The sequence below is a fragment of the Rhyacophila brunnea genome, unplaced genomic scaffold (assembly GCF_057557595.1).
Source record: "Rhyacophila brunnea isolate RB1 unplaced genomic scaffold, BYU_Rbru_1.0 scaffold_3, whole genome shotgun sequence".
Taxonomy (NCBI): Eukaryota; Metazoa; Arthropoda; class Insecta; order Trichoptera; family Rhyacophilidae; genus Rhyacophila; species Rhyacophila brunnea.
In genome coordinates this window covers 58,711,051-58,783,139 of record NW_028232965.1, presented here as the reverse complement: position 1 = coordinate 58,783,139, position 72,089 = coordinate 58,711,051, and the positions used below count along the sequence as shown (strand labels likewise).

Here is a 72,089-nt window from a genome sequence, read left to right as displayed (position 1 = left end):
TTTTTTTGGAAAAAGTATTAATATAAAATTGTTAGCAAGTACGAGTAAGTACCATCATAAAATATTGGAGAAATCCGTGACGTCGGTTAGTAATTGAAGTAGTAGATACCTACTTTTATTTAATAAACCAAAACCGATCGCCGATAGTCGCTTGATTTTGAAGAATACTGATGAGCAGGTATTAAAAGGCCAATAGTTAAAGTTTGTCGTCATAAGTATGTCACCTCGTAGCATAGTGGATAATTTGTGGACTGGGCCGTAAACCCAGGAGATGCAGGGACGATTCCTGCCGGGTGTCTTACTTTTTTCAAAAAGATTTTTTCTATTGGTTATAATATATTTTCTCAGAAGTGATTTTAAAAATTATGTATGTTCAATAATTAGAATGGTACATTCTTAAATCTTGTGAATTATTCGTTCAATAAAAAAAAAAGATTATTAAAAACTATTTTATTACTTATTACGAAAAAAACGGAAAAAAGCGAATGCCGCATGTTATTATTACCTACGAACTTGGGTTATTACGATCATTAGGTATTTAAATAGTAAAAGTAATCATTAACAATTATCGTGTAAATAAATATAACATTTGAGGTGCGTACTTTTTGACCACTCAGTAATCCGTGGGCCGTGCAGCAATACGCTACGGTCTTAAGTCCCGAACGTCCTTGTTTTGTCCCGAATATCCACAACGAGTACTTGTAAATAAAACGCATTTTTTCTGTGCATTTACTGATTTATACCAGTATATTATTCTTGGAATCTATTTTTAGATAATGTTGCAATCATACAGTATAGAAAAAATGATTGATACATCTACTGATATTTCATAATACGACAATGAAATTTGTTTTTCGTCTCCTGAAAAATTGACATTTGGTCTATTCGGGAAACAAATCCTATAGCGACGATTCCAATACCTCCACCAGTACCGCTGGTGCTACGACACGAATCAGTACCACTTTTATTTTAGTTTAGTCTCCATCGCTTTGTCTTTGAAAGAAAAAAATATATTTTATTTCTCCTATTGTATTTAGATATGTATTGATCGATTAACATTTAAAGCTTTAATTTGATAATGAAGTATAATTCAATTCAATTCAATTTTTTTTAACATATTGTTGACATTACAAATTATAAGTTTAAGACGTTCACAACGTGACATTTAGAAAAAAAAATATATAAATATATCAGTATTATAGATTTCCGGACCTACACTCGGCCGCCTCACGACTGACTGAAGACATCACCGGATCAGCCGAAGCTTCACTCGGACGCTGCAAGCCCAAGCCACCAAGCCAGTCGCCGTGGTGGACGCAGCATGTTTCGCGCCTGCGTGACCTTTTCAGAAAAGCACGCAAGGCCCATCAACGTGCACGCCTGCGCAAGCAACCACCTGCCTCCATCGATCCCCTTGCAACCATGGCCAAATCCACCCGAATGGAATACAAGAAAGCGATTACTCAAGCCAAGAAAGACTACTGGCGTAACTTCGTCACCATTGAGGGAGGTTCGGACCCCTGGGGTCCTCCATACCGTGCACTGAGGCTGGGACTCAGACCGACGAGCCTCTTGTGCGGCATCGAGAAACCGGGTGGCGGATTCACCAGTACCGAGTCTGAAACGGCTGCGGTCCTACTCGAGGCCCTCATCCCCCTGGATGACGAATCCAGGGATGATAACGCCATGAGGATGGCCCGCTTTGAGGCTTTTCTTCCCATCGACACGGATCACTCATCGTTGCCTTCCGAACAGGAGATCAACCACATCATACGCACGTTGATTGCTGGCAAGGCCCCGGGCTCGGACTGCATTGACAATTTACTTGTCAAACGCACATGGGCCATCGCCGCGCCAGAGATTACAGCCCTCCTCAGTGACTGCATCAGAAGCGGCACGTTCCCCGACTGCTGGAAGAGGGGCTTACTTAAGGTAATCCCCAAAACTGGCAGCCGAGAACCGTCTAGCCCCAAAGCCTACCGCCCTCTAACACTTCTGCCCGCTCTGGGCAAAGTGCTGGAGAAGCTACTGTGCCACAGGATTGAAGCCCACCTGGAGACACACTCGCCGCTTTCCGATAAGCAATTTGGATTCAGAAGAGGCAAATCAACAGTCGACGCCATAAGGAACGTGATTGCCATTGCTGAAAATTCTCGCCGTAAATACGTCCTAGGAGTTTTCCTGGACATTGCAGGTGCGTTTGATAGTGCGTCTTGGCCTCTTATACTTCGAAAGCTCCGGCTGAAGAGACTACCAGGAAATTTGTTCGCGTCAATTCAAAGTTATTTCACCAATAGATCGATCGAGTTTCGAGTTGGTTCAACCACAATAAAGAGGAACACCAGCATGGGATGTCCCCAGGGCTCAGTTCTCGGGCCCCTTCTCTGGAACGTACTCTTCGACGATCTCCTTAGAATTCCGCTTCCAACCGACTGTACTGTCATTGCCTACGCAGACGATGCGCTGCTGCTGGTCGAGGCCGACAGCAGGGCGAAGATTGAGAGCACCGTTGGCGAAGCTTTAGCATCAATTGAGGCTTGGGGTAGATTAACTAGACTATCATTCGCACCTTCCAAGACAGAAGCCATTGTCCTTAAAGGACCGAGACGACTTAGCTGTTCGAGACTACCCACAGTCCGATTCGGTGACACGAGAGTGAAAGTGTCGAAGATCGTCACCTATCTAGGCGTCAAAATGGACACAATGTTAAATTTCCTACACCATGCCGAAACCCAAGTCCACAAGGCTGGGGTGGCCTTCCAGAGGATCGGCCGCATGGCTGGTGAAGGATGGGGCTTAAAAGTAAGGGCGCTCAAGATCGCCTACGGCGCCATTTTTATGGGAATCGCGGCTTATGCCGCCAGTGCTTGGTGCCCGCGCATTCCCAAAAGTGTCAAACTTAGAATCTCTCTTCTAAGAGGACAGCGCATCGCGCTTCTGTCCATTACCAAGGCCTACCGTACTACCTCAACTGACGCGCTCCCGGTCCTGGCCGGCATTCTCCCACTTGACCTGCATATTCAGGTCAGCGGCGCTTCAATATTGCTCCTCAAGGGCGAGGAGGCCGACGTTGGTGATTTTCACCTCGTCCCTCCCCCTCGGCTAGCTGGCGAAGGAGTAGCATTATTGAGGCGCAGAATTAGACTCATGTCGCTTAACGCGGCCATTACGACCTGGCAGCGAAAGTGGGACGAATCGACCAAGGGCCGGCACATATATACGTTTTTTCCAAACATACAGTGGCGAATGGAGATAACCAAATATCTGACTCCAGACCATTACACCAGTCAATTTGTGACTGGTCATGGTGGATTCGCTGGCAAGCTCTTCGAGCTTGGACTTGTAAGCCGTCCGACATGTCCATGCGGAGGGGAAATACAGGATGCCAACCACATCCTATGGGAGTGTCTGAGTATGTGCTCCGAACGGGAGGAAATGCTCAGGTCGGTCCAACCAGCTGTTCGACCCATCGGCCCGTCCGACCTGGTTTTTACTAAGGCCAATTATCTTGCTTTCAAAAAATTTGCGGCGTCTTACTACGGGCGTGAAGATCTCTTCACATAAATTTTGCTGCCTGTATGATTAGCTTCGTTCTTTAATTTAATAAACAAGTAGGTTCATTTTCTTTTTAGTAATTTCCATGTGCTTTTTCTCTCCCTGGCACTTTGCATTAGAGTAAACTCAGTAAACTCAGTCAGAGCTCACTTTGAGCGTAGCAATCTAAGTCTTGGGCATCTTCTCCCAGGACACTCCCAGGCCAATTCTTAGATGCTTCACATCACCAATTGATGGGTCCCGTGATACTCTCGATTAAGACCGAGGGTGGTACGGGGCGGGTTTGGTGGAGGGACTTTAACTTCAATGTTGGCAAAGCCCCAGGCCCGGACTGCATTGACAATTTACTTGTCAAACGCACATGGGCCATCGCCGCGCCAGAGATTACAGCCCTCTTCAGTGACTGCATCAGGAGCAGCACGTTCCCCGACTGCTGGAAGAGGGGCTTACTTAAGGTAATCCCCAAAGCTGGCAGCCGAGAACCGTCTAGCCCCAAAGCCTACCGCCCTCTAACACTTCTGCCCGCTCTGAGCAAAGTGCTGAAGAAGCTACTGTGCCGCAGGATTGAAGCCCACCTGGAGACACACTCGCCGCTTTCCGATAAACAATTTGGATTCAGAAGAGGCAAATCAACAGTCGATGCCATAAGGAATGTGATTGCCATTGCTGAAAATTCCCGCCGTAAATACATCCTAGGAGTTTTCCTGGACATTGCAGGTGCGTTTGATAGTGCATCTTGGCCTCTTATACTTCAAAAGCTCCGGCTGAAGAGACTACCAGGAAATTTGTTCGCGTCAATTCAAAGTTATTTCACCAATAGATCGATCGAGTTTCGAGTTGGATCAACCACAATAGAGAGAAACACCAGCATGGGATGTCCCCAGGGCTCAGTCCTCGGGCCCCTTCTCTGGAACGTACTCTTCGACGATCTCCTTAGAATTCCGCTTCCAACCGACTGTACTGTTATCGCTTACGCAGACGATGCGCTGCTGCTGGTCCAGGCCGACAGCAGGGCGAAGATTGAGAGCACCGTTGGCGAAGCCTTAGCATCAATTGAGGCTTGGGGTAGATTAACTAGACTATCATTCGCACCTTTCAAGACAGAAGCCATTGTCCTCAAAGGACCGAGACGACTTAGCTGTTTGAGACTACCCATAGTCCGATTTGGTGACACGAGAGTGAAAGTGTCGAAGATCGTCACCTATCTAGGCGTCAAAATGGACACAATGTTAAATTTCCTACACCATGCCGAAACCCAAGTCCACAAGGCTGGGATGGCCTTCCAGAGGATCGGCCGCCATGGCTGGTGAAGGATGAGGCTTAAAAGTAAGGGCGCTCAAGATCGCCTACGGCGAGTGTCTGAGTATGTGCTCCGAACGGGAGGAAATGCTCAGGTCGGTCCAACCAGCTGTTGGACCCATCGGCCCGTCCGACCTGGTTGCTACTAAGGCCAATTATCTTGCTTTCAAAAAATTTGCGGCGTCTTACTACGGGCGTGAAGATCTCTTCACATAAATTTTGCTGCCTGTATGATTAGCTTCGTTCTTTAATTTAATAAACAAGTCGGTTCATTTTCTTTTTAGTAATTTCCATGTGCTTTTTCTCTCCCTGGCACTTTGCATTAGAGTAAACTCAGTAAACTCAGTCAGAGCTCACTTTGAGCGTAGCAATCTAAGTCTTGGGCATCTTCTCCCAGGACACTCCCAGGCCAATTCTTAGATGCTTCACATCACCAATTGATGGGTCCCGTGATACTCTCGATTAAGGCCGAGGGTGGTACGGGGCGGGTTTGGTGGAGGGACTTTAACTTCAATGTTCCACTTTTTTCATTAATAACTCCACCAAAAGCAATTTTCTCTCAGGAACCGACACATCCTCACACTGCACATATTTGTGATCAGTTGGCATTATTGACTGATTTTTAAACACCCACAAATGATAATATTCTTTTAAAAAATGCTGAGAGCGCACAAAAGACGTTGTTACAACGAAGCGGTCAGGCTAATTCATGTCAGGCTAATGAATATCTATTCCTTTCCCCCTTAATGAAAATAAATACAAATCTAAATTTAAGATCTTACAAATAAAGTATGTTGATAGTTTTGGTAATGATAGCAAAACAAATGTTAATACCTACAGCGAACAATTGTTCGTAATTGAAATACAATGTTTATATGTAATAATTTGTACACCAGTATAACCTAGATAATTCTAAATCCAAGGGACTCTGAAAATTTGATTTCGAATTCGCGAAAATCGCTATAAATCGAATTTTCTGTAGAAGAAAAAAAATCGTCAATTTGTATGGGGACTGCTTGACTCAAAAATGTTCTTCTAAGCCTATAATTCTGGATTGCAAAGTTGTTCAATTACTAAATAAAGAATTTACCTAAAGTTTAATAGAAATGCCACTGTTACAAAAGTTTCCTGCAGAAAATATAGAAAAAACTTTGTTTGAAACACTTTTGCTGAATTCTATCAGTAGTAATGCGCCTATAAAGAATAAGAGAAAAATGGTTGCCCCAGGAGCAGAAGTGATTACATGTTATGATGTTATAGAGCGAATGAAAAATAATGTCACAATAGAAAAGAAAATAAAGCCATTGCAAGACAAAACTAACATGCAGAAGAAGGTATTGAAACCGATAACACCAAAACAAAAAAAAAACACGAACCCATGTCATCGGAAGAAGGTTTGTCATGGACATCAAGTGACGAAAGCGAAGATAATATGCAAGACTATATCAATGTTTGATCAGTTTGATGATACTGCAGTTGCATCTAATTCAGATATGTTAGAGATTGGAAAATGGATTGTAGGTAGTACAATTTGCTAAAAAAAAACTGTGAAACATTTTGTCAGAGCTATAATAAAAAACTTGAGCAAGGTGACAGAATTCTGACAAAGTTTGCTCGAAAAATTAAGACGATTAAAAAAGAAAACGAAACTATGTTTTCATTTCCAAGAGTAGAAGACATTTACGAAGTGAAAGAAGAGGATGTCATCTGCATATTGCCTCAACCATCAACTGGACGAAGAGGCGAAATAATTTTGAAAACAAAAATCTCTGGTTACAATATTCAGTAGGTACCTAGTCATGCAATTTCAAATATTGCAATTCGAAATAATTAAGTTAGAATAAATAGTTTTGTAAGTAAGCACTTAACTTGAATTGTAAGTACAGTAAAAACGAATGAATGATTCGAGAATGAGACCCAAAACGTTACTAGAGATTTAATGTTTTTGTGTATTAATTATTATTTTTTCTTTTATATTATCTTACTCTCTATTTGTATCCACATATTATTTTTGCTGATTGTTAATTAATTTTGTAATAATACGAAAATAATCATGTTAGGTATATTAAATTTCATGAACTGTTTGTTAATGCTCACTGTTTGGAGCTAAAAAAAATAATATTTTACCCTGTTAATTCTTGGTGAAGCTATTATAACATTTCAAATTTAACTCATTCTTTTGTACACTTATTCTCATGCCGCACACAATCGACAAACCTCTTTATCATTTTGATTTTACTGTAAGTGCTTACATCTTTGTCATATAATTACTGACTATTTTTAGGGTTACTCTGCATTCCTGTATTGTATACTTTGTATTTGTGCTCTTTCGAGACGAATAAAATTATAAGTTAATCTTCAAAAACCTTTGATTGATTTACCTACCACTCCTGTTGCTGAGATAACCACATTAAATAATTAAGTACCTACCTAATAAAAAATGTCATTTTTGTTTCGGGACATCACTAGCTCTACATACATTAGTAATACTACTTACCCCAAAAAAAATGATAGAGATCATTTTTGTTGAAAATCTATACAAAAGTTTTAATTTAAGAATCAATATCCATTAAATGATATATTACCTTTCTATGCATGTAATACGTTATGGTTTTGAAGAACTTTTGGAATAATGGTGAATTAAGTTACACTTACCCCAGTATTGGGGTAAGTGTAACAAACGGACTAGTAATCAAAAATATTAAAATGTCGTATTAAAGTAAGATATACAGTGGGTTCCTTCTGTACATATTAATTGTAATGATATTGTAGATCATGGTTTACCAAACTATGGGTCGCGACCCACCAGTGGGTCGCGAGCGAATATTGAGTGGGCCCTCGCCACTGTATACAAGTGTGGTAAAACCAAGTGCAGCCTAAGATGAACGTACTGTCTGAAATTTCCAGTCATTTATCACTGTTAATAAATAACTTTGACGACTATTCTGGGGAAGAGATGAAAAAGTTTGATTCGTTGCGTTGGATTTGTAACAAGACGACTTACCAACTAGTATGTCAACAAAAGCAAGTGAAGAACTCATTGATTTATCAGAAGATACGTCACTGAAAAATAGTTTCAATCGTAAACAGTTAACGAAATTCTGGCTCTCAGTTGCTGATAATTATCCTTGCCTGTTCGATGAAGCTATGAAAGTCCTCCTCCTCTTTACTACCTCATATCTATGTGAGGTCAGATTTTCGGCTATGATTAACATTAAAACTAAATACCGAAATAAATTGGATATATCAAACTCACTGCGATTAAAAGTAACTTAAGTTGAAGTTGATGCTAAAACTGTAATGAAGAAAAATAAGAAACAAATACATCCTTCCCATTGAAATAACTTTGTAAAAAAACCTTGCAGGTGTAGGTATTTGAGTAATATATTTTTTTTATTTAAGTTGTGTTTCTTATTTCAAGAGTCTTTCATTTATATTGGTAACACTTCCAATTAGAACAAATACGACAGCATTAAGTAGTTCCACGACTCGCCACTAGGGAATCTGAGCATTACCAATATGTATGCCCTCTTTTCTCTAAGACAGCTAAGAGGTGGGTCCCAAGATTGGAAATTTTTGTTAGATGGGTCGGAGCCCAACTTTGGGAACCACTGTTGTAGATCATATGGTAAAGTTTTCAACTCTTTAAATCATACCTATTCATCATGAACCAGGTTGAAATTCATCTCATTAAATTCTATGTTACACTTACCCCGACTCACCTTATATTAAATGATTTCACAAATCAATAAATGAAATCACATAAAATAGTTTGTTTCACAAAACAAAAATCATAAATCACTCATTGTAAATATAAGTTCACTGAATTTTGATAACTACACACATTGGTAAAATTGTTTTCACCGATAAATAATATATCGCACTGACACCCCGTAAGTCCGGGTAGGGAGGGGAGACGGGGCCACACGACCGATCCGACCTCCGCGCTCGACTCTCCGGTCAGCCTGACGTTAATGACGCTCTCGTAGCGTGCCGTCGGCAGAACGCGGGAGCCACACGACCAGCTTCCACCCTTCGACTGGCTCAGAATAGTTCAAGGCGGTCAATAGTAGCTGGTTTTTAGTTCGGTAGAGCACGTTCAGTGTACGGTAGGTCTTGACAGTTGGGGGTAAATGCAGGATTGACGGGATGGTAAAATGATGAACGCACGTTGTTCGTAGCACAAATCGTTGCCGAAAGTTTTATTATTAATTAGGGTTCACAACAAAAACAAAAAAAAATACATACACAACACAATACACAATTATTAAGTTTTCACAGTTTATAAATTTTGAACAGCCCTATTTTTTTTTAAATGGGCGCCTAGGCTGTCAATTAAAATCTAAAGGATCTAATCCTTCCACGTTCGTAACACGTGTACGCTGAAATTATTTTTTTCACAATAGGCGAAAACCCTAGGAATGGTTCGCGAGGACACACATTCCTATCCAACGACCTCGGTGGTACTACCTTTCTTCTCCCTTTTTTCGACCCCTCGTATCCTTAGATGGATTAGGCGAGAGTCTCGCACCTCTCTGATTGGCCGGTCAGATCAGGCGAAGAAATTTTATTCGTCAATTTTAGGAATTCCCCAGACGTGCGTCTCGCGGGTGAATCCAACCCGCTAATGCGCCTACGGCTATCGGCTTCGCATTTGGCAGGGGTAAAAAATCCTGGACTGAAAACTTCGCGAACACACTTTCTTTCACAAAGTTTTACATATAGCGGATTACAACAAAAAAAATAAAATGATACCTATTACATTTTAAAATATTTATCAGAATAACACTTCCGCAAGGAAATTCCGCGATACATAATTCGAGATACTTGTCGACATAGGTACATAAATTCAATTTCACTTTTCACCAACAGTGTTACTAATTTTGAAATACCTACAATGATAGTTATCATTACTACAATTGATACAGAAGGGCCGTCGGCTTCAATTGAAAGTTATAAAAATTAACATGGGTAATCCACAACGAAAATTTACGGAAAGAATGTAATCTATAATAATCATTAAATTATTAGTTAGTCGCAAGAGATATCAAAATCAAATGTAAATAAAAACAATACCTCCCACGGGGGCAACCTAATAAAACAATTCACTCGTAAAGTTTAGCACTCCTGGGTTACACCGGGAGTTTCTTTACATGCGCAGGTATATTATTTAAAAAAAAAACCGCTTTCTCTTGCCTTAATAACGACCCAAGGTTTTACCTGTTCAAAATTTTGTAAAAATTTAAATTTAAATTCCCGCGCTGTGTCCTTTAACTACGTACTCATTTCATTTTGTTTCGAATTATTATCAATCTTGCGTGATCAGCCTCTATCTCGCGTATCTGGTAATTTGAACACTTATAGGTAATTAATACAAATAAAAGTATAGAGCATTCCACCTGATCGAGCAGCGACAAAGGGAAATCCGGTTTGGTGGACTACAAGAAACATGAATGTGGCATCCATAACTTCGCTCGTACTTTACCCTTAAGGGGTCCTCCATTCACGTATAAACGTGGAGGTATCAGCACAAAGAAAAGGTAGAAATTCACAAATGTCAAAGTAATAATTGTAGCGACAATACAATTTATTAGAAGGCAATCGCAAAAATGACGCTTAGGTGCCAATATATTATGTTATGTTTAACGCAGTAATATAAATACGTAGGTACTTATATATTCGTGCTGCTATCGTTCTTATATTATTTGATGTGTGGGCATGACAAGGATCTCCAGACCAAGTGCACCGTGTTAATTAGCATCTTAAGTTATGATAAATAGCCTAAAACTATGTTACATTGTAAAACTAATATTAAGTGTGTCTCTCCAACCAATAATTGTCAATGATATAATTTTACGGTCAGTGAACCCGATTATGTAAACCGACTCATTTATATTTCTTGCTAAATCCATCATTCGTAAGAATTGATGGAATGTCGACGCATCAAATTTCAACCGATTGTTATTGCAAATAATCAGCGAGCAAATATGCATTTGCGCAATGTTGTAACAAAAAATACATTATTTAATTGATAACATTTTTTCATAGTCAAATTTCGCAGACAAATTTCTACGAAATGGTCTACAGGGTATGAACCCACAGCGGTCATTCACCCCAAGCGGACTCTGCATTTCCTTTGTCTCAATTTACTATAACAACGAATGTTGTGATACATCAGCAACTCATAAATTTAAAATCGTTCAACTCTCTACACGCATTCTACGATCCAACGCCAGTAATTTTTCTCGCAACACAATTTCCGTAATTATAATTGTAAAATTATCATTGTACGAATCTGTATTAATGATTGTATCTTTTTGTTGGTTAAGGGAAAATAAATTGGGCTACTTTATTACGCACAAATCCTTCTACTCATTGGAACATACCTACCCCATCACAACTCTCTTACCTTCAGATGTAAATCTACAACCAATAGATATTTTTCGGTTCATCGATATAGGTATAAGTTTTGGTAAATGTGCCGCAGATGCGGTCCTGAGATTTTATAACTTTCTTTTTAGACCAAACTAAACCTAACCTAACCTAAACTAATATAACTTAACCTAACCTAACCTACCCCAACCTAATATTACCTAATATAATCTTAGTTTGTGATAATGATGTATCAAAATGTATGAAAATTTCAAATTTTAAATTAACAATTATTATTGGATCGAATAACCTATGCGTCGATAGAAAAGGGTATTTATTATGATGAAAAATTATTATGAAAAAAAAAAAAAAAAAAATTATGATTGCCTACGTAGAATAAACTGTTTTCGTAAAAAAATACATAAAAACTCATGACGGCGTCGAAGTTTTAATTAAGTCACTTTTTAAATATGTACTTATAGTATTATTTGAATCTGAAGATAGGTACCTAATACATACTTATGTTTTGCCAAAACATTGTTTAAAATCATTAAACCTATTTTTCTTGTGTTTGTATTCATTTACGATTAGTTAGTTACAATAGTATATTGATACGTGAAGACTACTTTTTCCTTAGTGCAAATCGATCATTTGACAGTTGTAGTTCATTTGTGAATATCATCCAATTCCGATGTGACGAACATCTTTTTAAATATTGTCAGCGCTTTGTGAAAACAGTCTATTCAATTGTGCGAATATATATATTCCCCGTTACATAATCTTATATTCTTACGTTAACTTCAAGGGTGCTGATAATTGGTAGAGTGTCAACAATTGGGTGCGTTATAATATTTCTATCCATATTAGATGTCCATTTACCTGGATCACCCAATGTTAAAACTCCAACTTTTTTGATTGCATTCGTTTGTGCATCGTTAGCGCACGTTTGTGCACGCACATTAAGGGGGTTATTCTCATTTCAATTTGGTTGACCCAGCTAAATGCTGGATACTACTTGTGTCACTAAACTTATATTCTTTTAAAAATTTAAATTGTTAACTTTTGTGCGCCGGTAGTAAACGTTAGTGCACGATTTTCTTGCCTTTTCACCTATATTGAGCGCCTTTGATTTTTTTTTTAAGTTTGTATGCGAAACCTGACTGCGTGGGTTTATAAATTTTTTTTAGTGAATTCACTCGTCACATAACTAGTGGGAAATTCTGCATACTTTTTAATTTTTTTTCTCATATAGTGCGTGAGATATTTGATATGAAATACTTGATGAACGTTAACTAGAACTTACTTTTAACCAACAACCTTTTTTTAACTTTTTATTAAATCATCAATTTGTCTATTATTGGCTTACGTTTGTGCACGTGCTTTTATTGTTTTCGAGATTATATCGTGATAGATATTATTTTTTAAATTTAGTGACTTGATACTTGAACCAATATATTTGCATACGATTATGTATATTTATTTCAACTTTTTTCACGCTTTTTCAAATTTTTATCTCTTATATTAGGCTAGAAATTTGATTTTGAGTGGCAGTCAAGTTTTAACACCAAATATTTTTTTCCACATTTTTTAAATGCATTCCTTTGAGTAATTTTATTGCATGTTTTTTCATGTATTTTTTATGGTTTTTCCATTAAAATTACGCGAAAAATTCGCAATTATTCGTTATTGATTCTGAAGTCCCTTGAGATGTTGATCGTATTTTTTGCCTTGTGTTCTTCTGTGCTGGCCCCTTTTTATCCCCTTTTTTTCGATTATTCACCTCTCTGGTTGCTCATCTTGTTTTACCGGCTGGCAGGAATGACGCTTGTATCGTAGCATTAACACCAAATATTTTTTTTCCACATTTTTTAAATGCCATCCTTGGAGTAATTTTTTCATGTATTTTTTATTGTTTTTCCATTAAAATTACGCAAAAAATTCGCAATTTTTTAATGCTAAAAGAATGCATGACAGGACATGATAATACTCACTATAACATACTGTTATATCCATGATCATTGGGCCTCTCCCGATAGATAAAATTAATTATTAGGTATAACCATGTCACCTGACTTCCTAGTCAACAATGGGCGTACGTACGTCCATTATTCCTTGATTAACTGTCAAAATATTTAACTTGTATTTAGCCCGTAAGAATTATTGTATTTAATTAATAATAAGGAATGTGTGAGGGAAGGGTGGCAACACTGCTAGTGAGTCTGGTCGCGAAAAAAAACGTTTGACATCCGGCCTTCTCAACTCGGAGCGACGCGTAGAATTTGAGAAAAAAATACCCACTTAGTTATTAATTTTTGTGAATCCCGAGTCCCACCAACATCCCGAGCTAGCCACCAGGTCCCAGGTAACAATTAGTTGTGAATTGCTGATTGGAAGGGACACCGCGTAATGTATGTTGTCTCCGGGAAAAATAAGATAAATGGAACGTGGCCATCTTGTCTTGCACACGTGCCGTGAGATAATTTATAGTATCGTTAGCTGTGTGTTGCATCCCGCCCAAATTACAATATTATACGTAGGAGTTAATTGCGCCCTGAATAAACAATAATACGAAAAGTTCCGAGTGTTTCATTACTAAATATATTTTCTTTAACCTTTCCCTTACCGTGATAAAAAAATTACGCGCGTTCCGATGCTGTCGACTCAGTGGACCGATAGAAATTTGGCATTAAAAGACATTTTAAAAGCTAATCAATTGCTTCAAAAAGTCATTTCTCTACTACGAGATCATCGTGGCAACGGGAGTGTTTTAAAAATTATAATAATAATAAAAATAAAAATAAATCTTGCTTACAAAATACACAAAGTGACAGTTTGCTAATTACGAAAAGAACAATTATGATACCCACCTTCAAAAAAAACTGAAACTGAGCTAGACCAGAAGTGTGGTGATATATCAATACCTACATACATTATTTGAAAACATCTCGGAGACATTGGTGCTTGAAAAAATATGACGCCAGACAGGATTCAAACCTGTATACAACGGATTTTGGCTGATGTGCTTTAAAAATTTAGTCAACTATCTAATTACGGCGTAATTAACTATCCAAAATTCACTTATATCGGTCATTGTCCTTCGCAGCTCGGCCGGAATACAGCTCCATGTTCTGTCCGGTGCCATATTAATCCAACAGATGTGTTTCGGAGGTGTTTTAAAATTTTGTATGTTCAATAAAGAATGTCATCTTCACAAATATTGTAAAATAGTATATTGTATAAGATCTCTTTAGAGCACGGTGAATTCCTTGCACACAAATCTTTGCCAAAAAGTGTAATAATTAGTAATATTATGCTCTCTCATATTATAAACACATTGTATAACTTGATAACTAATGCAGATAGACTTAAAATTATCAAAGGAAAAGAAGGGAAAATTGAAATTCAACATTCATCATGAAAACATATATTTATTGAAATACTTAAAACTAGGTACCTACCTGTATCTATTAACAATAATTATTAATCCCAGTGGTACGTATGTAACTGGGTAGTCGTCTTAAAAAAAATATGAAACCCTCATTAAATTTCACGATAATTATCAAAATTTGTTTGACCAAAAATTATTTTAATCGAAATTTAATGAGGTTGCCAATGTAGACGGTCTCTAATAACTTACAAAGCTCTCCACTAAATGGCATCATTAACTCTTTTTGCGAACAATGGTCTTTCTGTCTGGATACCCTTCAGGTAGTATTGAAAAAGTAATATAAACTTATGTACCTAGTTACCAAAATAAGTCAATTTTAAAACTCAAAACTCTCAAGATATTTCTCTCCCATCTCCGATTAAAGTGGTATTGTTATGTACCTACTCTCATACTTAATATTTTACATCTTACACATTGAGAAGCCCTGATGAATCAATTGATGTTTACACGCCTAACATAATTATCGTTTCTATTTGCTCGTCTAGCCAATATTTTCCATTATATCCTATTATCAATCGAAAGACAAACTATTCATGTTTAACTTCAATAACATTATATATCAAATATTATAAACTTTCCATTTCTCTAATATCAAAACAAGTACAAAGGTTACCTTAATATGTACTTTCTAAACTCCTATTTAACGCCATATTTCTCATATCGATCAGTTCTAATATATCAGTTCCAATTTATACATCAGACCGACAACTACTCCAGTGTAATTTTTGAATTATTATTGTACTAAATATTATATTGTGTTTATAAATTGTTAATACTTGTTAGTAACTCTGTTACTTTGATGATAATAATAAATTGTGAAGCCTAAAGTGTAACTTTTGTCAGATCATATAAATAAATAGTTTATATAATAATATGAGTGATTTATGTATCTACGACATCCCGATTCCATAACAAAAATTGGCGCAGCCGGTAGGATTGCTGAGGAAACTGTCGTAGAAGGAACGCAGACAACGCTCATCGCTGGACCGACCGATCATCGAGACCAGCATCTTCTAACGAACTCAACGTCGTTAGATAAGGAGCATCTCTAGCGAACTATACGTCGTTAGACAAGGAGCATCTTCTAACGAACTCAACGTCGTTGGATCAGAAGCACCAACTCCTGCGGAAGAACTCTACGTACGGTTGAATTTCATTTCTTCAAAAACAGCAAGAATCATCAAAAACAAAATGGAACAAATAATCATCATTCTGTAAGCTATTTTTAATATACAATAATATCATCCAGCCAGTGTTATTTATATTGATTTTCTTTGTATTTTTAATCTATTTGTAAAAATGTCAGAACAAATTACTCTTCAATTTTTATCACAATTCATCTACTCATTTAGTGGTACAGAAAAGTTATCCACGTTTATCAGAAATTGTGATCATGCGATTAAGCTAGCTAGTACCGCTCAAAAACCCATAATTTTTGCATTTATACAATCAAAAATTACAGGTAAAACAGATCTGGTAATCAGCGCACGTGAATTACCATCGAGTTCGCGAATGAATTATGAAGACCCACACGCATCGAGTTCGCGGCTAGCCTGTTCACGGTCACCTCCAACCTTTCGATCGTCGAGTCAAACACGACTGCGTCGTCTGCATACTCCAAGTCGCACAGTCTTTCTTCGCATAGATCGCTTGTGTCATCATGATGTAGGCGTATCCCACTGTCGGGGCAAACCGTTTTACGCATTATGAAATCCATCATGAGGATAAAAAGAAAGGGCGCAAGTACACATCCTTGCTTGACTCCTGACGTGATTTCAAAAAGGTCAGAGGATGTTCCGGCTGCTCTCACGTGACACTCTGTATTGGTGTAGAGAGCACTTATCACGGCGACCAGTTTCCGTGGGACACCATAGCCTAGCAGAATTTGCCACAGAGATTTACGATGAGGACTGTCAAATGCCTTTTCATAGTCCACGAAGCAGCAGGCGACAGGTATATTCATCTCTTGGTACTGTTGCAGGAGGCATCGGAGAGTTGAAATATGCTCTGAGCAGGACTTCCCCGGGACAAATCCACTCTGCTGCGCACGCAAAACGCCTAGCATGGGACTTCTAATCCTGTACAGGAGAATCTGCGCCAACACCTTCCCGGGAACGCTGAGGAGAGTGATTCCTCTGTAATTATTACAGTCTTGTGGGTTACCCTTTTTGTGCAGAGTAACAACGGTACCATCCCTCCAGGCTTTGGGACACTGCACCCTTTCCCACACCTCGCGCAGAAGGTCACACAAGGACGGCAATACAGCGCTCAGTCCGCAGAGCAGAAATTCTGCATGGATGCCGTCATCTCCAGGAGCTTTCCTGCGCTTCAGTCTTTTGACAGCCTCTTTAACTTCAGCAGTTGTTGGAGGAGCTTCGCGATGCAGTAGTGATTCCGAGGGCGGTGATTTCCGACGGAATATCGAAGGGATGCAATGGAGGTGGGAGATTCAGGACATCACTGAAATGTTGGTGCCATAGCTCATGGACATTTGCAGGTTCGGTGACTGTCACTCGGTCAGGGTTGCGTAATGCAGTGACCACTGGACGTTTCCTACCGCAAATTGCTCTGGTGATGCGGAAGAGAGCACTTGGATTATTCTTGCTGGCAGCAGATTCCGCATCCCGAATGAGGTCATCCAGGCATCGGCGCTTATCGCGGCGGGCAGAACGCTTTACCACGTGGTCCATTGTCTGGTATTCCGCGCTGCGCTGTAGGTCGTATGTACCATTGTCTCGCGATTCTTTAAATTTTAGCTTTAGCGCCTAAAAACTGGTACATTCTGGCTACGGGAAGGAAAACCCCTACAGAAAACCAGGGCGTGTTCACGGGCCCTAAGGTGGCAGCCCCACCAGTGAACTCGGGTGCTGTGGGATGAGCACCTGCACACCCTAAAACAACAAATTAATCCAAGCACAGGGAAGCCTCGGACCCCCGTTTCCATCTTGACGATCTCGCCCGAATTCGGTAAACGATTTTGTTTTGGAACCTACAATATCCATACTCTAAATGTCCCTGGAAAGGCCGAGCATCTAACAAAAATACTTTCTCAATACAAGTTAGATGTTCTCGGGATCAGTGAGTGTCGACTCACTGGCATTGGCGAGAAGTTTATTCGTGGGTTTCGTCTACTGTACTCCGGACACGCCACATTGCGACGTAGTGGAGTCGGATTGCTGATGTCCAAGGAAGCTTGCAAGTGCCTCACCAGCTGGGAACCTATCTCCGAACGTCTACTCCGTGCTACTTTCAAGACCAAGTCGGGCTCCATCACTTTTCTGCAGTGCTATGCTCCCACAGAGGCTGCTAGCGATGCAGATAAGGATACATTCTACGAAAGTTTGGCGGAAGCCGCTGGAAATATCCCCAGCTGTGATCATGCAGTTATCCTTGGTGATCTAAATGCCAAAGTAGGATCTGACCCCTCGCGTGGACCCTTTGTGCTGGGAAAACATGGCCTTGGCCAAATGAACGATAATGGTTCTCGTCTGGTAGATTTTGCCTCAATGAATGGTCTTGTGATTGGTGGTAGTCTTTCCCACATAAGACCATCCACAAATATACATGGACATCGCCAGACGGTAATACAAGAAATCAGATCGACCACATTTTGGTCAAAGCGAAATACCGGCATGAACTGCTAGACGTGCGGACATATAGAGGTGCAGACATCCACAGTAACCACGAACTCTTGGTCGGGAAATCCCGTATAGACCTCAAACGTGTCCCAAAACCCAAAAGAACGGTCAGACTCGATGTGTAAAAACTGAAAAGTACCCGTGTGCGTGCAACCTATGAGCTGGAGCTGCAGAAGCGCTTATATGATGCTCGAACTCTCACGGCTTCCATTGACTCGGATCCCTTGGAAGGAAAATGGATATTATTCCGGGATGCTATAATGAGCTCTGCAACTACTGCCTTAGAAGAGCGGCACACGCACAGGCCGGACTGGATGTCACCTCATACATGGGAGATGATTGAGAAGAGGAAGCTCCTGAAAGACAATGTGGGTACTAGGCTCTAGAAAAGTACAGAGATGAACACGCTATTTCGCTATTTATCCAAAAATTATTTTTGTTTTGGACATCATGAGCTTTCGTTTCATTTTGCAGTCTATGAGATTTTATTGTAATTTAATTTAATTTCAATGTCAATAATGGTTGCCAATAATGGAAATTGTGAGTGTCAAGGTATTATACAAGGTATAATTTTATGAAGATCGAAAATGGAGATTTTGTGGTATTTTTGTGAGTTTAGCCTAGAATCTAGATTCTAGATTATCTATAGACTTTGTAAAATTACTTACAGGAGAAAATTTGCAATCTCATAATATTGTATCAGTAAGCCAATCTCACTTTTCTTGGAGACTTGAGAGCCTTGTCAGAAATCCAGGGATATTCTTTATTAATCGAAATCCAGAAAATATCCAATGGAACATCGGTGAAGTTCACTTTTAGCATCTCGTCGTTTCTCGATTCAACCAATTCCTCTCGAATTTATAGTGTAAGCGCTTCTATAGAATTTTCCGCATTGGTTGCCAAAGGCTTGATTGTATTGATTGTGTGAAAGTAATGATGAAATTTCTTTTGCAGCAAAGTTAAATGTTTTTGAGACGGTCCAAAATCAATTGTTTCTTTTCAATGGTGGTCTGGTAGTTCCTTTGGAACATTTGTAGAAATCCTTGTCTTCAACTCCTGCCAAAGTTCGAGTTTATTTTCGTATTCTTCTAATTTGTCAGAGCACGTCAATATATTTTCACTCTGACCTTGCATTGTTTTATGAAGTTCATGCAGGTTCTCAAATATATTATCAGCCATGTACGCAAATTTGAGTATTGCACCGCGGCACGCACAATGAAATTAATAACGACATGGAATTGTTTTAAGTCAACCAACAATTGATTTAAACAATTTTATTATCGTTTTATAGCACTGATTATCACGTGCTCAAATATCAAAAGCATTAAGCTATTATACAAATCCATTTTTACAGTATGTTACAGCGAAACGGAAGGTACCTACTAATATTGATAGTGGAGGATTTACATTGTGTGAAAATGCTCAAGAGTATTTGAAATCAGCAATTGCAGGCTTTAGTAGATATGCAGGTGACGCATTCAATTCACGCACGCAATATTAATTGGGTGATGATATTAACACTGCGCTTGATTTCTTGGTAGATTTCGATGGAGGTTGTGGGTACCTACTGAGATATCCAGGGTTCCAGCGGCTAGCTCAGGTGTCCATCGAACCCCGGATTCACAAAAAAGAACGTTATATTTATGTTTGTTAGGTTAAATAAAACACCAAGTCTTTCTTGTGCGGGTCTTAGCGTTATATATTTTAATATTTAGTTGCACAACGTTATTTTGTAGTCTTTTACATATTTTGTTTTTACAATCAGTTTCGCAGGTCCGTACACGGTTTACAAAGGACGCTTACTAACTTTTCTTTTTTTCTTTTTAAATTTCCCGTACCCACGCCGACCAGCAAAAAGGACTCTCGTGATTGGCCAAATTTTATCGCATGATCCTTTTGATTTGACGAATCACGAGGACCACCTCGGCGCAGGCGCGCGGAGATTTTAACGTTGCCGGCAAAATTTATTAGATTTAAATACTTTAATAATAAATATTTTATACATTATATTTAGTCTTAAAATTATCTCTTTCATCCATCATCATTTATACTTTTTAAATCAAATTAAATTTATCTTAATTACACCTCCGCCCAGTATATGATTTTCACACACCGGACGAAGGCCTTTCCTTATGAATAAAAAAAAATTACGTAGTTGAGCAAGGAATCAGATTAGATGTTTTATGAAGCCGTTTCTAGAGGTCAGGGTGACGTTTCGACTTATGACTACTAAATGATTATTTTACACCGGGAGAAGCCCGCCTGTAACAGGAGTGTATCACTACCCACCAATCGTAGGAAGGGATGGACTTATGACTCCGTGCAAGGGACGATATCTCACAAATGATGAAATTGTTTTATTTTATTGGCAAAATTATTTCTGATTATGTGTTGAGAATCTCAGATCGAATTTATAATTATTACAATTGAATGTTGTCAGTTTTGTATGATTATGAAAAAAGGTATGAAACAAAACAAATGCTTAGGAAAATTTTTATTCCGGAAGTAACATGGAGTTTTCATTATATTATTATGTTTTCTGTCATGCGCACTCTAACCCACCTATTCCAGATAACCTAGGTTATACTTCTTCACTACCTAATTCATTTGTATTTTAAAGTGTGCTGATGAAAAAGACATTCTGGTTATGTAAAAGATCAGAACTATTATGTTATAAGATCACTTTTGATAAGTTGTTTGATACCACTTTAATCGGAGATGGGAGAGAAATATCTTAGAGAGTTATGAGTTTTAAAATTGACTTGTTTTGGTAACTAGGTACATAAGTTTATATTACTTTTTCAATACTACCTGAAGGGTATGCAGACAGAAAGACCATTGTCCGCAAAAAGAGTTAATGATGCCATGTAGTGGAGAACTTTGTAAGTTATTAGAAACCGTCTACATTGGCAACATGTTGCTGGCAACCTCATTAAATTTCGATTAAAATAATTTTTGGTCAAACAAATTTTGATAATTATCGTGAAATTTAATGAGGTTGCCAGTGTGGACACGGCATTTAATGGCATAATCTATATATATAAAAGAAAGTCGGGTTAGTTACACCATTTATAACTCGAGAACGGCTGGACCGATTTTTACGATCTTTGCATTGTTGGATTTGTCTCAGCCGCGAATATCAGAATAACTATTAAAACATCGAAAAATTTTACGGGAAAAAAAATTATGAAGAAAATTAATTTTCTCATACATTTTGACATTTTGAACAATGAACGCGCAATCGAAAATAAAATAAAATCACAAAAAAATTAAATCCGTATACAACGCCATCTCTGATACATGACAGAAACAATAAACAAACAAACAAACAAAAGAAAGAACGTTAGTCGAAATGTCTAACTGTCAATGGTGTAGTGTGCCCAACATTTCGTGCTTCATGTCAACAGCTCAATTTGCTTGAAAACGATACTCATTGGGACATGACAATCGCTGAAGTAATTATTGTTTCTGCATCTCCAAGTCAGACACGCACATTATTTGCTATCATTATTTCGACATGCTTCCCATCGAATCCACCTGAACTGTGAAACAAGTACAAGGATGACATGTCAGAAGATATTTTACATTGAATTCGTGTCAGTTCAGGGAATCCCGATCTCGGAGTGAATAAGTAAATACATAACCAGGCTTTTCTTTTGATCGAAGACATGTGTTACCTCATGTGCGGCAGTTTGTTAGTCAAGTTAGGAATGCCAACGCCACATCGTGGAATAAACGACTCTTTCAATCTAGAATTGGAACGTGAACATGAATATGATTGAGATGCATTGAACCAATCAGTTCGAACGAATGTACCACTGTTGAACCCCCAAAAGAAGGAAGTGTACGATACGTTAATGAAGGCAATTGATGATGAAAATGGTGGCTTATTTTTCCTCGATGCGCCCGGTAGAACTGGGAAGACATTCCTCATGTTCATGATTTCGCCACTGTTCGTGCGAGATCCGAAATTGATGTAGCAGTTGCTTCTTCCGGGATGGCGGCCACGTTGCTAGAAGGATGCTGAACGGCTCATTCAGCGTTTAAATTGCCGTTAAACCTTCAAACAACTCAAAAAGCAACATGCAACATTGCTAAATACTCAGCAATGGCCAAAGGTTTGGAAGCAAGTAAAATCATCACCTGACATGAATGCACAATGGCGCACAAACGCGCATTGGAAGCACTCAATCGAACTATGAAAGATCTGCGATCAAGATGTTTTGGAGGCGCAATGCAAATACTTTTCATTTTGATTTGATTTTTGCACATTTATTGAACTTAATTAATTTTGAGTATTCATAAAAACTGAATTAAATTATTCAGCTAATAAGTTAACACAATATTTCTTGATTCTGAGGCGGTACGAAGTTCGCCGGGTCAGCTAGTAAATAATAAAAATCATTGTCCAAACACTGACCTCGGAAAGAAATCATTGATATTCAAAAGATAGATCATTATCACAAACATTTGACTAGGAAAGTATTATTGTAAGTATATAATATGTAATTATTTTTTTTCAAAACTATATTTAACCAGAGTGAATTGTGAATGTAATTAATATTAAATTAATATTTAAGGTAACTTTTAATTTAAGTTTAGTAGTACATATAACCAGTTTAAGTTTTTTCACTTAATCTCAAAACTGAATTAATGTGACAATGATTATTCTTTTCGCTTACCCTTCACCTATGTGCCAACAGAAAATTGATTTAATTTTATATCATAAATTTGGGAAAGGACTTGAAGCTGTATTCCGGCTAAGCTGCGAAGACCAATGACCGATATAAGTGAATTTTGGATAGTTAATTACGCCGTAATTAGATAGGTGACTAAATTGGTAAAGCACATCAGCCGGAATCCGGTGTATACAGTGTTATGGGTTGGAGTTATTAAAAGATATTATTAATTAAAATTAATGTTGTCCTTTATTTTCCATTTTTTAACATAAAAATCACATAACACTTCTACTGGTATACTAATATAAAGTTTGAATATTACTACAATATCTGTTTCTCGTTAGATGAAGAACTGAAGAGTCTTTTATATACTGGATAGCCACTAGGCAGGAATAATATTGATGATGCAAGGAACCAAAAATGAAACATGATTGAACATGTAAAATAATGAACTCATTGTTTCCAGCCAGAGTCAAGCTACTGATATATTTGACTCACTAATAGTTACGTAATTTGAATAGCACACAACAACAGGTTCGAATCCTATCTGGCGTCATATTTTTTCAAGCACCAATCGTGGGTATTCTGCGAATAAGCATTAAGTCAAAAATGCTAGTTTTGAGATAATCGAGTTTGAAAGTTTGCATGCTCCTAACCGTTTTTATATATATATAATGTCATGTAGTTATGCATTGCAAATTGCAGATCATTTTATTGGCTACAAATTTCTTAATGTGGTACTAAAAAATAGCCGCAGGTTTGCTACTTTTTGGAAAAAATATGAAGGTAGTACTTGACTTAGTGCATTTTCGGTGACAAATTAAAGTACAAAAACAGAAAACACAGTATATGGTGACTATGTCATATATTTTTTTTCTTACAATTTTGCAATATTTACAATGGTTTCACAAACATATTATTTTATCAAAAGTATAAAAATCAGAAAAAAAACATATTTCTCCCAATAGTAATATTTTTTATACATGTTTGTTCAAAAGAAAAGTTTCGTAAAATGAAATCCTTTTTTCTCTCGTGAGATCCAATTGCCCAATACATTTTACATACATTCAGACGCTCATTTTCTGAAAAATTAGCAGAACACTGATGGCGGCATTTAGCACAATCGATTGATTAGGGAGCTTTGCATGTCTTAAGATTTATTATGCTTTCCCAAATATGGTAGGCAATCATCTCGTTTTTTCTCCACATTTACCTTCCACGTACTGGCTTAGTTTTACGCCAACGAGCATTTTCTTTTGGACACATTTCAATGGTATATTTATCTATTGTAGTATTACCTATATGCTGAGGTTGGATAGACGGATCACTAGAATTATTATCTTCAGCAGTATAAATCATAGACATAAGTATCATGCTTTTGTTCGTCAGGTTGAATAATAGCATTTCCAGAATATTGTCTTTTATGCCAATAAAGGATCCAAAGAATCAGATGGGCTTGGAATATAATCTTCGTCAGCAATGTCATCGTCACTAAAGTCTACAAATGATTCCATCATTGTAAAAACCTGTATTTGGCTATCATCCAACAAACTATCTTCATTAATTGGCAAGTCCATTGAGGTGCTGGCTACATCTAATTTCCTTCGTATTTTGGGTACCATTCAACTTGCTTTTTTGTGATAAATCCGTAAAAGTAGTAGTTGTCACTAGAAAATGAAAATAAGTATAATGTAGATTTTGTAGATAGTACTAGTATTAACAATAAATAATAATATAACATTTATGACAAACAATTGAAAGCAAAATTATGATGTATCTGACAAAACAACATGTAGATATTCAACAATCACATAATTATTACAGTAGGTATACTTTAATGTAATATAGGTTTTGTTATAGTAAGACAAAAGATTTCAATGACAACTGTTCAACAAAACAGTAAAAGCAATAAACATTTTTAAGTTATGTAGGTATCCACATAATATTAAATAAGCATGTTACACAGTAAAATATTAAAAAACTTACCATTTAGCTTCAACATTTCACTTTCATATTGTTTTTTTGCCATTTTTAATATTTTCGCAGCCCGTGACCTCATTTTTGGCTAGGTACGTTTATAAATCAGTAACACACTAATCCTGCCAACGGTCAAAATACATGAGACAAAAAAAATAACTTCATACCAATTCATATGCAAATTCCTTTCTGCGATATTGCTTTGAGTATGACTTAGTGCAGTTTCGCACGCAGAATTTTGTGAATATAGCCTGAGATTGAGAGAAAAAATGCACTAAGTCTCTTTAGTGCCTTTTCCCTGGATAGATGTATGTCTTTTTGACTTATAACATAAATTATCTTCGCCAGTTTTATAGATATGACTGTGTATGTTTTTGTAGACTATAGAGCGTATTCTTAATAAGATTACCTCATCATTAAGTCAAAACAGCAAAATTTTGACTTAGTGCTTTTTCGCAGAATACCCACGCAATGTCTCTGAGGTGTTTTCAAATAATGTAAGTAGGTATGTTATGGCGAGTATTGTCATGTCCTGTCACGCATTCTCTTAGCATAGATATAAATAAAATATTGTTTTACACTGGCTGGATTGCAATACTTTTATTAATAGAATTTAAATACAATAAAAAAACAAAATACATGTTGCAGTTTTTAAGTTCATCAGCTGAATGCAACTACTAGGTTCTAAGTGTTTGTCCTTGGAGAAACAAAAGTAACAATGAGGTAGCTTAGAATACTACTTCTTTGTTGGGTTTGTTTTTTCAAGGACGAACACTTAGAACCTTGTAGTATTAGGCTCACAACAGGTCCTGGTGGATTATGGCACATCCATCGACATAGGGTGTGTGGAAAATGATGTGGTTTATGAGGATATGAACAAAACAATGACCTTATCATGACATTAGTATCATACAGTTGTCTTAAATCTCTTTGTACGGTTACCTATGTGCCTAGGTGCTGGGAAAATTCTAGGAAGGGCAATTATCCACTTTAGTTGCTTCAACAGGGGTGTATGTGTAGGTAAATATATTGATAAATTTGTATTAAATAGGATATCCAGTTCAACTTTTGACTACAAAACAAAAATGAAATATCTTTTTTATTTTTGGCGGTGACAACTTTACTGACAGTTGATTTTGTTTTGACGTTAGCTTAGCTCAGTCATAGATAATATACAGCTCAGTTAACTGGTATAAAGACAAAGACAACAGGCATTCATAGACTATAACATTGCCGGCCGAAAAACAATATTAAATTAATTTTATTTATACGCTGTCATTTGAAACGATAAAGTGAATAATAAGTACTGATAATTTTGTTTATTGGTTGTCTTGATATTAAACGAAGTAAAATTGAGATTTTTAAAGTTTAAATAGCATTGAATATCAGCTTGCTCATCATAAATTAATGTACAAACGAAATATTTATAGCCCATACGCACTTGCGGCAGGCCGCATATCGTTTTTTGTATGCAAATTAACAAATATTGCGTATGGTGTAAACAATTTGCATACAAAAAACGATAGGCGGCAGGCCGCTGCGGCTAGCCGCGATGCGGCCTGCCGCAAGTGCGTATGGGCTCTTATGCACGAAGATCTAACGATACAGTGAAAGCCATCATTTTTTTTTAATACATAATATAAATGTTATACTATGTGACATTGGAGTGGTGAGAATTGTTTTTTGAGACAGCTTCGACTGTTGTGAAAAGCTTCGCAAAAGATATTTTGACGACACATATATAAAAATACATACAGGTGCTTGTCAAATTGAAGCACGAATATGTTAGATTGGTACACATTATTTAAGAGGTAGGAAGGAAGCATTACAGCCGGGTTGGCTATCTTACGAGACTCTTTTGACAGGACCATTCATACTGATGCGGTTATTTTTTTTTTGGATATTTTGACGGGGTACTTAGTGAAAATACAAAATGAAAGGAGTTTTACCTACCATTAAAACTCTTATTATTCTTGTTGACTCTGAAGTCCCTTGAGATGTTGATCGTATTTTTTGCCTTGTGTTATTCTGTGCTGGCCCCTTTTTACCCTCTTTTCTTCTCGATTATTCACCTCTCTGGTTGCTCATCTTGTTTTACCGGCTGGCAGGACTGACGCTTGTATCGTAGCGTGCTTTGTCTTTGGTTATTCAATTTGATATGTCTCAAGGAAACCAGGTAGGTGTTTTCTGGACTTCAGAGTCAACAAGAATAATAAGAGTTTTAATGGTAGGTAAAACTCCTTTCATTATTCGCTATTGACTCTTAAGTCCCTTGAGATATCTGTTTGTTATCACCTGGTAAAGCAAAATAGATCCTGCAAGATAAAGTGGATGAACCTAACATGAGAATTAGGTATAGCATCTCCTTGCTTTTAGGCTCAGTGCACCGGAATTAACAGAGAGGTCAACATATTTTGTTCCCCCGCTGTAGAAATCTGAGTGTCTATCGGTCTCTGGTAAAATGTTTTAAAAGTAGCTTCTTGGCGCCAATTACCTCTCTGCAGGATATCATCTATGGGGTAGTTCTCTAACCAATTTAGAGAGGCGACTGCTGATTGAGTACTGCCTGGTGATTCCTGTACCCCTGCATCAGCGAGTACTGACTTCACCCAATTTCCAATGACTGCTCGAGTCGCCGGTTTTGGGGGGCCTCGTGACGAGATAAATAATGCCGGAATATTACCACCCTCTTCTCTTCTCTCATTGGAAACGCAGATAAGTTTTCGTAGCCAAAATACTGGATCGATGTTTTGGAAACTGGAAGCGCTTAATTTCCATCCAGATTGGCGGTGTCTTGATGTGTCCGTCTTGGAACCAAACACTGGCCATAGAATCATATGGTCGCCATTATCAACTAGGCCATTATCCGCTACGCTGAGTAGGGTAAGGTCATGAACCCGTCGTCCCGATGCAAGTAATAAAAGTATAGTTGTTCTGCGTGAAACTTCATACAGGTTGTATACTAGTGGTGTTGTTTTCTTGAGGTAGTCCACGATTATTCTTGGATCCCAAATCGGTGGTTTTGTAGGTCTAGTCTTGCGGGTGGATATGGCTTTTAACATATAACGCACTACTATGTTACTGCTGATGTCTTTACTGATCATAGGTTTGCAAAAAGTAGCTATGGCTGACTTATGTACAAGAATAGTGTTATATGAAAGACCTTCCTTATTGTATAAGTGACCCAGGTATCTAGCCACTTCAATCGGCTCGGGGGTATTATAGCTTATCGTGTTGTCCATGCACCATGTCTTCCATTTGTCCCATGCAGGTCTATAAGTCTTCAAAGTGGATGGTCGCCAGCCGGAAGTGAGAAGTGATTTGTCCTCTACCGACCAGCTAGAAACTAACTCTGCCCACCCAAAATTATCCATAACTGAAGTGATAGGTCCCGGACTTGTGGAGGTGGATGGTTTGTCACCGTATCCACTAGAAATGACTCTAAGTGCGGGATCGAGTAGGGGGTTCCAATGATCTCTGCTGTAGGTCTGCGCTCCAAAAACACTTCTTCCACCATGGGGCCACTAGTAAATATTTCCCCTTGCCATGTTCAGGTGTGCCAATACTTGTGGAATTAGATTCGGTGGCGGGGATATCCAGGTTAGTTTGAAGTCCCACTGTCGACTGAAGGCATCGTGGAACAGTGCAAGGGCATCGTTCGGATTTCGTGAGACATACGTTGCGACAACATAGGCTGTGTTGGACGCGAACAAGTCTACGTCTGGGAGTCCCCATTTTTGAAATAGGGGAGCTGTAGCCGTCATAACTAGGTGCCATTGATAATTTTGCTGCGTGAGAGATGGTCTGCAACGCAGTTGTATTTTCCCTGGAAGGTATTGTGCAGTCAATGATATACTGGCCTGGTTGGCGATTTCCAGGATCTGTCGGCAAAGACTTAGTAGAGTTGCAGACTTTGTGCCTCCTTCGTTGTTGATGTAGGCCACCACTGTTTTGTAGTCGGTTTGTAGGAGTAATTCTGATCCCCTGAGCGTTTGCTCCCGGAGTTGTATGGCTGAGAGTACTGCATACAGCTCTTTTCGGTTGGAGTGCCACGTGGGTTGGCGTTTTGTCCATGTACCTGATAGGTGGCACTCGTCTAACTGCGCTCCCCAGCCTGAATCGGCTGCGTCAGTGGTGAGGAAATGATTGTAGGTTGCCCTGTGAAACTTTTCTGAGGAGCCCACCGCTCGAATCCACCACATGATGTCTACTCGAGCTTGTGGTGGAATCGATGTTGATTTGTGAGGGTGGCTCCTTGATAATTGAGCGCTCGTACGTTGTAGACGTCGGCAATGCAACCTCCCCTGTGGAGTGACGAAGGATGCAAAGTTGAGTCGCCCGAGGAGGCGTTGGGCCTGCCTGAGCGACCAACTGCCTTTTTGGATCTGCAATTGCAGGTGGTGACGAAGCGATGTGCACTTCTCTGTTGATAGATATTTCCGATTGTTGTGAGTATCCCACGTGATACCCAAGAACCCCGCTGTTGGCTTGGAATCAGACAAGATTTTTTCTTGTTGATTATCCAGCCTAGTGCCTGCATGAAATCTATCATATAATTCAGTTGCGACAGAAGAATCTCTCTGGACTGATTTGCCATAAGAAAGTCGTCTAAGTAAGTGACGATTCTCATACCCTTTCCCCGGAGGTGTTCGGCCATCCAGTTTGTTAATGAGGCAAACAGTCTTGGTGCGGCCGACAGTCCGAACGGAAGGCACGTGAATTGAAGGAGTTCTCCTTGGTAAACTAGCCGAATTAATCGGCGATGTTGTATAGCTATAGGTACATGTAGGTACGCTTGGCTTAGGTCTGTTGTTAGGAATGTTGGGACCTTGAAATGGTGAAACAGTTTGAACGGCCTTGGTTGTAGGAAACCGTTTAGGCGTTTTAGGTTGAAGACGGGTCGTTGACTGCCGTCTTGCTTCCTTACTAGGAACAGGGTTGAAAGGAAGCTCGGAGATGGCTCTGTCAATTCCAATACTCCCGTTATTATTTTTAATAATGGTGGTGGTGCACCCTTGGCCTGCCAGATTTCCTGGAAATGCTGGAGGCGTCCCCCTTTGAACGTGGTGAGGGAGACCCGGTCACCTGCGTCTAGGGTAAGTGCCCCTCGCACCACCTCGGTTATCTCTGGTAAAACCTCGGTTGGATTGGCGTGGGCCTCTCGGCAAGCCACCCCTAACCTGGTCTGGTATCCTCCTCGTGTATCCCTGCCTCCGAAAGGTGTACTTGTGTCCACCTGACGAAGTGCTAGGTTGACTCTCCCTGCCCTGGTCAACCACTTTGTTGGTCTGATCGAAGACCTTCTCACGACCCCCACCTCTTTCTAGGAACCCCGCCAGTTTATCTTTATTGAATATATGTTCGGCGCTAGGTGGGATCTTGTTAAGAGCCTCTCGGGTGAAGGTGTCTTTTATACCGGAGAGGATTTTCTTCCGCCTCGTCTGAACCAACTCTGCCCGTTTTCCACAAAGGATTCGGGTGACGTCCTCAGACACTTTGTTTAGTGCTGAAGAGGGCCCGAACTCCTTTACGACCGTCTCAAAAAGAGCCGTACCGTTGGTGTGGTCGCTGACAGAGTCGACCACTCGCTGTAACGCGTCCCGAATACACTCCTTTTGCATTTTGGAGGCCGGCGATCGTACGCTCCATTAGAAGTATCGTTTGCGATGAACGATCGTAGGGGCGTAACTCATCGTTGAGTCCCAACTCAACGAAAGACGGGGCTGCCAAATATTGTTTTTGGGTTTCAGCGTAGCGAACCCCCGCCCAATTATCTGTGTCGAACAGTTGGAGCCTGGTAAGTTCCGCTACCCGAGCTTTGTCTGGCGTCGGAAAAGCAGGCTCCTGAACTATGACGCTAAATACAGGCAACGGAATCCTGTTGGGTTTTTCCGCTGTTTCAGGCCTTGCGGGTGGCCGTAAAAAACTTACCGGAGAGTCGATGTTTACCGTCGGCCTCTGCGGAGTAGGCACCACTGCAGGCAGACCCTGTTGGATCAAGATTGAAAAAATCTGTGATACCTTGTTGTCAAGAGACATTACTCTGTTGCCCTCAGTTCACCCACTGGATCGTCCAACAGCAATTCCGACTCATTCGAGTCGGTCTCCATCGCTAGTCCCTCCGCGACGTTGTTGGCTTCATTAAGCTCCATTATTGCACAAATTTCACAATTCAACTGCACTTAAATGTTTGACAATTTTTTTTCGCTTTGAACAAAGGCAATACATTCAAACAATTAAATAACCAAAGACAAAGCACGCTACGATACAAGCGTCAGTCCTGCCAGCCGGTAAAACAAGATGAGCAACCAGAGAGGTGAATAATCGAGAAAAAAAGGGGATAAAAAGGGGCCAGCACAAAAGAACATAAGGCAAAAAATAGATCAACATCTCAAGGGACTTCAGAATCAATAGCGAATAATTGCGAATTTTTCGCGTAATTTTAATGGAAAAACCATAAAAAATACATGAAAAAACATGCAATAAAATTACTCAAAGGAATGCATTTAAAAAATGTGGAAAAATATATTTGGTGTTAAAACTTGACGGCCATTCAAAATCAAATTTCTAGCTTAATATAAGCGATAAATTTTTTAAAAAACGTGTAAAAAGTTTAAATAAATATACATAATCGTATGCATTTAACAAAAAAAATTTAAGGCAAATTTATTGGTTCAAGTATCAAGTCACTAAATTTAAAAAAAATAGTATCTCTCACGATATAATCTCTAAAACAATAAAAGCACATGCACAAACGTAAGCCAATAATAGACAAATTGATGACCTAATAAAAAGTTTAAAAAGTTTGTTGGGTGATTCTAGTTAACGTTCATCAAATATTTCATATCAAATATCTCACGCACTATATAAGAAAAAAAATTAAAGGTATGCAGAATTGCCCACTAGTTATGCCACAAGAGAATTCACTAAAAAAAAAATTTTAAACCCACGCAGTCAGATTTTGCATACAAACTTAAAAATCAAATAGCGCGCTCAATATAGGTGAAAAGGCAAAAAGGAATCGTGCAATAACGTTTACTACCGACGCACAAGAGTTTACAAGTTTAGTGACACAAGTATTCAGCATTTAGCTGGGTCACCCAAATTGAAATGCGAATAACCCCCTTAATGTGCGTGCACAAACAAAAAAACGCGTGCACTAACGATGCACAAATGAATGCACTCAAAAAAGTTGAAATTTCAACATTGGGTGACCCAACGTTTAGCTGGAACACCCAATTTAACGATGCACAAACAAATGCACCCAAAAAAAGTTGGAGTTTTAACATTGGGTGATCCAGGTAAATGGACCTACATAAATTAGTGGTATGCACAAAGAGATTGAAAGACTGGAGAGGGAATACGCTATCATTTATGTACTAAAAAATACGTATCGGAGAAAGACAGTTGGTAATGTTGGTATTCTGGAGCTTCTTCAAGTTCGTGTGGTAAAACAACATGGCGGATATGATATTGTTATTCTCTCGATTTATACGTATTATACGTTATTATTCGGTAAAAAAATGTTTATTAATGGAAGAATACAAATGAGTAACAGCATTTCGGAACAATATGCATACTATTAATTATTTATACATTGATAATTTTCCCTAAAAGATCTTTTACAATAACAATTCAAAACTTTTACATCAAACGTCAAATGGTTGTTTATTGCGAAAAATCCAGGGCCATATGCATAATATTATGTTGTACCCAAAATATACGATGTCTTTTTCAAAGTAAAAACTGTTAGTGCTAGTTAATGACATTCATTATTTACATAGATGTTATATTTCATTTCAGAGTTAAATATATTTTTAAGAATACCAAACAAAAAATTGTATTTATATGAAGTATGTAATGGAGTATATGTAGCAATTTTATAATGTTATAGGTATGAATTAAATTATTTCAGATTTCCGAAAAATTAAGTTCTTCGGAAATTGTGGATTGATGCAGTCGGGCGGGAGAGCTGGGTGCCATCTAAATAGTCATTACTGTGTGGGAAGCATTTCTCGGAAAGTGACGTTAAATGAGTGTTAAAGTTAAATGAGAGTTAAAAAAGTGAGTTAAATAGATAAAATATTGTAATTAACTATATAATCAAATTTTCAACATACCTACCTGTATTTTGTTTAATAGGTTTGTATAAACAAGTAATTTTATACACAATATGTCAAAAACGAACCCATGTTATATTTTTATTTCATAAAATATTTTCAAAATACACATGTGTAAATAGGTAGGTAATATAATATTTTTTTTTTGTTTGTAATTAACTGTAATTATTTGTGTTTTTTATTTAACCGTTCTATCTAAACAATAATGCTAAATATAGAACAATATGTAAAAACAAGACCATATTTCTTATTCCAATATTTAACCATTTGCTATTAACTGATTTGTGTATAATTTTTCGTAATATTATTGTGTTTTTTGTGTTATTAAAAATAAAATACTTACATCCATTTGCATTATTTTTTCTTACCCTGAATCCTAATAAAGTTTTTATTGCGGGAACTTTTTATAATGAAAATACGTTTATCATAAATTGGTTGTAAGCTTGTGTTGATAAAAAAAAATACTCAGTGGGGCGTTTTTATGTCCAAGTACGGCCCATTTGCAGCAAAGTGTACCTAATTTCAGAGAAGTAAAACTTTCTCTCACAAAACGAGTACACACTGACATTTGTGTGCTACCTCTGGGGGAGGAGTCCAATCTCTTTGCGCTTGGCCGTAGTCATGGGGCGTCTTCGACGCGGAATAGGCGCGGGGACGGGCACGGGTAGAGTGTCCGTAGTAGCCCGCGCGCGTCCAGTCGTGTTCAGCGTCAAATCAGGGATAGGAAACCATAAACACAGAAAAGCTTTTACTGGAAAACTCCTATTTTAAATGGCAAAACTTTGCAGCAAAATATGGGGCCAATGAAATCAATATGGAAAGCACTAATTTAACAGAAGAATTTTATAACTTATACAAGAAACTGCGGGAACAACCAGACAAGTTTTTCGAAAAAGAGTAACATGAGAAAATATTTGATTAAGTATATTCTAATCAATGACATTAATATGGACGACGCATCTGGAAAGAAAAATGACACTCACTTTTTTGTCGGGTCTGCCGAATGGAATAATCTGTTCTAACGCCTTTACAATAAAGGTGATATTGCTATAAATTCCCGATGCTTTGTGTCGGGTCTGCCGAATGGTTCGGTTCGAACGGGTTCGCTCAAATGATGATTGTCACTAGAAACACTGTTCTAACGCCATTACAATAAAGGTTGATATTGCTATAAATTCCCGATGCGTGATGTCGCATAATGGAAATTGCGTGACGTCTACCTATATATGTGCGAATGTCGCTATGTGTGAATTTATTTTCTAACAACTGTATTGAGTGAGTCGTCCATTAATAATGTCATTGATTCTAATTGATCTAAGTTTTTTCTATTCCTTTTGAGTCATTTTTTGCGATCCGACTATCGCCTTTTGGCATCTTCAAATACCACCAATGGTGAATACACACTGTCATCTGATACAGTTAATTCCTGTTTATTTGGTAAATTTATATAATATATGAATTTAAATTCAAATTCCATCAAGTACGCTTGGTCGATTTTATGTTTTGATTATATATTGGATAATATGTAAGTTACAGTTTAAAAAAGACTTTTCGGTTCATATGGTGTGAATGTAGGTGTAGAATGTACACTTCATAACTTTGCACCCCGGCTCTAGGATGGAAATGATGTACCTACTTAATATATTTTATTTTTATTATGTTTATATTTTTTTATTAAGGAAAACAAACAGTTACATAGACTACAAATATGTATAAAATAAACTAGAAAAAGATATTGCAACAAGCAAAGTTTCCATATAAATTATAATAATTATAGTTAATCATATTATAATTTAAATACAGAGAAATTAGATAAAGAGATAAATGAGAAAGAATATTGAATAATTATAGACAAAAAAAATATTTTTTTATGTACCTACCTTTATAACTATAAGTAAGATAAGTATACAATATTATATTATGTGCGTTAAGAATTATTGAAATTTAAAGATATTATTTTTACATAATATATATACAAGTGAATATCATTTGATATAATTTTATGCGACGTAATAAGGCAAAAAGGCGTATCAGTGTAGTAAAAAGTGCAACGTTATAAAACGTATACCTACTTTACATCACTTCGCACTATCTATGCTTTGTGAAAATAATACCATAAATACACCAGCGCGCGCGGTAAGCTCATGAGTGCTCGTCCGTGGTGGTTAGGCGGGCGCGGGGCGGCGGCGGGGCGGGCAACTCAAACGTATGAACACGTCTCGACGTGTCCGTAGACAATGCGCGGGGACGGGTGTTCGCGCGTGTTGTTTTGGCGCGTCTAGCTCAACGCAGGCAAGATCGTACATGCGGCGGGCTCTTCCCATACTGCGCGCATAGAGGTGTCCGCACTGAATGGACGGGCACCGACGCGGGAAACGAGCGAGTTGCGGGTGTCTCAAACCATCATGAGCTTACCGCGTGCGTCTGGTGTATTTATGGTATTATTTTCACAAAGCATAGATAGTGCGAAGTGATGTAAAGTAGGTATACGTTTTATAACGTTGCACTTTTCACTACACTGATACGCCTCTTTGCCTTATTACGTCGCATAAAATTATATCAAATATATATAAAAATTATATATTCACTTGTATTAATATAATATGTAGTACTAAATAAATATATATTATGTAAAAATAATATCTTTAAATTTCAATAATTCTTAACGCACATATAATATTGTATACTTATTTTACTTATAGTTATAAAGGTAGGTACATAAAAAAATGTTTTTTTTTGTCTATAATTATTCAATATTCTTTCTCATTTATCTCTTTATCTAATTTCTCTGTATTTAAATTTTAATATGATTAACTATAATTATTATAATTTATATGGAAACTTTGCTTGTTGCAATATCTTTTTCTAGTCTATTTTATACATATTTTTAGTCTATGTAACTGTTTGTTTTCCTTAATAAAAAAATATAAACATAATAAAAATAAAATATATTAAGTAGGTACATAATTTCCATCCTAGAGCCGGGGTGCAAAGTTATGAAGCGTACATTCTACACCTACATTCACACCATATGAACCGAAAAGTCTTTTTTAAACTTTAACTTACATATTATCCAATATATAATCAAATTATAAAATCGACCAAGGGTACTTGATGGAATTTGAATTTAAATTCATAAATATAAATTTACCAAATAAACAGGAATTAACTGTATCAGATGACAGTGTATATTCACCATTGGTGGTGTTTGAAGATGCCAAAAGGCGATAGTCGGATCGCAAAAAATTACTCAAAAAGAATAGATAAAAACTTAGATCAATTAGAATATACCTAATCAAATATTTTCTCATGTTACTCTTTTTCGAAAAACTTGTCTGGTTGTTCCCGCAGTTTCTTGTAAGTATAAGTTATAAAATTCTTCTGCTAAATTAGTGCTTTCCATATTGATTTCATTGGCCCCATATTTTGGTGCAAAGTTTTGCCATTTCAAATAGGAGTTTTCCAGTAAAAACTTTTCTGTGTTTATGGTTTCCTATCCCTGATTTGACGCTGAACACGACTGGACGCGCGCGGGCTACTACGGACACTCTACGTGCTCGTCCGTGGTGGTTAGGCGGGCGCGGGGCGGCGGCGGGGCGGGCAACTCAAACGTATGAACACGTCTCGACGTGTCCGTAGACAATGCGCGGGGACGGGTGTTCGCGCGTGTTGTTTTGGCGCGTCTAGCTCAACGCAGGCAAGATCGTACATGCGGCGGGCTCTTCCCATACTGCGCGCATAGAGGTGTCCGCACTGAATGGACGGGCACCGACGCGGGAAACGAGCGAGTTGCGGGTGTCTCAAACCATCATGAGCTTACCGCGTGCGTCTGGTGTATTTATGGTATTATTTTCACAAAGCATAGATAGTGCGAAGTGATGTAAAGTAGGTATACGTTTTATAACGTTGCACTTTTCACTACACTGATACGCCTCTTTGCCTTATTACGTCGCATAAAATTATATCAAATATATATATAAAAATTATATATTCACTTGTATTAATATAATATGTAGTACTAAATAAATATATATTATGTAAAAATAATATCTTTAAATTTCAATAATTCTTAACGCACATATAATATTGTATACTTATTTTACTTATAGTTATAAAGGTAGGTACATAAAAAATGTTTTTTTTTTGTCTATAATTATTCAATATTCTTTCTCATTTATCTCTTTATCTAATTTCTCTGTATTTAAATTTTAATATGATTAACTATAATTATTATAATTTATATGGAAACTTTGCTTGTTGCAATATCTTTTTCTAGTCTATTTTATACATATTTGTAGTCTATGTAACTGTTTGTTTTCCTTAATAAAAAAATATAAACATAATAAAAATAAAATATATTAAGTAGGTACATCATTTCCACCCTAGAGCCGGGGTGCAAAGTTATGAAGCGTACATTCTACACCTACATTCACACCATATGAACCGAAAAGTCTTTTTTAAACTTTAACTTACATATTATCCAATATATAATCAAATTATAAAATCGACCAAGGGTACTTGATGGAATTTGAATTTAAATTCATAAATATAAATTTACCAAATAAACAGGAATTAACTGTATCAGATGACAGTGTATATTCACCATTGGTGGTGTTTGAAGATGCCAAAAGGCGATAGTCGGATCGCAAAAAATTACTCAAAAAGAATAGATAAAAACTTAGATCAATTAGAATATACCTAATCAAATATTTTCTCATGTTACTCTTTTTCGAAAAACTTGTCTGGTTGTTCCCGCAGTTTCTTGTAAGTATAAGTTATAAAATTCTTCTGCTAAATTAGTGCTTTCCATATTGATTTCATTGGCCCCATATTTTGGTGCAAAGTTTTGCCATTTCAAATAGGAGTTTTCCAGTAAAAACTTTTCTGTGTTTATGGTTTCCTATCCCTGATTTGACGCTGAACACGACTGGACGCGCGCGGGCTACTACGGACACTCTACGTGCTCGTCCGTGGTGGTTAGGCGGGCGCGGGGCGGCGGCGGGGCGGGCAACTCAAACGTATGAACACGTCTCGACGTGTCCGTAGACAATGCGCGAGGACGGGTGTTCGCGCGTGTTGTTTTGGCGCGTCTAGCTCAACGCAGGCAAGATCGTACATGCGGCGGGCTCTTCCCATACTGCGCGCATAGAGGTGTCCGCACTGAATGGACGGGCACCGACGCGGGAAACGAGCGAGTTGCGGGTGTCTCAAACCATCATGAGCTTACCGCGTGCGTCTGGTGTATTTATGGTATTATTTTCACAAAGCATAGATAGTGCGAAGTGATGTAAAGTAGGTATACGTTTTATAACGTTGCACTTTTCACTACACTGATACGCCTCTTTGCCTTATTACGTCGCATAAAATTATATCAAATATATATATAAAAATTATATATTCACTTGTATTAATATAATATGTAGTACTAAATAAATATATATTATGTAAAAATAATATCTTTAAATTTCAATAATTCTTAACGCACATATAATATTGTATACTTATTTTACTTATAGTTATAAAGGTAGGTACATAAAAAATGTTTTTTTTTTTGTCTATAATTATTCAATATTCTTTCTCATTTATCTCTTTATCTAATTTCTCTGTATTTAAATTTTAATATGATTAACTATAATTATTATAATTTATATGGAAACTTTGCTTGTTGCAATATCTTTTTCTAGTCTATTTTATACATATTTGTAGTCTATGTAACTGTTTGTTTTCCTTAATAAAAAAATATAAACATAATAAAAATAAAATATATTAAGTAGGTACATCATTTCCACCCTAGAGCCGGGGTGCAAAGTTATGAAGCGTACATTCTACACCTACATTCACACCATATGAACCGAAAAGTCTTTTTTAAACTTTAACTTACATATTATCCAATATATAATCAAATTATAAAATCGACCAAGGGTACTTGATGGAATTTGAATTTAAATTCATAAATATAAATTTACCAAATAAACAGGAATTAACTGTATCAGATGACAGTGTATATTCACCATTGGTGGTGTTTGAAGATGCCAAAAGGCGATAGTCGGATCGCAAAAAATTACTCAAAAAGAATAGATAAAAACTTAGATCAATTAGAATATACCTAATCAAATATTTTCTCATGTTACTCTTTTTCGAAAAACTTGTCTGGTTGTTCCCGCAGTTTCTTGTAAGTATAAGTTATAAAATTCTTCTGCTAAATTAGTGCTTTCCATATTGATTTCATTGGCCCCATATTTTGGTGCAAAGTTTTGCCATTTCAAATAGGAGTTTTCCAGTAAAAACTTTTCTGTGTTTATGGTTTCCTATCCCTGATTTGACGCTGAACACGACTGGACGCGCGCGGGCTACTACGGACACTCTACCCGTGCCCGTCCCCGCGCCAATTCCGCGTCGAAGACGCCCCATGACTACGGCCAAGCGCTACCCGTGCCCGTCCCCGCGCCAATTCCGCGTCGAAGACGCCCCATGACTACGGCCAAGCGCTGATGGTTTGAGACACCCGCTACTCGCTCGTTTCCCGCGTCGGCGCCCGTCTATTCAGTGCGGACGCCGGACACCTCTATGCGCGCAGTATGGGAAGAGCCCGACGCATGTACGATCTTGCCTGCGTCGAGCTAGACGCGCCAAAACAACACGCGCGAACACCCGTCCCCGCGCATTGTCTACGGACACGTCGAGACGTGTTCATACGTTTGAGTTGCCCGTCCCGCCGCCGCCCCGCGCCCGCCAAACCACCACGGACGAGCACTTTGGGTATGCACCTTTTTCAATCAATAAACTTTCTTTTTATATTATTTATTTTATCATATTTTAGTTTATTCTATTTTATTTTAATTATTTAATATTTTATTTTATCATATTTTAATTTATTATATTTTATTTTAATTATTTTATATTTTAATTTATTATATTTATTTTATATTATATTTTATTTCATCATATTTTAATTTATTATATTTTATTTTATCATATTTTAATTTATACATATTTTATTATCTATGGTCATCATGCGGCAACATTGAAAAATCAACTGTCAGTCGTCAAAATAATTAGTCCAATGTTAGTCTATAGTCTATGGTCGTCACCATAGTACTGGCTGTCAAAATTGCGTAAAACTACTTTCTATAAAACTTTATTATAGTTTGTGAAACATGTATCTTATATAAATAATAATAAGGTATTAACGATGTCTACACCGCCGCCGGTGAAACCTCCGAGAGGAATGAAACAAGGGAGAGAAACGGTGAGAGATTTTCGAGCAAATCTGTCACGGGTCTCGCTCGCACCGCCCACTGATTGAATAATATTATTGATTATTTGTTTTTATCGGCGACACTCGAATGACCCGAATCGTAAATTATTTTATCGAAATACCTACAATGCCGACTGCGGGTGTCAGCGACTGGATCGTGGAGATTAGGTCCTTTGCTATACTCGAACGGCGAATTGCGAAGGTGTCAATGAGAAACAAATAATCGAGGCTCGAGCGATAGATCAAAATTGAAATGTGATATTTTAATATTTGTTTCAGAGCGGTCTCCTTATGTCCGTCATTCGGACGCTCTCCGCCAGCGAAACAAATGAGCAGCGAGACCGAGAGAAGGCGAAACTGGAAAAGGAATACAAGAAGTGCGACCGCAGAGTGGACGAGCTGGTGTCTGAGCACGACGACGAGCTGGCGCAAGTCATGCAGGTGAGCTGTCTCTCTCTCTAGAGGCTCTAGACCTGGATCGGAAATTGGACTGTTTCATTTCCGAATCTTTCAGAAAAGAAGACACAAAGTGGGTCGTGTGACTGGTCCTCCGCCCTCGCGCACCGCCGTCAGCTGTCAGACGCCATTTCTGGATTTTATTACAGTGTTGCTATCTTTTTGTCATCGAATTATAGTACATGCGCATCTATTCTATACACAAGTCTGCTTTCGCCCTCTATGGCAGCTAACTAGGGTAGGAAAGTATCGAAATATTAACACTTATTGTAAAAATTACAATAAGTTAGCCGTCTGAACTGTCAAAACTGCCTACCTCACTCTAAAATTTATCACAGCCAAGCCACCGCCTGTGCCGAGTTCATTGTTTGGTGAAAGAATGTATCATTTATTTATTCATTCAAGAAATGTATTATGAAATAACAGTGATTAGCTCATGCGCCACAATGCACAGTAAAAATGCAAAATGTACAACGATTATAAAAAGTGTAGTAAAGAAGCTTATTAAGTCGATGATTAAAAATTGAATAAAATGTCCTTTCATAGGTGCATACACCGCTTATAAATAAATTAATAAAAAGTGCGCAGGTGAAGAAGTATGGATGGACAAGGATTGTATCAAAGGTATACCCAGAACAAAATATCTGAAATTTCTTTTAATTTTGATTGATGAAAGAGTCTGTACATCCTGGAATACAACAATTGAATAAATTTTCTAAATAATATATTTAAACTGCAGGTATTCGGCGGGGTGTGCGGTGCGGTTGGTGCGTGCCGGGCAAGGGTGCGGGGGGCGCGGGCGAGACTGGCAGGCTGCAAGCAACTGCTGCGCTGGCGCCGTGCTGAACTACGCCGCCTCTGCGGGGAAGGCGCTCAGCATCGCCACGCTCTTCAGCTTCTTCAACAAATGTACTTGTCCCGTCCCGATTTACTTTATATTTACATTGGATTATTATTTTTTCATCCGACCTTGGCTTTCGGGTCTTGTCCAAAAGTTTTGACAATTCGACCTTGTGGAAAGCGCTCAATGCGGAGGTTGTTCTTTCGCAATTTGCAATTTTTCATAGAGAGGTTTATCGCAGAATTGATTAGTTTAAAATATTGACAAGAAGGAAGTGCACATTGTATTAAAGCAATATTGTCCTGTGCCATATTATTTTCTTAATTTTCCGGGTTGCCATGTTTCAGCGAGCAACTGACGGGAGTGGGGGCGGAGCTGAGTGGACACCTGGCACGGGGACACTACCTGAGCGCGGCGTGCGTCCTACGAGCGGCCCTCGTTACAGCGCAGACCAGCCTTTGTCGAGTGGAAGCACTACAGTATCTGCGCACCGACATGGAGGTAACCACAATTTTTACACTTCCACTTTTCTGTCCCGCTTTAAAAATCATCCGAGCCAACACATTGATGGATTATTTAATTGTGCAGGGATAAAGAATGAGCTATAGTTTATTTATTACAGCACATGTACGCATGTGTACTAGATTTCTATTGAAAATTATTTTATTGAAAGGACTGTCAAGAAATTTTTCACAAAACATGCACAACGTATTTCTCTTTTTCAGGCAAAGCGACAGCTGGTATATGACTGTGTTTTGAGCCGGCTGAATTCGGAGCTATATGAGATGAACGCGGACGATGTTGCTCTCAAGAGGCAGGGCAGTGCCCGACGACCGGGTAATTTTTCCAACTGTCAACTTCACTCTGCCACAACCCCACACCCTTACTATTTCATACTTTTTTAAATCAGAGGAACCATCACAGTTTTACAGACACCACAGACTACTGCACTACCTACAGACATTAGGTTTTGACAATTCTGACTTCAGACTCAATGATCTTGTAGAGCTCATGATTATAACAACATTGCCAGATCCTATCCTTGCAGATAGGGCTGAATAGCCTTTGCAAGATACTACGCTCAAAACACCTATATCTTCTGGAAGTCACGTTTCGAACCGCATCACAATACTGGTTTAACCTATTAAGTATTAAGTGCCGGAGGTTTTGTATGGCGGCATGTGAGAGGCTGCAAATTTTTTAGCAAAAATGAACCTTATTATATATATATATATTTTAAATATATTTAAAGTTTATCATAAACACTTAGGTACCAATCATATGCTAAATGTCTCATTATTGGGCCAGTATTCTTCCGAATTTTAAATTATTCAAAACAAACGCCTGTGACTGGCATTCTGTCTTCAAAGACAGGCGAATAAGTCCTCGTTTTTGCATGGCTGGCACTGTACACCCGGCCATATCCACAAACATGTTCGCTTTGAACATATATAATTTTGAAAAACACTTTCTGAGAGAGTATATTATTATAACCAAAAGAAAAAATCTTTTTTTTTGAAAAAAGTAAGTCACTCCGACGGGGAATCGAACCCCGTATCTCCCGGGTTTACGCCCCATCCGTAACCAGTATCCTACGGTGTGACATACTAATTGCGACAAATTTTAACTATTGTTCAATTTTAATACCTACTCATCAGCGTTCTTCCAAAATGTTCACTTTGGTTTGGTTCGAAATATTTTATAATATAATAAACAGATATTTATATTCCTTGATAATCTGTTGGATTGAAGGTGTCTATAAAGAAAAGATTTGTTTAGATTTTAAAATAAAGCACTCATGGGTGAAGACCCATTCAAATGAATTAATTGAATCCATCTGTTTTAGAACCACCGCGACTGAAGAGCGCCCGATCAGAAGACAGTGTCCCGGACGTCACTCCACAGTTTGAGGTGAGCCTCGCCGACGAGAACAAAACCGCTGAGACGACATTCGCCCTCCTTGTGGAAGCCCTGGCCGCCGTGGACAAGTTACGCGAATCGGCCGAGGTGAGCGTCTGCTCCTTCCGTCCCCTACCCACCGTGATGCTTTACCCCCTTCTCCGTTATTGGCTAAAGTCCTTTCTGATCGCAGGCCGTGAAGGTACAGATGCAGACGGAACTGCTGCGGGTGATTGCATCCACATCGCAGACTGTACTGGAAAGCGGATCGTCGGTGTTGGCACTGCCGGCGTCGGGCCCCGAGGGCGTAGGAGCAGGTGCTGAGCGGGAAGCGCTAGCCGCACAGCCGCTGCAGGAGCTCACCTCACTTCTGCTGGAGCACTTCCGCGTGATCGCCGGTCGCCACCGGACGCTCCTGGAGGTCTGGAAACGTGCTCTCGCCAAGTATAGCATTCCAGTTTCGCAGCTCTACACAGTGCAGCACTATTGGAGCAGAGTCCAGGCAGTGGTGAGTGTGGACCTAAAAATATCTCGTTAAGTGCTGGGGAGCAACTAGGGCTTCCAATTAACCGCGGTAAAAGTACTACCCGGTTAACCGGTAATTTAGGATTAAGTGACCAGCTAACTAAAAAAACTTATTACTAAAAATATGAGTTTTTCCTTTTATAATGGTTTAATTGAAAGAAAAAATTTGGTACTTTTATTAATTTAATAATACATAATAAAATACAAGATAATTAGGTAATGAAATTTATAAAAAAATATCAAAATTGGAATTTACCCATTTCAAAATATTAAAATACGACAATATACATACCAGTGAAGAGCATTCCTAGCAATATTCGATAGATTACTATTTAATATTTATTATGTAGGATGTTAATTATTGCGCAATTGCACACAAAATTTTACATAACGATTCTAAACGTTATATTATTATCATCAGCTGGGATTGATCCATTGCTGGAAGGAGGTCTCCCCTAACTTCCTCCAATCTTCTCGGTCCCTATATTATATATTATGTATGTTGCTTGACACTTTCATGGTTGGCTCTATATTTTAAATAGTAGGTAAATATGCTTATAAAGCGTCAATTACATTGAGCTACTTTACGAGCTGCTTGTTGGCAATGTACAATCTGTCTGTAAACTCGCCCAGTGTCATCATTGAACAAGCTAACAAGCAGATTGTAAACAATCTACCGAGAAAAGTTGAAAGCCGGTCAACTTTACACGCTACACGCCGGCGCGTGGGCCTACTGTGTCTGCGCAGTAGCAGGGAATGGGACAACTGGACGCCAGGACAATTGGATGCCGCACTGTCTTGGACACGTAAACAGAATGTAGACGAGGAATTTTAATCATAATATAATAATTTAAATATAAATAATAATTGAATATACATAATTTTGAAAAACACTTTCTGAGAGAGTATATTATTTTTATAACCAATAGATAAAATCTTTTTTTTTGAAAAAAGTAACCCACCCCGACGGGGAATCGAACCCTGTATCTCCTGGTATCAAAATTATGTATGTTCAATAATTTGAATGATACATTCTTAAATCTTGTGAATTATTCGTTGAATAAAAGAAACAGTTAATTATAAGTTGTCCTGGCGCCAAATCGTCCTAGACCCCAGTAGCAACCTCCCGGTAAAGAAAAACTTCGTTCTGTCAAAATAGTTGCTGGCTTGTTGGCTTCTCAGCGAATGGAAAGTTTTGTGTGTCACAATCGCAGTAGCTGAATCGCCCGCTATTAAATTTGCCAACAAACAGCTCGTAAAATAGCTCAATGTAATTGACGCATTATATTGCAGTTACTACTTCGTATTACCTACTATACACAATGTATGTGTGTGGTAGGTAATTCAATTAGTTTCATAAACTTAATTAGGTAAAACCTATGTATCAAAAAGTTGGTATACAATATACATTCATGTATTTTGTCAAGAGCAACTCTACAAGAAAATATTACCATGCGCATTTGATATAATATCGTTTATGTAAGTTCAATACCGCGGAAGAACCATTTGTCAAAATGTTCAGGAGAGACAAAAAACCTTGCAATTTCGTCAATAAAAAAGATAAAAAATAAATTTAAATGCACTTTATTGTGTCTTCCTGTTTTATATTAAAAAATATATTTTTACTATCGTATGCATCTGTGGCCATATATTGCCATAGGATTATTTTGTAAATCAGTTGGAACTTACGCTGTATTGCCGCAACTCTCCGCTCGTCCGCTGTATTGGATCTAGGGATATACACGGTCTTGCTTGCTTCTTTAGTATGGATAATTCATGCGCGGTATTGATTTTAACCGAGTCATTGGTCAATTTCAAAATTTGAATCCACCAATCAATGCGGCTTATGCCGTTTAACTGAAAGCACCAAAAATACGTATTTGAACATATTGGCTCATATGCGGTATTGAACTTACATAGACGATATACCTATCTATAATATGCAGACAAACGTAAATAACTCAATACAAAAATATTTCAGTTTCATATTATCACACAATATACCTATTAATTATGTATGTGTAGAAACATATATATAGACAAATTTAATATAAAATGTAATATAATTATATAATTGAATAATAACATTATAAGATACAATTTGTGGGTACGTACTAATAAATTAATACTAACCAGTGCTAACTGTACTAACCTATTCTTATATATGAAATGAGTAGCATTTTTATTGTTTATAATTACTAATGATCTATTATTAGGTTTTGACGATTTATACGCTTATCGAGTGTATTATTAGTGTTAAGGTAGGGTTTTTTTTACAAACACTTCAACTATTCATAATTTGTTTGTTATATTTTTTTTTGTGATCCTTGACCTAATAGGTAGGTGATAAAGTTTTTACCTACTTTATTGTATTAATTTGTTATATGAGTTAATTAATGTTAACTGTATTCGTTGTCAGTGTGTATTTGCCTTTTGGTGAGTGCACATAGTGCCTGAAGATGCCGAGACGCGAAACCCGGTTCGAAAAAATTGATTCAGATGGAATAGTACAAAACTTAAATCCATTACAATTTAAATCAAAATTCCATTAAGTACCTTCGGTCGATAGTATTAACATTAAATTATTTATTACATTGTCGGAAATTTAAATAGATTATACCTATTCTAAAGACCAGATGCAAAACAACTGACGTAGCATATTGGCCTGCGTAATAAATAAGGTATTATGACATTTTTAATGTAAAGAAATTTCACTACCTAGGTACCTGATTTATTTGTTGTCAATCTATTCTATTTAATTGGCTCTTTCATACAAATACCTACTTTCATACAATAACCGGTTATCCATGTAAAATTCCCCGATTTTCGGTTATTTTAAAAACCCGCGGTTACCCGGCTAACCGGTTTCAGTTAAAACCGGTTTGGAAGCACTAGGAGCAATCTATTGATCATACCCCTTATCTGTTTCAGCTGCAGCTACTGCTGACGGACCACTTGGACATCCGCAGTCTGAAGACGGGCTCAGGGACAGGACCGCAACCCGCCTTCCAGGAGCCACCTGTAGGCGCCGACGTCAACTCCCACTTCATCAAGAAGAAGCCGCAGAGGTTGGGGAGTTATTTCTTCCATGTTTGATAGTTTATTATCTCTGTACCTATTGGTTGAATCTTCTCAAATCAAATCAAAAATCTTCTCTGACGTGGCGTGGCGGTCGAATGATCTGCCGCTGAGCTTTATTCACAAGTTAAGATTGTGCAAAATATCTCTTATACTTCAATTATGTACCTAAAGCCCCCGATTAGGTTAGGTTAGGTTCAAACCACCAATCTTTCAGTTAACAGACCGATATGCTGCCCGTTTCGACACCGAGTCCGCAGCAAGAGCGATTTTAGAGAAGAATAATTAATTACACACATAGACTCGCAAGATAGATTCCTTGGATTTCTTGCTGTATTCAAGTGATATAGGTAAATTAAAATAATTTTAAATTAATAATTCTAATCTAATGATAAATTATTAAATATGTTTTGCTATACTTCCAATCAAAACATAACTCTGCAAAAATACTTCTACCTACGTAAATAACAAGCAAGTAGTATAATGGCCCGAACACATTACCATTACCTCACCCCATTCTTGATCTCAATGTTTCTAGGTCTGTCTCAGCATGACAACACGTGATATTGGTAATGTGCTAGAGCCGTAAGTTGCGGTTCATGTTTTCAAGATATCATTTTATCAAATTTAATATATTCAGTCATTCGGTTGGAAATAATAAAATAATGCAATATTGAAAATAGAAAGCTAGCAGAAATTGGTTTCAATCGACAGATCTCTGGGTCACAGGGCCGGAACGTTTCTGCCACTATGCGACTATGCAGCAGCTGAAAAACATAATAAAGTTTGAGGTATTGTTTTTAAATGGGGTTAAATGGGGTTGCCGATATTCTCATTTTAACAGAGATGATATTTATTTATGGGATGAGGTTATAAAAATAAGTAAATAAATTAATAGAATTCTTCTTCTTCTTTCACCCTGTCACGTCCCAACATTGGGGCATAGGGCAAGCACAAGTTGGCGCCACTTCCCTCGGTCCATCGCCAACTCCTGCGCCTCCCGCCATGTCAGACCTGCAGCACGTAGGTCGCTTTTGTAGCATCGCTGCTGGGTGAGGGAGGGCCGGCCACGGCGACGGAACCCTTGAGGCTGTGCCACAAGGGTACGAAGTGCCGCACTCTTTGGCGGCATCCGGAATACATGTCCCAGCCACGTAAATCGTCTCTTCATGATAACTTCAATCACCGAAGGCTGTTGTGTCTGCTCACGAACTCGGGTGTTTGTAATGCGGTCGTACCGATGTACCCTTAAGATTCGGCGGAGACATCGATTCTCAAAGCTCAAAAGCCGAGACTCTTGAAGCTTAGTAAGATGCCATGTCTCACAGCCATACAGGAGCACAGGTAGCACGCACACGTTAAACAAACGACATTTGGTCCTCACAGAATACAGCCTTGACCTCCACGCGACTCCAAGTTGGTTGAACGCAGAGCCCGCCACACCCATGCGGATTCTAAGCTCACTAGAAATACCACCATCATCGGCAACCGTGGCACTCAAGTATTTGAATCTGGACACCAGCTCGACGGGCAGACCAGAAACCCGCAGAGGAGTGTCGGCGTCGATGCATGCAGCACTGCACATGGATTTGGTCTTAGCGGCATTCAGATGAAGACCCACACGCATCGAGTTCGCGGCTAGCCTGTTCACGGTTACCTCCAACCTTTCGATCGTCGAGTCAAACACGACTGCATCGTCTGCATACTCCAAGTCGCACAGTCTTTCTTCGCATAGATCGGTTGTGTCATCATGATGTAGGCGTATCCCACTGTCGGGGCAAACCGTCTTATGCATTATGAAATCCATCGTGATGATAAAAAGAAAGGGCGCAAGTATACATCCTTGCTTGACTCCTGACGTGATTTGAAAGAGGTCAGAGGATGTTCCGGCTGCTCTCACGCGACACTCTTATTGGTGTAGAGAGCACTTATCATGGCGACCAGTTTCCGTGGGACACCATAGCCTAGCAGAATTTGCCACAGAGATTCACGATGAGGACTGTCAAATGCCTTTTCATAGTCCACGAAGCAGCAGGCGACAGGTATATTCATCTCTTGGTACTGTTGCAGGAGGCATCGGAGAGTTGAAATATGCTCTGAGCAGGACTTCCCCGGGACAAATCCACTCTGCTGCGTACGCAAAACGTCCAGCATGGGACTTCTAATCCTGTACAGGAGAATCTGCGCCAACACCTTCCCGGGAACGCTGAGGAGAGTGATTCCTCTGTAATTATTACAGTCTTGTGGGTTACCCTTTTTGTGCAGAGTAACAACGGTACCATCCCTCCAGGCTTTGGGGCACTGCTCCCTTTCCCACACCTCGTGCAGATGGTCACACAAGGACGGCAATACAGCGCTCAGTCCGCAGAGCAGAAATTCTGCATGGATGCCGTCATCTCCAGGAGCTTTCCTGTGCTTCAGTCTTTTGACAGCCTCTTTAACTTCAGCAGTTGTCGGAGGATCTTCGCAGAATCCCGATGCAGTAGTGATTCCGAGGGCGGTGATCTCCGATGGAATATCGAAGGGATGCAATGGAGGTGGGCGATTCAGAACATCACTGAAATGTTGGCGCCATAGCTCCTGGACCTTTGCAGGTTCAGTGACTGTCACTCCGTCAGAGTTGCGTAATGCAGTGACCACTGGACGTTTCCTACCGCAAATTGCTCTGGTGATGCGGAAGAGAGCACTTGGATTATTCTTGCAGGCAGCAGATTCCGCATCCCGAATGAGGTCATCCAGGCGTCGGCGCTTATCGCGGCGGGCAGAACGCTATACCACGCGGTCCATTGTCTGGTATTCCGCGCTGCGCTGTGGGTCGTATGTACCATTGTCTCGCAATTCTTTCAGGAGCTTCCTCTTCTCAATCATCTCCCATGTATGAGGTGACATCCAGTCCGGCCTGTGCGTATGCCGCTCTCCTAAGGCAGTAGTTGCGGAGCTCATTATAGCATCCCGGAATAATATCCATTTTCCTTCTAAAGGATCCGAGTCGATGGAAGACGTGAGAGTTCGAGCATCATATAAGCGCTTCCGCAGCTCCAGCACATAGGTTGCACGCACACGGGTACTTTTCAGTTTTTCCACATCGAGTCTGACCGTCGTTTTGGGACTCGTTTGAGGTCTATACGGGATTTCCCGACCAAGAGTTCGTGGTCACTTGCACCTCTATATGTCCGCACGGCTAGCAGTTCATGCCGGTATTTCGCTTTGACCAAAATGTGGTCGATCTAGTTTCTTGTATTACCGTCTGGCGACGTCCATGTATATTTGTGGATGGTCTTATGAGGGAAAAGACTACCACCAATCATAAGACCATTCATTGAGGCAAAATCTACCAGACGGGAACCATTATCGTTCATTTGGCCAAGGCCATGTTTTCCCAGCACAAAGGGTCCACGCGAGGGGTCAGATCCTACTTTGGCATTTAGATCACCAAGGATAACTGCATGATCACAGCTGGGGATATTTCCAGCGTCTTCCGCCAAACTTTCGTAGAATGTATCCTTATCTGCATCGCTAGCAGCCTCTGTGGGAGCATAGCACTGTAGAAAAATGATGGAGCCCGACTTGGTCTTGAAGAAAGCACGGAGTAGACGTTCGGAGATAGGTTCCCAGCTGATCAGGCACTTGCAAGCTTCCTTGGACATTAGCGATCCGACTCCACTACGTCGCAATGTTGCGTGTCCGGAGTACAATAGACGAAACTCACGAATAAACTTCTCGCCAATGCCAGTGAGTCGACACTCACTGATCCCGAGAACATCTAACTTGTATTGAGAAAGTATTAGACTGTTAGATGCTCGGCCTTTCCAGGGACATTTAGAGTACGGATATTGTAGGTTCCAAAACAAAATCGTTTACCAAATTCAGGCGAGGTCGTCAAGATGGAAACGGGGGTCCAAGGCTTCCCTGTGCTTGGATTAATCTGTTGTTTTAGGGTGTGCAGGTGATCATCCCACAGCACCCGAGTTCACTGGTGGGGTTGCCACCTTAGGGCCCGTGAACATGCCCTGGTTTTCTGTAGGGGTTTTCCTTCCCGTAGCCAGAATGTACCATTAATAGAATTACATACATAATAAACCATCTGTTCACATCATCACATACTTTTATAAGATTCAATTCTTCCGTGCACACTGGTGTTTTTAAAAATGTTGTCCCTAATGAATTTTTATTTTCATTTGAGGAAAACTAAGAATATAATTAATCCGCATCGACCTGGAAATTCCTAATCTCTCGTGCGATCTATGTTTTCAGCAAAAGAAAGAGCCGCCTGTTCAAGTTTTCGGGCTCGGCCATGGAGGAGAGGGCGTCAGAGGGCGCAGCTCCAGCCGGCGAGGGTGGGAAGGGCCCCCGATTGGTATGCACGCCTGCCCCTGAACATCTTGCTCACATCTACCGCATGCTGGACGACTTCATGGAAGAGATTGAGGCCGTCATTGGGTACCGTTTCATGTTCTCGTTGCTTTCTCTCATTAAAAATTTCCTATGTCTCTCAGCTAAATCAGTCTCCTGGCCAGATAGTGCCGGATTATAACAGGTGTAACATTTACTTGAACTGAGGAGCTCGATTATTTTCTGTAGCAGGTATTGAAGATGTCACTGTTTTTTCTTTGGATATGGACATTCAATGTGATGTCATTTTACAGATTCTTTTATTTTACATTATGTATTTATGAAATAAGTTTTTTTTACAATGTATTTTCAAATAATTGCAGTGCTGCTAAAATTATTAATGTTTTTAATAAACCTGAACTAGTACACGCTCGCATAATAACTAATTTAATAGATACATATTATGGCCGGAACACTTTACCATCACGTCACATGCTGTCATGCTAACATAGAGATAGCACATAACATGATGATAATGTGTTCGGAACATTATGTACATTGTATGAAATGAAGTTATGTAATATGAGCGTAATTTTTTTAAAGTTGCCGTGTACATTGCATCAACGCCGAGACTTGTCAGTATTTTTTGTTGGATTTTGGCATATTTCTCGTCTGAAGTTATAGGTAAAAGTCGTACGGGATTGCTGCCGATTGATGGCATAGGCTGGGGCGTATTAAAACTTTTTACACAATATTTTTCCGCTAACTGTTTAATTACACCAAGCTGAAACTCAGCCAATGTTTTTTTGTTACCGGTAATAAATTTGTATAAATAAAAAAAGTCCGATAAATATAGATCCACCATATAAAAACCAACTTTCTACATGAAATTTGAGTGCCAAAGGAGGACTAATAATTAGCCTTAGCCTCGGTCTCCGCCTTTCAAATCTGACATCTCTTTTCGATTCTTCCTGACTGTTCCACAAGCCAAACAATTGGTCATTTGGGTGTGAAGATATTTGAATACATTACATTTAAGCTGGACTAGTGTACCAAATGAATTATCACAACCTGCCAATGTGGCCTTGCCAATATAGTCGACAACAATGTCATTACGACCGCACCTGAAATGTCAAATTTTTGTGTGTTCTCCCCACAATAAAATATGATAAAGTGGATAATATTATATCCTGTCATTACATCGCAGACCACACACATTTTTATTCAAAATCATTTTGTTTTGCATAAAATGAACCGTTTAAAAATTAACCTCCCTTTAAGAGGATGTCTTTGGCTCAATTTACGATGAAATGTGACTTCAACGCCATCTAAAGGCATCTTACCATGAATTTCTAAAAATTATTACTAAAAACTTTGGTCGATCGCAACCAGATGGCAATAAAATATAAAATAAAATATTGAGTGTCGCCACATATCAAAAATCATAAGCTTGATAAAAATGCATTTAAATTTATTATATATTTACTTACCTATGTAAAAATATTTACAATTAATATTAACCCCATAAAATATTTACAATTCTGACATGTCTATTTGATTTGATTTAAAGTGTTTATGATTTTTACATTTTGTTTACCGTAGTTTTTTTACAGTGGCAATAAAAGGGTAACCTGTCCAGTCAATGAACCAGATTTTTTTACGTTGTCAATTCTAATTAATATAAATATTTTTCTACAGTAAAGTTCATTTATAGTAGTAAATGAACATTTAAGTACAAATGTTTATAAGATTGAGTTTAATCTTGAACAATTGACAATTACATTGAATTTTTAGAGGTGGAATAAAAAAATGATATTAAATGAATAGCAAAACAAATGCCATTCGAATTATTATTAAACAAAATAAGGAATATACAGTTGTACTTGGTTATTACTAGGAAGGTTGGACCGGCTGAATTTGCTCGTTATAAGCGGTACTCGTTATATCAGAGAATATGTATTTTTATTGTCGGCGAAAACAATTAGACACTTAACTAGTGTCATAAACGTAATCCGTCCCCGGCGGCATCCTGTCTGATCGGATTTTATTGCTTAGGGTCGAAATGTTTTTAAACGATCAACACATTAACAGTATTTTAGCTCGGTATATTCGATAAGTATCTCGTTATAACAGTGAATAAAAATGTATGGAGAAAATCATATACCAAATGTCAACGATTGTTTCCTCATTACATCCGAGATCTCGCTATGTCCGAGATTGTAATAACCGAGTTCGACTGTAGTTATAATTATGACATAGTCGATATATAGACATCCCAATTCGTTTCATTTCAACCATGTCCGATCCTAATGGGATCATATGGGCCTCCACAGAGTGGACGGTTTCTATTAACTAACTAACTATATCCGAGATAAGAATAAAGTAAGACACGCAACGAATTGAATAAAAAAAAAGTTGGAGGTAAGAAAAAACGTAAATAAACATGGGAACAAATCTTGAAACCCAAGGACAAAAATGTAAAACGTAAGAAAAAAATTTAGAATTTGAGGTAAGTGCACCACTGATTACATCATATTCTAAGAAAAAGACAGAATGTTAATTCTTTGAAAAAATCTAATGTCGATTTTAACGAACAGTGCAAGATAAAATAAAAGATAGTTATATTTATTTTACCTATAAATATGTAAGTGAAATGGATTTGGAGATATAAAAAGAAACCTTTTTGGCCCAGTGGTTTCTAGGTGTGGACTTTTGTAATTCCCTCATCTCGAATAAATAATTAAAAATTATCAACACCTATACCATATTCCTAGGTATCTACTATGATTGAAAAGTAGATCTTAATTTTTGTATTTATGATTGCTTCATAAAAAAACAATATTTACGACTTTATGATGTGGCAGATAAATGAGCAACTAAATAGTGATCCAAATATTATGAAAAGTCCAACTATCAAAGCATCACGGCATAAAATTAGTAATACCACGGTTATACACAATTTATTGTACCTACCTATTGTTATAATTTTCTTAGTTCATTTAATCGTTGTTTTAATTTAATTTATTTTAATTCAAATTTATCTCTTATGTGTTCATTCACTGAATTGTTTACCCTATCCTTTCAAAGCGTATATTCTTTACTTTTTTCAGCATACTAAATTATCAACCTCCACTTTTTGATAGGACGACAGGCAGTTATAATAGGCACGTAGATAATAATTTTAAGGCCGTAGACAGGAATGAACGTTCGATGGCTCAAATATAGTACAATAGTATGTATGTAATGAAAGTTAGGGTACAAGTCGGTTATCCTGGATTCAGCGGCAAACACTTTATTTTCAATCTATGTGTGTGTGTGTGTATTTTTTAATCTATGTAGGTATTGTTTCAAAAATGGTTCGATTTATTTCCGCGTTAGCAGCACATGACGATCAAATCTTGTCAAATATTAATTTTATATACAATCGATTAGTTAATATACAAAAATACAAGATTAAATTTAAATAACTCCCCTGAAAATTAATAAATAATATTTTTAATAGAAACGCTAATCGTTTTTCGTCGTTTATTGCGTCTAAACCGAGATTTTTCGATTTTAATTACATGCTTTCTAACCTCTAAATCAGCGATACTCAGCCTCCGGCCCGCGGGCCACATGCGGCCCTTTAAACTTTTATGTGCGGCCCGAAACACATTTATTATCAGGAATTTCGTATATCTTTAGATTCGTTTCGACTTTTTCGACACCCGAAGAGGATTGTCATTATGGTACACATCAGATCTGGTATAAGAGTGTTGCTATTGCACACGATTAATTAAAAAAAACACGCATAATTTTTAAAATCTCAAAAATGTTTTGTAAAAAAGAGGGGGTTTCATGATTTTTTTTCGTCACACCAGTAGTGATGCGGCCCGCGTTACTTTACAAATATATGTATTTGGCCCGAAGAAAAAAAAGGTTGAGTATCATTGCTCTAAATCGATGTTTTTTAAATTTGAAAAAAAAGATATAAGGATATAATAAATTCCAATTTCCGTTTAGCGTTTCCCTAGGTAATAGATTTTCGTACATTTTTATCGTAATTTTGATAATAAAACTCACGTCATTCATTCTTGCCACCCGATATAAATGTACCAAATTTGACACGTATTTTTGGAATACAGAACTCCCCGATACTTTTAAATTTTTTATTTTATTTTTCTCATTACTTTTGAATATATATTTACCGATTAATAAACTTTTCAAGCTATTTTTCGATAACAACCTTACCTAGAGAAATCACCTTAAATACAATTATTGATTCGTTGATACATAAATTCTGTCGCTTAACCTATTCGCTGCGTCCAACGTAACTGGTGCGTTGCCTATCAGGTGGCCATTAGATATAATTAGCATGTTATTTAAATGTGGTAATTAAATAGTTAATAAATATGTATAATTTAGTAAGTAAATATATACTTGATTTTAGTTATAAATAAAACCATAATTTGCTAGTACAAATTTCCCAAAAAAACTTATTTTTACGGAATACCTGTTTTAATTTTTACCATTTGTATGTATATGCAGTATTATAATCCGCCGTTTTCACTAATTGGACACTTGGTTTTTGGGGTGGCGGATTGCTGAGAGAGTATTAAACTGTCATTTTCACACCTCTGTCATAATCAGGGTCAAACAATTCACACAGCTAGACCGGCACCCATTTATGAACTGACAAATTGCAGCAGCAGAAGAGGCAGCGAGTAGAAATGACAGTAGAAAAGAGTCTGACACGGGATGCATCAAAACTATTTGAAAGAATCATTTCAGCCTAGTACCGAACCGCCTTTGGACCCCTTTGACATACGTGTGGAAGCCTTACTCTTGAATAACCCCCGAGTCATACTTAAACTGGCATAGAAAAAGATTTTTTGATTTTCATTAATTTTGTTTCCGATCATAGATGTGCCTACCGAATTGGGTCATAAAATGTCAGGATTATTTTTATTACCTTCTAAAAATAAGTAATTTTTGATTTTTTAAGAAAAGTCTGTCACAATTTTCAATGACTGGCTCATGAAATAGTGTACTTTATTACGATTTATTGAATATTTTTGTATGCCAGGGACTCTGATTTCGAATTACGAAATTCGAATTAAAGGTATGATTTTATATGAAAATAATGTTCAAGGGACTTTTTTTCAGGAAAATTTCGAATTACGGCGAATTTCGAAGTATCAGTGTTCTTACTAACGAGGTTTTACTGTGGTTGATTGATACGTCATCGATGTCTATATGGAAAGGTTGAAAAACGCTGCTTTTTCATGATAATCCAATTAATCTTGTTTGCAAATCTTCAATAATTCCAACAAACTTAATTAATAATCGAATCTTAAATACAGAATAAAATATGTAGCATCTAATCAAGATATTTTATATAATATAATGTCATATTCCATAATTATTTATGATTTAAAATTGGATTCGTAGTATTGACACGAATAACATTTTTGGTAAAACAAAAAAATGTCAACCGAGATGTACCGGCTCACATAGAAAAGCTGATTTTTAAAATGCGATATCGTTGCCATTCGATTACATCATCATCAGGGGTGTTACAAGGTATTTTAGCGCCCGGGGCAGTAATGAAAAATGCGCCCCTTATGTAATTCAAAACTCACAGGTTGAACACTGTGAACGTTCACTGCCGACTTGTAAAGATTAATATAAATGTGGATTGAAACGAAATTTACAAAACGACGAATGTCGGGCAGGGCGGAGTGTTCTCTGCGCGTGTTCGTCGGTGAATTGGTGAGAGGAGCACAGGCGGAGAGGACCGCGGGGCGACTGCGCGGCAGCATAGCGCGCCACTGCGCCGAACCCATCGCCTGGAGGGAGCTGCACGTCTCGCCGCTCACGCCTGCCACCAACAGGACCCTCTTCAAGGTACGCTCCTCTTCCCTCTCACTCCTTTAATGGGCTTCGGCGAGTATTCTTTATCTTGTTATCTGTTTTACTGTTATCCTCTTATCACTGCTAATAAAGCATAACATAACAACCTAGATTTTGGCACAAATTAACAAATTTGGTGCACGAGTAGTAACACAGTAAGGCAGACGGCTCTCGTGGTGCTGTGCGTAAGGCGCTTGTCTTCCACCCGAGAGTTCTGGGTTCGATTCCCAGTCAGGACATAATATTTATGTGTTTTTTTCAAAGCCTGGGTGTTTGTGATTGTTCAAAATTACTAACAACCACCTTGTACGAAAAAGCAACGACATGGTTATTAATAATTCAAAAAAAAACAGGCAGACAGCATCATCATCGCCTAGCTATGGGAGTGAATCTCGTAATACCTATTTTTAATAACACTATATTACTTTCAATGGTACGGCTCTCAGTATGTACCGTCAGCCGTTTCCTTGGGTCCTTCGGGTTTCGCGGGGCCGGAGGAGTAAATTTTTGTACCTTGTGCTTCTTCGAAACAGCATTTGACAATTATTCTTCCATATTTTTCTAAACAAGGCATGTAGCGGGGAAACGGCGTGTAATTGCATGATATCTGAATACATCACTGTTTGGTTTTCTGCGATTTTGAATTTGGTTCTGATTATGTTTAGGTTTCCGATGGAGAATTCAGGCATTAATTTCATGTTGTAGATTTGGTATCAATATTTATTTTAAAAATATTTATGATTGTTAAATTTTTACCAATTTGCACAACGCCCACATGGCTGAGCGGCTACTGCGTCGGTTTATTGTACCACGGGTCCCACGTTGGAATCCCAGATCTGGCAAATTCACATGTTTTTCAATGTGTGTTTGGACCCAGAGTGTGGACCTAATAAGTTGAGCAAGCGGTTAACATCCATTTCTCGTAAAAAAAATCTTTGAATACATTCTCCACTCTGTGGAGGACCATATTATGATCTTTCTAGGATCAAACATGGTTAATAAAAATAATTAATTGTATAGTATTTTTACGAGACATTTTTTTTAAATTATCACACAGAAACAAATAACTCAATTGAACTAATCAGTCTGAATGGGTCGCCATCAATAATAAAACGAAAGTCTCCGAAACACTTATAAGTAACTCGGTTTCTATCTCTACAAAGAAGAATAAAAACAATGAATCGTAAGCTATGATCGTAAGATAAGATGTTAGAAAAAGTATTAGGATGTGAAAAAAAATGCTCTTTACAAAATAGTAAGAGACATGAGAAAACAAAACCAATTATGTAATGGCAAAAAATGTTTTACCAATATATAATAGTTTGTTCACCAAACATGTTCCTTTTTTCCAGATATAAACACTCCTTTTTCTAAAAAATTTATTACAAACATTCAGAAAGAGGAAACCTTAGTATGTACCAATGTAACAATATAACCTGTAGTCAGTAGTGTGTTTATGTTGCTGTTACTAAATACTAATATCAACAATAATAGCTGCGCTGTAGAATTTCTGTCAGATATAAGGTATGTCAACTAGTCACCCGTTCCCACCGCGTTGTTACGATTTTCATACGGACACAGGAGCTATATTTAACACTTCAACACGCCAAACTTGTTAACTTTAAAATGAACAATGTGTCCATACTGCCGCGGCGATATGCATAGAGACTAAATGGAAATCATCTCTAGAACGTATATTGTGAACTGTTGCAGTGTGGTGTGACTTGCTGGGAGGAGTGCGAGGTGGCGTTGCGCAGCGCTCTGAAGCTGGGAGCGCTGGGGCCAGGCGCGGCCCGCTCCGCCCTGTCCCCCGCCCTCGCCGCACTACACTCGGCCGCGCGTCGCCGTATCGCGCACTACGCCCCGCGTGCCCGCAGTCATATTTGGCTCGCCGACCAAGACATCACTCGCTTTCTCAAGTATCTCTATCTTTCTCGCTTCTCTCCCGTTTCTATCCGTCCATTATAATTGTGAGGCATACGCACTCGTTTTATTAAATGTCAGAAAATTGTATAAAATGTCTAGGTATATTCACATTAATCATCACAATCAAAATGTGTTGTGTGTGGCACATGCTAACGTCCACTCCGCGGCGGGTGGTGTGGGCGCTGTTCGTTATGTATTTGAAAATATTGTTCCTCACCTGGAATCCATGAGAAATGCCAGGCCAAAAGACATTTAAATTAAGAGTCATCTGAAAGCCATTTCATTCAAGAGAGCAAATTTTCTAGTGCTCAAATTGTAATAAGCGGATGTAAAATATTCACGAAATGCGTTTCAGAGGACTGCCGAATTGGCAGCTGCTCAAGAATCCTCCCGGAAAAGGGAAGAGAGATGACCGAATCCTACCTGAGGTAACTGTATTGAATTTTTTCAAAGAACATATTTCATTTACATTATTTTCTGAATTCTGTCATTCTCACGATCGATCGTCACTTTGAATGTGTTTAACAAAATTGTTTAATGGCTCATTAATCTGTTGAGTTATCGATGTAGCTCATCAGCTTAACGTGGATATCTGTTTCAGGACATGAAGCCAAGCTTTGAACGTGAAGCAGAGATCTTGGGCTCGAGTCTGGGCGACAGCGACATCACCGAAAAGGAGATCATCACCAACGTGTCCACGCTGCTAGATGTGGCAGTCATGTGCGAGACCATGGTGAGTGCCCCGCTCATCTCCCTCTCCGCTCATCACATTTATTATCATGACGGCTTTTCTCTTCTCGGACTATAGTGATCAATTTTTCAGCTGAACGGCTTTTTAAAATTGTGATATCTTTATCATTATACGCGGTCACATGCTCATATTAAATTTTACTGTATATTGAATGATGGATTTAAGGTTAGAAGTTAGACTCTAAAAGCTGTAAGTTATATCCACACATTTATTAATAGCTTCTTCTTTCTTCTTTGCCCATATCCGCCCCTTAACTGGAGCATATGGACACCACGCGGCGCCTCCAATAATCCCTGTCGCTCGCCAGTCTTCTTGCTTCGTTCCAGGTCAAACCAGCAGCCCGTAGCTCCGCCGTATACACTCTGTAGATAGTATTTAGCGACCTTCCAGGACGCCGGAATCGGGTCGGCTTGAAGAACAGGCAAGCCAGGTTGAGGTTCTCTTCTGGCATCCGCAGCACGTGGCCGAGCCAGGTCCAACGTCGCTTCTTCACTCTCAGCGTGATGAGAGGCTGCTTGGTGCGTTCTCTTATCTCCTCGTTGCTCCTTAAGTCATACCGCCCCGCCGCACACCCAGTATCCGTCGTAAATATCTGTTTTCGAAGCTCAGTATACGGTTGCTCTGAGCCATGATTCGCTACCATAAAGCAGCACCGTCAGAATGCAAGCGTCAAATAGGCGGCATTTGATTTTGACGGAGTACAATCGTGAGTCCCAGACATTCCGCATCGAGTTGAATGTTGCTCCAGCCATTCCCATTCGGATAGCAAGCTCTTTCTGCAAAATGCCATCTCCCGTGATGTTTACCCCCAGCAGGTCGATTCCGAAACTAACGACTCGTGTGAAACATCATAGTTATTCGCAAAAGTGACGCAGGTTATCGAAATATGGCATGTCGAAACTTATCACTACCTGAATTAGTCATAATCCGTGTCGACATTATTGCCCATACCAAAGGGTACTCGTGACCAGAGACGGCCATACGACTTGAGTCTCTCTCTCTCTCTCTCTCGCATTGATGTCTCGCGCCGATACGTAGGTAGTTTAGTTTTGAACTGTCAAAGGTGAGGGACTAAACTGCAATCGGATACTATTATCTTATCTTTACTCACGAGAATAATTACATATTATTATTTTATATTTCGCCAAAGCATTGCTATATATTTGTATCGTTCACCCAATTATTGTAAAATATGTCAATCCCATAAATAGTTACTTTTGCTGCACTTTTAGGATCACGTAATCATCCGCGAAACAGATCAAATAATTATGCTAACTTATGTCAAAATGCTTTTTCACTCAGTGATGCACTATTTATACGTAATTTCCGGTTAAACAAAGAGCTTGTGAGATATATTTTACAAATTCTCACCCCATATAGGTATATTATCGTAAGTTTAATGTTACTATCTACAAGCGTGAAGAGTTTACAATGCGAAAAAATGAATATGGTTGTATGGGTGGATTAGACGATGTATGTTATATTTTGACACATTATGACGTTTATAATATTATATCCATGGAGAATTAAAAAGTCATAGGTAGGTATAATGTTGAGACGGACATAACCTCTCCTTTCTTTTGCTACTTTTGCACGACGAAGAACGTGAATTCATGTACCTATTTCCATGTTTATTTTGATATTTCGTTTCGTATGTGACAGTGACCTTGAAAACAAAACGTCAAAATGAATGAGTTCGCTCACGGAAAGAACACGGCAATTACCAATTTATAAACAATAAAGATTCACAATGTTACTTAATACTCTGTTATCTTGAGTTCAATTAATTATGTTACTGTTTTATAATGGTTTGTAATGAATAAATACCTACATAAAAATAAATGTTATTGAAGACACTGTGTTTATTTTGTTAAATCTTGTTTGACAGTGTAATAATATTATATGGTTTCGCATTTATGTAAGGTTATATTCTACGTACATATATCTATATCATATTATACTAAATCAATCGAATATTATAGGAATTATACACAAACATAACCAACAAAAATAATGATTTCGTTTGACATTTCATTTTTGACGTTTCATCTCGTACCATAGACATCGATTTTCTCGGTTTTGGCGATGTTGCCAACTGGTCACTCGCGAGTTAAAATAGTCCGTAGCGAGTGGCTTCAAAAATAGGTATTATGGTATACGGTATGAAACGGGCGATACTAACTTGTCATACCGCACAGTTTTCGACCACACGAGTCGATAGTTACGAATTCGGGCTGCAGGTACTTGAAGCTGTCGACGCTCTCGATGTTTTGTCCATCACTAATCAGAGGGAAATCTGGATCAGGACAGGTGCTATTACACAAGACGTTGGTTTTCTTCACGTTGATTTTCAAACCAACGCGAGATGAGTTGTTATGCAACCTGTTGATTGTCTCTTGAATGCCCTCGATTGGGGTGTCGAATAGAACAGCGTCATCGGCGTATTCCAGGTCGCATAGCTTCACCGTGGGGGTAACAGGTTTCTGTAGTATGAAGTCAAAGAGAATGATGAAGAGAAACTATCTAACTAATCTGAGTTATTGTGTAAGGACACAACCCTGTCTGACTCCGGTCGTGACCCCGAACCATTCTGTGACAGTGTCTCCAATTCTGACACAGCATTCGCTATTCTCGTGCAGGCTTTTGATTATGACAATGATCTTGGGAGGAATCCCGTATGCTCCCAGTATCATCCAGAGGGAGGGGCAGTGCGGACTGTCGAAAGCCTTCTCATAATCTACAAAGCAGCAAGCCATCGGACTGTTCAGCTTATGGCTCTGCTGGAGAAGACATCGAAGGTTATGGATTTGGTCTGCACATGCTCGAGCAGGTAGAAACCCAGCTTGAGGACGTGCATTATTGGGTTCCTTATTCTCATCAAGAGGATGTTTGCCAAAATCTTTCCCGAAACACTGAGTAGCATAATGCCTCGATAATTGTCGCAGCCAAGAGGGTCACCTTTTTTATGGTGTGATAATTTCACCGTTCACCCAGTCCCTTGGACAGCGCTCTTCTTCCCACACCTTTGTCATCAGATGAAACATAGGGTGCAGGTCTTAATGAATTCAGGATGAATCCCGTCTCCCCCCGGTGCCCTTCCGTTCTTGAGCCTTTTCACAGCGATTTTATATTGGCGTGGGCGGGCAATCAGAAATGTCGTTCGCTCGGGGAATGTCCAAAAGTAAAGCTTCCGCAGATATGTCGAAGGGATCCAAAGGGGGTGGGCGGTTCAGCACTCCGCAGAAATGATTCTTCCAAATCTTCCTGCCGCATTCTGTGTCAGACTCTATTGCTTCACTTGGGCCGCGAATGGCTCCGGGAGTCGGTGGTCGCCTGCCGCAGACTTCATGGGTGATTCGGAAGAGTTTCCTGGTGTCATTTCTGCTTGCTGCCTCCTCTGCCGCTTCAATTTGCCGGTTCATAAAATTGCACTTGTCCAACCGCACGGATCGTTTGACTACCCTGTCTTGGGTTTGGTAGTCAGTCCGGCGGTCTCGGTTCGGTCGGGGTCTGTCTACTCGTCTCTCGGGGCTTTCAGCCTGGCTCGTTTTCCTATTTCAACCCACGTTTCGTCAGACATGCTCTTTGACTGCTCACTCCTTCTGGTACCAAGGGTGGTACGGGCCGACGACACAATCGCACTCTTTATGAGGCTCCAGTCCGCCTCAATGAGGTCGGATTCAGATTTGTGCCGCTCGTAGATACGATCTACACTATCTCGTACAGCAGTTTCGAAGTCGATCCGAATTCTGCGGCGTCGGAGCTTCTCAACGTTAATTTGTTCGCGCTTTGGTGGCCTCGCCTGGCGACTGAGTTTTACTCGGATGTTTCCAATGAGTAACTCATGATCGCTATGGATATCCGCGCCTCTGTAAGTACGCACGTCGAGAAGTTCCTTTCGGTGCTTCAAGCTGTCCAAGAAGTGGTCAATCTGCGTCCTAGTGCGTCCATCAGGAGACGTCCACGTATATTTGTGGGGAAAAACAGTGCCTCCGATAGCGAGCTCGTTCAGAGTGGCGAATTCTACGAGTCGCTCACCATTGTCGTTGGGGTCACTGAGACCCAAGTTTGAAACCAGGAGACCTACGAGTTTTTAAAATTCGTCAATAGATGGACAACATACTAGTCTAGAAAACTTTAGAGAAGTTTAGAGTTGATTTAAAAGGTTTTTTTGTTTAAATTTTGTCGAACAAACTTCATTTTTCCCTAATATAGGACTTACGAGGTCTTAATTAATAGTAGGGTGACATTATGTTAAATTTATTTTACGAAAAAATTGTTTTAACAGGTTCATGTACTGATGACAGCTTTATTTCTGGATTTAATGGGTGAGTCAAGTTGCCGACTCCAGGACGTACAAGGCTTGATACATAAGGAACAATTCCCTGCTTTCCATACTTTCATATAGAATTGACCCCCCCCTCCCTCATGTATGTCGCATTTGAGACTTCCGACTGAGGCACCTGAATTTATATGAGAAAACATTTCAGGAGTGGCTGGCCAACAAGATGGAGAAGTGGAGCGAGGGAGCGGACTCGAAGCGAGATGCGCTACACGCCGAATTGACCCACTCCGCCGCTCTCTTCCGGGACCTAGCTGACAATTGCATTTTGCTTCTTCATCTCGAGGTGAAGCTCTCTGTCTTTCTTATTTTCCTATTACCTTTCTCTGTACCTATGTAACCGTGTCAACCGATGCATATTCTCTTTTCCTGTAGCCATCATTTGTTGGTGAAAAAAAAAAGAACGTCCAAAGGGCGATACTGCAGCAATGGCTCAAATTAGCATTATTTATTATTTATTAATTATAGCATTATTATTTTAGCATTATATTATTTATTAATTATAGCATTTTGATTCCATATCAGTATTCATAATGTATCGTAATAGAAAAACAGATTGAAGCTATTTAAGATCTGGTGGACCATAGACAACTCGATCATAATTATGACAGGCTTTCTGCATAGTGTTTTGTGATAAGGAAATTTTAGTTATGACAGATGGTTCTGCATGGGCTTTTAGTTTAGATAATTTACTGTGTGCATTTATTTTGTCAACACATTGACTGTGTATAAAATATTCAAATGCTGAAAAATCGGCTATTATTGCAATCCCAAAGCTTTGTCAATAATTAAAAACTATCACCGATTATTATTGACACTGTACACAGGTCTAGACCGTTTCGAACTGTTTACAATCTGCTTGTTAGCTTGTTCAATGATGACACTGGTCGAGTTCACAAGCAGATTGTAAATTCGCCAACAAGCAGCTTGTAAAGTAGCTCAATGTCATCGCGCCTTTACATAAATCTATCTTATGCATTGAAAATTCAGCATTTTTATGACACCTTTAGTGAATAATTGTAATAAGGGAATATTGTATCTAGACTATGGATCAAAATCCATGATGTACATGTTTTGTAAACGGCACTTTTTTTACTGTTTTTGAAGTTCGCAAATGCTCTGCAGAATCTACAAATTGAACGATCCATTATTGTAGATACTGTCACACTGACAGCCAAGCAGCCATTTGCAATTACGCAGTGACGTCACATTGTTTACATTTTTTATAGAAGTCAAACAGCTTTTTAAGATTTTTTTTTTAATAAGCCGTGCATTGATACACCCTTGTTACAGGCGGGCTTCTCCCGGTGTAAAATAATCATTTAGTAGTCATAAGTCGAAACGTAACCCTGACCTCTAGAAACGGCTTCATAAAACATCTAATCTGATTCCTTGCTCAACTACGTAATTTTTTTTTTCTTATTATTCATGAGTCAAGGCCTTCGTCCGGTGCGTGAAAATCACTTACTGGGCGGAAGTGTAATTAAGATAGATTTTAAAGTGTAAATGATGATGGATGAAAGAGATAATTTTAAGTTTAAATATAAGTACTTAATCATATATAATAAATTTTGCCGCGCTTGCCGGCAACGTTCAAATTTCCACGCACCTGCGCCGGGGTGGTCCTCGTGATTCGTCAAATCAAAAACATCACGCGATAAAATTTGGCCAATCACGAGAGTCCTTTTTGTTGGACGGCGTGGGTACGCGAAGTTTGAAAAAGAAAAAGAAAGGAGTGAGCGTCCCTTTTCCAACATGTACGGACCTGCGAAACTTATTGTTAAAACAAAATATGTAAACGTGTAAAGAAAAGGTAAAATATAAGATAATACTAAGTTACGCACGAGACAGACGTGGTTTCATTTAATTTCTCCTCAATTTAAAATAATTTTTTTGTGAATCCGGGGTTCGATGGACACCTGAGCTAGCCGCTGGAACCCCGGGTATCTCAGCATCCACTGATTACCTTCAATGCGATTTGAGATTGCATGCATACGGATACAGCTGTGAAATGTTTGCCAAAATTCATAAAATTTGTTTACAGCGGTTTCTGCTAAATCGATGAATGAACCGTAATAGTCTTCACAGAAATTAATCCGAAAGAAATTGTATTGAAAACAGAAACGTTACAGAATTTCAACAAAAAAAACTTTTTTTAAAGGTTTCCGAGTATCTGAGCTTTGGAAGTGGAAATGCTCAACAAAATGCCCGTTTAGTTTGAAAATTACGATCAGCTGAATCGTCATTTATCCCTAGTCTTTCTCCAATCCGCCGGAGAAATGCAGAGTGACAAATATCGATACAGCTCTCTTTTTAGGTGAGGATGCAGTGTTTCCATTATCTGGGGCGGCCGGGCGCGGTGGCAAGCGGAGCGGCGGGGGTAAGCGCCTCTTCACGGTTGGCCGCCGACTCCCCGGCTGCAGCGCTGGCCCGCACACTTCAGTCTTTCACCGAACGTGCTACGCCTCTTCTGCACCGCAGGACTATGAATGTAAGTTGTACACATATTTCTGTTATCTTGCAAGTGTTCTTTGTCTAGGAATATTTCATCTAAAAATTTGATTCTGGTTTCCGGTATATAAATTCTCAGAATCGATATTCCGAAGAAAAATGTGTCACAGATAGAGTGACATCATTTGTTATAAGCGGTAGCTGCCACTCTAACATAGTGCGAGTGCATTAAAGTTCATTCCTTACAATTTACTGAAGTCAAACTTATTTGGCTTACTGCCCCTTCTCAACGCACCCCTGGAAATCTACATTTTTTAAACTTTAACCGATCAAACAAACAAAAAGAGGAATCGACAAATTGGCGTTTATTTATGTACCTATTAAATTAACATAATGCAATACAATTAGTAATTAAATCAGTAACCGGTTAAAGTAAAGTGCCGACCATAAGCAGAATTGCCTTAGTATTACATTGAAACCCTGACTTTATCTTTTTGAAGGGACTGACAAAAAACAACATTAATGAGGGTATTGAAAAATAAAAAAGCGTTCAAATTGGTTTGGTACATATTTTTGGCTTGTTTATAAATATATAAAACTCATTCAATATTAAAATTGATATGAAAGTTTCAATTATTTTGACATTTGAACACAGACCCGTGTACCCGTCTATAGTCGCCAACACCTGACACGGGACTGTAAAACAGCATTTTAGGGTTTCCATTCTCGCATATAAAGTATATTAGTCTATGCTCACTCGCATCATTCATGAATATTTAATTTGACTAAACTATTTATGATTACATTTACCAATAGAAGACCAACTAAGAAGTTGCAAAGGTGCAGAAAATAGAGCTAGAAGGACATTTCACACAGGAAAGGCGAATAATCTCAATCATATGGTCTTTAAACTCAAAGTTTAAAATACTAATTGATGAAAAATGTATTTTACTACAAATTTAATATTACGGAGATTGTATGAAAAAAATCCTTAAAATTTTAACCTAAGTATTGTCTAATTGTACAAAAAAAACTATTGAAGTTTCGCAAATGATCGAACCATGGGACAATTAAGGAATTTAAAAATTTAGCAAAGATTTCATTAAATTGAGAAATTATGCAAAATGATTATATTACACTATTTACGTAATTCTATAGAAACATCAACCAAATGGACGGGGATGAGATAATAGAGAAAAACAAATACTCTTCTAGTAGCAACAGCCAAGGCACAACCTGTTCTAGAGAGCCAGACAAGAAGAATTCTATCCAATGATACAAAAGCAGCTAAATAAGTTATTTCTACAAAAAAAACTGTCCAATTAGATTGTATTCCGACAAACTTATATTTATACTTTCCATTAAGCATTTAAATAATTCCCTGTGACAATTTAGATACTTTCATATTGATTATTTTAATACTTACCAAAAATATTTTTTTTTTGTACCCACGATGGCCGTGCGGCTTAAGCGTCGACCTATAGCGTCATGGGTCCCAGGTTTGAATCCTGGGTCTGACAAGTACACATTGTTTTTCAATTTGTGTATGAGTCAGACTATGGACCTAATAGGTTGAGCAAGTGGCTAACATCCATTTCTCATAAAAAAATCTGTTAATACAAACCTCCACTCTGTGGAGGCCCATATGATCTTATTAGGATCGGATATGGTCGAAGAAGATAATCACTAATTTACCACTATTTTTATTAAAATACTTGCTGTTTTTACATATACAGTCGAACTTGGTTATTACGAGGAAGATGGGACCGACTGAATTTTTTCGTGCCACGTTTTATATAAGCATAGAACATAAAAAATCTGAAAACCATCGTAAAAATCCCCGAAACAAGCATGGCATTCATAAATTACAAAAGAAGTTGTTTATTGTAATGAGCCGCTGGCGCTGGTAGGTACCTACTGACTTCACAAAGCTTGGATTTTTTTTACATACAACTTCAACCATATGCGTGGATACTTTTTGAATATTGTCAGCGAAAACACCAATTAGGTACTGAAACGTAATCTGATCCTGGCGGCATCGGTAACTGCTCTGTTGTATTTTATTGCTTATAGCTTGTTATAAAAGTGAATAAATGTATGGAGAAAATCATAAACTAAAATATCAACAAATGTTTCCTCATTACATCCGAGATCTCGCTATTTCCGTGATCGTAATAACCGAGTACGACTGTATATAATATACTTACCGAATAATTGGAAGCCATGTTAAAATCAACTTGAATCAATTTCTGCACAAAAACATCTTAGCACAAAAAATATTGAATTGTGAACTTGGAAATAGACACCTGTTACCTGTCCTTTCGTATCAAACTCAATGGTGAGTACATCCAAAGGTCTATAAGATCATCGGGTACAGTTGAACAGGTGTATCGCCTGGATCTGAAAATGGACTGCGATAAACTTGTAGCAGAATAGCAGACTAAAAGAGTATGGGTAACAACATGCTTACAGTACTTGATGGAGGGGCTGGGTGAGATGATGTCGGGGGCAGTGGTGGCAGGGTGGCGAGGGCGTGGGCGGGGGGCATCACCGGAGCGGGCAGCACGACAGTTGGAGCCGCTGCGTCACGCTCTAGCGGCGGCGCGTGTGTCGGCGGACGGTCTACATCGAGCCGCACTCTACCTCAACATGCTCAACATGTCTCACGAGGTAACCCTCTTCTCATGTTCCATTATTTTTGTGTACTGCCTTTTTTATACCGACCACCGATCGCACTCATAAAAACTTTAGTGTGTGAGAGTGATCCTCTCTTTTCATTGCAGGAAATCCTGGCACTGGTGGCAGAAAAGGGCGCAATATTCTCTGAACTGGAGTACATGAATGCCTTTCAGGTGATCGCTAAATCCAGAAATTTGCCTGACTCTCTTCTCAAGACCAATATGACCAAGTTGTCCAATATTCTGGGAAACGTTGGCGTGACAGTTTAGCCGGTGACCATCTACGATTCGAGTGCGTTCCGCTAATAGTGAAATCATTAAACTCTGCAATGTGTCAATAATACTTTTCATTCATTTTTAGCAAAGAATGTATTATGTACTCCTACATTATGTTGTCCAATACGGAATCTCTTAAATTCTTTATTGTCACAGGATAAGAGTGATGAAAATTATATATGTATAAATATCATCACATCTATATTCGTGACATAATTGAATTGTTTTGGACCGATATAATTAAGATGTCTTAAGAGGTATCAGATGGTTTAGAGATCGCTTTGGTAATCAATATGCGTTCAAATCTAGAGCAAGAAACCGAAGGGTTGATTGAGTAGCTAACAACCGGTATGATAAAAATGATCAAAGCCCGATATGTACATATAATAGTCCACTCTGTGGAGGTACATTTGCTGTGTTAGAAAACCAAAGCCACCACCAGCCACCGCTAAAGATTAAACAAAACCAAAGAGATTTATCAATCATAGTAAAGTTTCGACATTTCTTCCTATTTTAGATTTTAATGATTTCCTTAATGTTGATATCCACCATCCACCCTGTGAAGGACCATATACTACTCCGTATTCCGCTTTGAATCGAAAATGGTTATTCACCTTTTTTATTTTAGTACCTATGTATTGTAAATGATATTAATTTTGCTTATCAACATAAACATTTTCTTTATTTTAAAATATATAATATATATAAAAGTTATACAGTCTTTTTCCACCTTTAAAGACCTACATCATCTGTGTTCTTTTTTAGCAGCTTGTTAGTCTTTTATACCCCGTTTACACGTGCATGAATTTACTGCTGACTACGTATTATCGCGGCCATAACAAAAATAAATTACAAGATAAAAAGAACTTTTTATATACGTTTTTAAATTTTCTGTTGAATCATATAAACTTGACTTGACTAGATTAAGTGAACTAAGTGACTAGCTTGAGTGAATTATTTTGATTATCGTCTTAATATTGATGGTATAATTAATGCATCATTTTATTCAACCATGACTGCTTTATTTAGTCTAAACTTTGCTTACGCCACAAATTTCATAAGAGCGATGACACTTTCGAATTAAACAAGAGTTTAGTAAAGACACATCAGACGCAGATTAATGAAAAGATTGTTCTGAAATCGCTTTATGCAGAATAAATGGGTATACCATGATAAGCATTTGCTTTTTATTTGTTTACCTTCCATGAGATTTCCTATATAACATTATAACATTTATTCAATAACGTTTATCCGGCCATAAATGTAAAAAATGAATAAGTATGAAATAACGATTTTTACATGTTTCATTGTTACTACATGAACGTTGCTGAAAATCAAAAAAAAAATTGAATTACGAAATATGAAATGTATGGGGTGCAAAATACTAAAATTAAAAAAAAATGTGCCTACCAAATTTCTGATACAATTCTTTCAAATTAAAATCTGCAAATACCATGCGTCATTAATCAATTAATTGAAAGTTACCAAGAAATGTAGAGAGGTTTACCACCATTGAGCTAGAATTTATTATAAAAAAATATGAAATATTTTTTTATTTTTCCAATTTGTCAACATAATAACCTGTCAACATAATAAATGTCAACATAATAATTGTTTGGCTTTGGTTCTCTAATAAAACTATGTGAAAATCCAATAAACAACAATTAAATACCTACAGCCCTGAAACATGTGGGTTATTGTTTTTCCTTTGAGTGGAGTGCAGTTGTGCCACTAATGTGTTAATGTTAATGTGTCATAAAATGTCAGGATTCATAAATTGCTTATTTAAAAAAGTCTGTCACAATTTTCAATGACTGCCTCATGAAATAGTGTACTTTATTAAAATTTATTGAATATTTTTATATGCCAGGACTCTGAAATCATTTCGTATTACATTACTTCACGAAAATTTCGATTCACGGCGAATTTCGAATTATCCGTGTTCTTATTAACGAGGTTTTAATGTAGTATATGACTACTAGGGGTATCTAGTGACAAGATGCGAAAATTGACGTCGTATATCGTTTTTGTTTGACGTAGGCGACCCGTAGACATCAAACTTGTCTAAAACTAAAATTAAAAGTGTGACCTTAGAGAAAAATATTCTTCTGTTTTTGTACAAGGAAGACTTGATCCAAATATACGAGAATATCAAACACCGTGATTTGAATGGAGCATAATAATTTTATTATAATTCATTTATTGAACATGGCACACCATTTACAGATTCGCACGCAGCTCGACGAACACTCAACTAGTTTGTATATAGTAATAAACGGTTATGGCGTAAGGTCAC

General features: G+C 38.3%; 1 protein-coding gene across 1 annotated transcript; it reads left to right on the top strand.

Annotated features, from left to right (window-relative positions):
* The first annotated feature begins 40,129 nt into the window (after positions 1–40,129).
* Positions 40,130–69,920, top strand: Sec8 (exocyst complex component secretory 8). The gene is made up of 17 exons (XM_085952088.1): positions 40,130–40,337; positions 40,626–40,787; positions 41,542–41,711; positions 41,991–42,144; positions 42,369–42,480; positions 43,490–43,650; positions 43,736–44,050; positions 46,999–47,135; positions 51,400–51,585; positions 57,192–57,363; positions 59,083–59,288; positions 59,651–59,723; positions 59,897–60,028; positions 64,537–64,674; positions 66,706–66,879; positions 69,312–69,509; positions 69,623–69,920. Exons 1-17 carry the CDS (start codon positions 40,281–40,283, stop codon positions 69,785–69,787), a joined length of 2,712 nt encoding a protein of 903 aa, XP_085808214.1. The 5' UTR covers positions 40,130–40,280; the 3' UTR covers positions 69,788–69,920.
* The last annotated feature ends 2,169 nt before the right edge of the window (positions 69,921–72,089 follow it).

What these genes read in the sequence shown, in the direction of transcription:
- Sec8 (XM_085952088.1), top strand. Translation starts at nt 40,281, where the DNA reads ATGTCTACACCGCCGCCGGTGAAACCTCCGAGAGGAATGAAACAAGGG. An exon ending in AGTTACGCGAATCGGCCGAG is followed by an intron (nt 43,651 to 43,735) that starts GTGAGCGTCTGC and finishes TTCTGATCGCAG; the next exon opens with GCCGTGAAGGTACAGATGCA. An exon ending in GGAGCAGAGTCCAGGCAGTG is followed by an intron (nt 44,051 to 46,998) that starts GTGAGTGTGGAC and finishes TATCTGTTTCAG; the next exon opens with CTGCAGCTACTGCTGACGGA.